At 43.8% G+C, this 63895-nt stretch overlaps 2 protein-coding genes across 2 annotated transcripts; one reads left to right on the forward strand and one right to left on the reverse strand.

Annotated features, from left to right (window-relative positions):
* Positions 1 to 2236: 2236 nt before the first annotated feature.
* KATNA1 (katanin catalytic subunit A1) lies at positions 2237 to 26979 on the forward strand. The gene is made up of 11 exons (XM_075554398.1): positions 2237 to 2446; positions 8802 to 8976; positions 9506 to 9663; positions 12019 to 12199; positions 19046 to 19167; positions 20319 to 20424; positions 21945 to 22103; positions 24350 to 24476; positions 24809 to 24943; positions 25936 to 26062; positions 26710 to 26979. The coding sequence occupies exons 2-11, from the start codon at positions 8815 to 8817 to the stop codon at positions 26906 to 26908; spliced, it is 1476 nt and encodes a 491-aa protein (XP_075410513.1). The 5' UTR covers positions 2237 to 2446; positions 8802 to 8814; the 3' UTR covers positions 26909 to 26979.
* A 506-nt stretch (positions 26980 to 27485) lies between these two features.
* Positions 27486 to 48115, reverse strand: GINM1 (glycosylated integral membrane protein 1). Its single transcript, XM_075554399.1, has 8 exons — positions 47960 to 48115; positions 40399 to 40458; positions 40135 to 40231; positions 33086 to 33228; positions 32146 to 32302; positions 31184 to 31314; positions 29955 to 30118; positions 27486 to 28441 (listed from the first exon to the last, which is right to left on the reverse strand). The coding sequence occupies exons 1-8, from the start codon at positions 48071 to 48073 to the stop codon at positions 28330 to 28332; spliced, it is 978 nt and encodes a 325-aa protein (XP_075410514.1). The 5' UTR covers positions 48074 to 48115; the 3' UTR covers positions 27486 to 28329.
* Between the last annotated feature and the right edge of the window lie 15780 nt (positions 48116 to 63895).

Consider the following 63895-nt stretch of genomic DNA (forward strand, 5'->3'; position numbering starts at 1 on the left):
ATGAGGACAACAAATGTACAAACGTGCTTGACACAATGGATGTATGTATGGTTTGTGATAAAAGTTGTATGAGCCCTCAACAAAATGATTGAAAAAAAAACCCAAAACCAGCAATCTCCAAGAAGTGCAATAAAGCAAAGCAAAAACTACCCAAATATCATGTAGTCATGTCATACCTTTATCAGAAAAGTTTTAACTATAAATAAATTGACTAGTTAGCATACCTCTGCAATCATAGTAAGATGAAGGTTGAATCCATCCTAATGGAAGTCATTGATCTGTATTTCTTGAATTGATTTTGTGATTGTTAATTGTAGTTTCTTATGCCCTGGTGCCATCGTAATCAGGGATTGGGCTGGTAACCACAAGGTCAGCAGTTCAAAAATTTGTCTTGCTCCTTGAGAGAAACAAGGGAGCAAGAACAGATCCCAGGAGGCCAGCAGGGGACCGGAAGCAGCCCGTCCTTGCTGTGTGCGGCCTGCGGGGCAGAAGAATCTGAGCCATGGGACCAAGTGTCCTTTCTTTAGCTGATGTTGGCCGCTGGAGTCCTGAGGGCTGTTACTTGCCTTGAGTTGGAAGACGGTTTGCATTTAAACCTGTAAATTTACTCATTCTTTTAATTTATGTAAGGTTTTTTTTTTTTGACGCAATTCTCAACTCTTTGAGGTGACACAACAAATTTTGGTTTTCTACTATTATGTGTGAACAATAGGCCCCAGCAACACGGCGTTGTGTAAAGAGAAATAAAGTGCTGCAGTGAATAAAAAAAAATTTTTTTAAAAGAAAAGATCCCACAGGCGGAGACTGCCCTCAGGAGAGGCCCTAGTGAATGCCCCACTGGATATGCTTCCTCAGGTAGGAGTACTTTGATCTGAGCCTCCAGAGCTGAGGCCCAGGCACTTAGGCATTGGAGGCTCTTGGCGCCAGGGGCCCTCAACTCCAGAGAGGGCAAACTCACCTGTGGTAGCTGAGGCTCCTTTGGAGACCTTGAGAAAATGAGGAAACAGGTCCCAAAGCAGGAGGATTTCTACTCCAGTACAGAGTTACAGTCTCGGAAATCCACAGGGACAATTAATTCTACCCTCACCCTACGACTTGATGGCAGTAAAGTTGGGGTTTTTTTGGTAGTAAAGTTTTTTGTTTGTTTTTGTTGCTGTATTATAAGAGCATTATAGCAAAAACTATTTTTCCATTTCCTTTTATCATTTATGAGACTTTAAGAGCCAGGAGATTTTTAAACCCATGGTAAATATAATCTGTAACAAAACATTTGAACATGTACACATACAATTCAGTGACATTCCTCACAATAAAACCTGTGACATGAACCTGTGGAAGGCTGAAAGTTGTTGAACACACTATTTTCCACTACAAGCTGTAGAAAAGTGGGCAGCCTGCATCCTGTCACCGACAGAAACCGTGAGAGAACTAGAAATACGAGGCAGTCCTGTGCCTTTCTAGCTGCCACGGGCTGCAGGGCCCGTTCATCATGTGCAGTCAGCCCCTGTACTCGTCCCCACCACCACACGCACCGCCATGCAGTCGGTTCCGACGCGGAGTTCCCCATTCAGGGTCTCTGAGGCTGTAAATCTTTAAGATGCTGACAGCCTTATGTTTGTTTCCCTGAGAAATAGCTGCTCAATCTTTGCGGAATGAATGGATTCTCCGCACCCCGCTGAATGGCTTTAATATAGTTGTATTAAATTATGGGATGCTTTCATGCTTAATTAGCATTCACTACTACCTTAAGTGGTTTTCAGTGTGGTGACAGCCCAATCTAGTAAGATATGTAAATTAAGAGACATGATTTTCTTGCCTGGTTGTATTAACAGGGTCCTAATTCCTTTGATGGCTCCCACCCCACCTATTTCAGTATTGCTCTGTCGTGACAAAGGGCCCATTTCTGAGCCCTGGGTTCTAAAATATGATTGTCATAAACGAATTGTTTGATCCGGGACATTCATTGTAAAATAGACACTCTGACTTGCTAACCGGTGGAGAGCGCGGTGAAAACCAATCGCGAGGCAAGGAGCGTAAGCCTTGGCAAAAGGCTCAGACGTGCGCGGGATGGCACGTAAAGCTTACGTCGACGCCACGCCCACTCATCCCCAACCACCGCGGACAGGCCGGGGGCCGGGCGGGGCATTGCGCACGCGCGTCCCCGAGGCCCAGCCCCCGGCGCCCGGCGCGCGCGCGCTGCCCGGCGTCCGCGTTCCCGAGGCGTCGCCCCTCGTACGCTGGAGTCTCGTACGGCTGCCCCCGGCACCGGAAGTGATCCGGGCGTGTTTGCCTTCAAATTCTCGGGGAGCACCCGTAGCGCCGGGGGTGTTGGTGACGGTTGGGCACGGCAGTCTCGGGTCCGCGGGTGGCGGAGCGGGGTGCGGGGGAAGTCCGAGACTGAGACCTGCTTCCTCGCTGCCCCTGAGCGGAGCCTCGGCCGCCACAGGTGGGTGTGCGCTCTCGGAGGGGGGCTCGGGCGCCTGCGCTGAGCCGCCGCCAGCCTGCCCGCGCCTGCGCCGACGTCGTGGGTCCTCGCTCGGGTCGCTGACACCTGTGGCTCAGGTGACGGTCCTCCTCCCGAAGCAGCAAACCCAGCGGGGTGTTCGGGGGTTCGTGCCGGCCCCACCTCCTGGCCCCCGTCCTGAGGGCAGCGTCCGTCGGATAGGACCTGCTCGTGTCCCTCCACCCCCGCCCGTCCTGACCACCCGCCTCCCGCCCCCGAGACCACGCCAGCTAGACTGCGGGAGGGCAGCTTACCTCCGTAGAGTTTTGCTAGTTGGTGTGATGGTATTGATTTTAATGTAGATTATTCTCGGACTGGTTTCGGGTAGAGTAGGTGCCCTTTAGAAAAAAATGTATCCCTCGAAACCTTTGTTTTAGAGAGTGGATGGTGAGAGGGGGAGAGAGCGAGAGCGCGCGCGACAGAAAACAAGCCCGATCCTTCAGTGCCTTACCATGGGTCATCTCGGGCTTTGTGCCGTCAAAATAAGTATTTTCCTCCTTTAACTGCGGATGCTACTTTTATATGAGTGACTCTCAGCCGCCCAGGGTTGCCGCCCGGCTGCTCTGCTGAAAGCACTCGTTTATGTGATCTTTGGGAGCAGACTTTTTTAATTACTTTTGAAAGCATTCCACATGTTCTAGAATGTGTGCGATGGATGTTTGCCGCCGTCACAGCGATAAGAAAGAACCTAAGGGGTCAATCGTGTTAGCGTTCTATCCGGCCAAAATGTTTCAAGATGACGCCCCATTTTGTTTCCCAAAAGAGATGGTCTTGTAATCAGTGAGTTCTTAGGACCAAGAAATAGCATCTGAACTCTTTGTCTTGTAGGGATATTAATAACTTGGCAAATATCATGCGGTTGAAAAGAGTGGGGAGCAGTGCTGATCACCTTTCCAACATTTCTGCCCATGAAATGCTATAAAACGCTCTTTTGTGGCATTGGTTATTGGAGAAGCTTTTACTTTTAACACCAGGAAAACTATGTGGCACACATGGAAACCTGCATCTTATTTTGAAACTAGTGTTACAATTTGACAAATACAGAGGGTTGCAGAATTATGTAGAGTACTGTATTAATATTGAAATGATACTTAAAACTTTTTATTTCTTTAAGCAACCTGTTTATAAAAGCGAATCATGTTTGGATGGTCAAACTCAACAACAGTCTAATAGATGTTGCTTGGGGTGTATAGCAGTAGGTCTTTAATATGGCTTTTAATTTACATTTTTTAAAAACAGTCTTATTCTCACTTCATCCACATCATACAATTCAATACTTCTACCATATCAAAAGGAGTTGTACAATTGTCACCATATTCAATTCTAGAACATCTTCCCCCCTGTAGTCATTGTTATTCATAATATATTTTTAATAGTCCAAAAATATACCCAACAGAAGGTTCTCCAATTCTACAACCTCGTTTTGTCTAATTCAATGCCATTGAGTATACTCTTTGTGTTTTACAACCGTCATTGGTATCCTTTACCAAATTATTCTCCCACCATTGAGGTGAACTCAATGCCCCTACACAGCAACTCTTTCCCCTTCACCTATGGTAACCATTGATGACGTTTAAATTCACATTTTAATCACCATCTGCATTAAACTGAAAATTATGTAGTTGCCCATCTGTTGAAGGAAAGTTGACCAAATACATATAAAATAAAACAATTTTTTTTCCAAGCAAGCTTCCCGCCCCCATTATTTTTTAGTGATAACTCTTTGGTGCTTGTACATGTATCAGGGGATGATTATAAAGTCAGAAAAATGCATGCCGTGCTATGATTAGTCATGGATCACGTATTTGTTCTGCCTACTCAGCCTCATTGACTGTATTAAATTGACATCATGGTTGCGTTCATATTTCAGAGATGAATGTTCTGAAAATTGTTTACTAGTGAAAGAGGCGCCTTTTCAGGTTACACACTTGCTTTACTGAACTGCCTCAGGGAAGATGCATGGTCAAGGTTCACATGCTGTTTTTATTTTTGGAAGTAAGATTTGTATAACAATATTTTAAAAGCATTTCCAGGTTTCCAGCAATCCTCCTGACCTTTTAGCTCATGTTCATAGTCTATGCTTGTATTTCCTCCTCCCAAGCAAAGAAAGCCATTCCTAGAGTCAATCGAGGATAACTTTCCTGTGACACTTCAGCATTTTCAAGGGCTCTTTCTTTATCTTATTTACTTTTTTTTTCCAGTGTACTTCCTGCAACTCAGTAAGTGCTCCCTAGCTTTTTCTTGAGTGAATGCTTTGTGCACATTTTTAATGGGTAAGAGTGGAGGGACTGTATTTGTTTGTTTGGAGAGAGAATACATAATGTAGAACTCAAAGTATTTTGATCCCTGTGTGAAGTGCTATACTGTATCAAATACTAAAATGTTAAGACTCTTTTGGTAAATCTTGAGTTTTTAGTATTAGAGTTTAAAAATTTGGCTCTGGCGACTTGATTAGAAATTTCACCTTGTGTGTTGCTCAGTTTAAATAAATGAATTCAGCCATTAGCAAACTCACACCTTCAAACTATGTAACCAAAGGGGTGGTTTGCTAAAATAGCTCAAAGGAAATGCTTACAGAGTGGAAAATCAGTCATTGCATATGACTATTTTATTTTACTCTCCAATACTCTGTGTAACCAAGAGTCCAAATTTCTGGACTGTCTTTTTATAAATAAGCTTTACTATTTTTGGTGACTAAAATTTGCTCTGTCAACCTTTCTTGAAATGTTTTTCCAAAATTGCCAGATACCGTGCCAGGTAAAGTCCCTTGTGGTCTTTTTACAGGGTAGATCTAGCCATGATAAAAGACACAGCTTGCTAATTGGAGAGCCATAAGTTTACAATGGTGTCACTCATTTGCAGAGAAGGATATCTTTGTCTTGTGAGGTGGCACCGAGTAGGTGCTGACTCATCCTGATCCTGTGTAGCACACATCCGCTCAGTGATTGCTCGAGCTCTCCTTGTTGCTATTGCCATGTCAACCCATCTCTTATGGGAGGGTCTTCTTTTTTCACTGACTCTTTCCCAGTCATGATGTCTGTCTCCAGTGCCTGGTTCCTACTGACATGTTCAAAATACGTGAGATGAAGTCTTGCCACTGTGCCTTTTAAGGAGAATTCTGTCTGTACTTCTTCCAAGACCAATTTGCTCGTTCTTCTGGCCGTCCATGGACTATTGAAATGTTTTTGCCAACACCACCATTTGGATGCATCAGCTCTTTCTTTGGTCTTATGCAATTTGTTTTAGACTTGGAGACTATGAAAGGATTAGGAAAATTTATTTTTGTCTGATAACTTGGTTGACTAAGGGTGTGTTGTCATTGTTTTCAGTAAACAAATGATTCCTTTGAAGACTCATTCAGGTCATTTGTTAATATGGCCTTGGATTGACTTTACATTTCTGTTAGAAAAGGACACTTTTGCCTAAGGAATTTTATCTGACTTGAAAGGGAACGTCTTAACACAGAAGGAAATCACCTGTACATAAGTAACTGAATCAGCACTGCTGGATGGCAGTGAGTTGTTTGTTTTCCCTAACCTCTAGTCACACCTTACCTCTAGTCACACCTTACCTCTAGTCACACCTTACCTCTAGTCACACCTTACCTCTAGTCACACCTTACCTCTAGTCACACCTTACCTCTAGTCACACATTACCTCTAGTCACACCTAACCTCTAGTCACACCTTACCTCTAGTCACACCTTAACTCTAGTCACACCTTAACTCTGTGACTTTATATTCCTGCAGGATTAATTGAAGGCAGTGCCATAACCTGGTGGTTAAGAGTATGTACTTAAAGGCACTCTACTTCATTGTTTCCCAAAGTGGGCAGTGCTGCCCCTGGGGAGCACTGGAACAATCCAGGGAGCTCAAAAGCAGATACCTACACTTTATCCTTAATTATGGGCTTGAGTAGAAACATTTTTAATTGCCAAAGGAGCAATGAGTAATTTTTTTTTTCTTCTGAAAGGGGGAAATAGGCCAAGTAAATTTGGGAACTTCTATCTACCTGAATTAAAATCCTGGCATGATTACTTACTAGCTGTTGACTGACATAGTCATTCTCACTCACTTCCCATGGTTTTCTCATTTGTGAACTGGAGGCAATAATAGTTCCCCTCTTACAGATTTGTCACTTATATCAAATAGGACACTTTGTATAAGATGCTTATAGTGGAATGGATTTGTTCTGGTATATAGTAATGCTCAAAAATCTGTATTATTTTTTAAAAAGCTGAATTATTGGTGGCATGCACCTCAAATCCATTTTATGCAATAAATAGATGAAAACATACTAACAGCCACAACAAATCCATTCTGTTGACCAGGTGCAGTGTTTCACCCAGTAACAAAAACCAACCACAAGTCATTTTCCCAGCTAGTTCTTCTCAGATTCTATTCGGGACTCACTGATGTGGTATTATTTTTCAAAAGTTTGAGCATGTATGGCACCATTGGAAAGCTCAGATGTTACGATTGTGCATACGAGTGGGATTGTTGTGGGACAGTGTTTATGTCCACACTTAACATTTTTTCACATCTTATCAAATTATTTGCAAAGGACCAATGTGTACAGGAGAAGACCTGTTTTCTCAGACCTGTGCCCAGAGCCAGGTCCCTCGGTTTAATCAGATTGGCATGTCTGAAGAGGCAGGGGAAGGACAACTGCCTTGGGCAGGGGGTGGAGAGTCTGAAAACGATTTTGGAGCAGTGGCATCTGGTTAGGTTGAGGCACTAAGTACAGTGATAGGTTATAGGCAACTGAAGGCACACCAGCTTCTAGACTATTTGAATGGAGAAGCCAATAGAAAATCTGGGTATAAAACTGAGATGAAGGGACTAGGGACCAACCTACTTGCAAACCATCCGCAAGGGGATGTTATTTATTTGTACCAGGCACAACCATTGGCCAATTTGCTTTCCCTTCTACTCTTGATGGCAGCAGTTCTCACACATTATTGGCACCTGCGTCAGACACTCCCGTCCTTTCCTTTTCCCTCCGTTCACCTGGATCTCTTGGATTTGTCACCGAGAAAGCGTGTCAAATGGAAAAATGAGATGTAATTTTGTAATACACTATTTGCTATATTTCAATTGGAGGTCACATTTCAATTTTATATTGAGTACTTGCTGAGCCCTGGTGGTGCAGTGGGTTACATTGGGCCGCTAACCACAAGGTTAGCAGTTTGAGCCTGCTAGGTGCTCCGTGGGAGAAAGATGAGGCTGTCGGTTCTGTAAAGTCGGATACTGTTTTGTTTTGCAGGGTTGCTCTTATGAGTTGGAATCTACCTAGTGGCAGAGAGTTTGGATTTTGTTTCAAGACCATTTAAGTGCAAACTTTTGTGTTAACGTTTTCTATGTAGAAACGTTAAGGAAAGATGCACTTAGAATGTATTGAAGATCTCCCCTATTCTGCCGTATTTGCTTTGGGCACATATGCCACAAAAGACTTCTTTAAAGTGTTGGAGTGCAAAGATATCACTTGGAGGATTAAGTTGTGCCTGCCTGACCCACCCACTTGGAAGCATATACCCAATGCCTTTGGGTTGATTCTAACTCAGAGTAACCCTCCTTAGTCAGGGTTTCTGAGACTAAATCTTCAAGGGAGCAGCCAGCCTCACCTTTCTCCCACAGAGCAGCAGGTAAATTTGAACTGCTGATTGTGCTGTTACTAGCCCAACACTTAACCCATAACACCTCCACTGTAACTGAAAATAGGCAAGTGCTTGGTGGTGAAAGTTTGCAGTAGATTGCCGTGGGATTTTAGGAGAGGGAGGGTTTGTTTTGAACAGAGGACTTCAGGAGGAAGACACACTGGAGAACCGCTGCGTGAGCACCTGGGCTTTGACCCCCATCAGAGTTGGACGTGGGAACTATCATGTTACTCTGAAGGCATGTGCATGGCCCAAGCAAGTGTGCAGAAGCTGGAACGTGTGAGTTTAGAGACTAGAAGGTGCCTTGGGTGCTTTTTGAATGAGCCCTGGAAAGTACTTTAAAGCACTCTAAAGCACCCTTTGTAGAACTTGTTCTTAAACCAAAAAAAACCCTCACAAAAACCTAAACTCAGTGACCACATGGATGCTGCTTCATGGCAACCTCATAGGACAGAGTAGAACTGCCCCTTAGGTTTCCAAGACTGTAACTCTACGCGAGTAGAAAGTCTCATCATTCTCCCGTGGAGCAACTCATGTTTTGAACTGCTGACCTTGTGGTTAGCAGTCTAACGCATAACCCACTAAGCCACTTGTCCTTAGAGAGCGAAGTAAAATGACGATGTTTCCTTTCTTTCTTCCTTAGCTTGCAATTGAGCATGAGTCTTCTTATGATTAGTGAAAATGTGAAGTTGGCTCGGGAATACGCCTTACTGGGGAACTATGACTCTGCGATGGTCTATTATCAGGGAGTCCTTGATCAAATGAACAAGTACCTCTACTCCGTCAAAGATACATACCTCCAGCAGAAGTGGCAACAGGTGAGCATCATGTCTATGCGTGTGAATGGGCAGGTGCACATAAGGGAATATTTAAATAGATTGTGTAATTTATTACATTAATTCTCATGTAATGTTACTTGGAAATTTCTTGTATTAATAATAGCCCATGTTCATCATCAATATTACAAACTCTACTGTATTACAATGGTTGGAATCTAATAGATCTTTTACAAGTAATAGGTTTGAAATTTTTTTTCAAGAGTAGATTTTTACTTGGTAAAGTGTAGAGTTGATTTTAAGCCATTGTTGAAATTGTTGCGAACATTCGCATCTCACTGGCACCTTTCTCCCTTGCGCGTCTTATAAAGCAGACCATATTTGAATCTCAGTGGAAATTTGCAGACGGAAACTATAGATTTATAGACCTAGTTGAGGATGCCATCTATAGCAATTTTCAACTATGTTACAAAAGGAGAAATGATACAGAAATTAGAAGTTGTCTTTGTCCCAGTTTAATCTAGTTAGTGGTAATAGAAATGTAAAGAGCCATATTCGCCTTTGCAATCAGGTTTGGCAGGAAATAAATGTGGAAGCAAAACATGTTAAGGACATCATGAAGACTCTGGAGAGCTTTCAACTGGACAACAGACCCCTGAAGGCTGCCCAGCATGAGCTTCCGAGTTCTGAGGGAGAAGTCTGGTCCTTGCCTGTACCTGTTGAGCGAAGGTAAGTGGGGACCTGCTGAGAAACAAATTAGCCCAAGAAATCTGACACACTGTGTATATATGTGGAGGGCAGAACTAGGGAGCTGAAGAACAAAATTGGGGAGGGAATTCATTCATTCATTCATCTGTTTATCAGTGCCATTTTATAAGTCTGATTGTTTATCATGTGACTCTGGTCTGTGTCAATAAGGTAAATGTAACTGGAAATGCTTAAAAATTGGCTTTGGTGAATGAACCTCAAATAGTAGCTATGGGTTTGGAAATGGAAGTATCCGAGAAGTGCTCATGCACTAGCCCATAGGTAGCCTATTTGAACCCCAGGCCAACCCTGCCCCCACCCCCTGGCTCCTAGAAAGCAGGATTAGTGGCTGCTGCCGAATGGCCATGCTCTTGAGAATCCTGGAGCAGTTCACTCTGCACACACAAGCCTTCTAGAAGTTGGGCATCAACTTGATGGTAACTGACAACAGTAGTAGCTTGTCTGCGTCTTTAAGAAAACCAGCCAGCCTTTCTAGGCCTCAGGTAAGGAGCCCTGGTGGCACAGTGGTTAAGTGCTCAGCTGCAATGGAAATGTCGGTTGAACTCCCTAGGCACTCCAAGTAGAAAGATGTGGCAGTCTGCTTCTGTCAAGATTGCAGCCTTGGAAATCTTGTGGGGCAGTTCTACTGTATCCTATAAGGTCCCTATGATTTGGAATCAACTCACTGGCAGTGGGTTGGGCGTCAAGTCTTACTCTGTAAAGTGAAGGACTTAGACAGAAACAATGGTTTCTAAACAAGCTGTCAAAGCCTCAAGTCTACCACTGCTGGACCTGAAAATGGACTTCACAAAAAATCTTCTCCCCGACCCCGCCCCCGGGGAAAGAAAATGGTGTTAACAAATCCAGAGACAAGGGAACAACAAATGATCCAAAATAAGTGGTAAGGAGAGTGTAAGAGCCATGGCACTACTTGATTAAGGCAATGTAACTGAGAGAAATTACTGAAACCCAAATCGAGACTGAGCATGATAGTGGAACAGGAGGAAAGTCAAAAGAAATAGAGGAAAGAACTAGGAGGCAAAGGGCATTTATAGAAGTCTAAATACAGGCATATACATATGTAAATATATTTATATATGATGATGGGGAAGTAGATCTATGTGCATATATTTATAGGTTTAGTATTAAGGTAGCAGATGGACATTGGGCCTCCACTCAAGTACTCCCTCAATGCAAGAACACTTTGTTCTATTAACCTGGCATTCCATGATGCTCACCTTCCCAACATGATTGCTGAAGACATATGTGTGCATAGCAAATGTGAAGAAAGCAGATGGTGCCTGGCTATCAAAAGATATAGTGTCTGGGATCTTAAAGGCTTGAAGGTAAACAAGCGGCCATCTCACTCAGTAGCAACAAAGCCCACATGGAAGAAGTACACCAGCCTGTGTGATCTTGAGGTGTTGAAGGGATCAGGTATCAGGCATCAAAGAACAAAAAAATCATATCATTGTGAATGAGGGGAAATGTGGAGTGGGGACCCAAAGCCCATCTGTAGGCAACTGGACATCCCCTTACAGAAGGGTTGCAGGCAGAAGACGAGCAGTCAGGGTAGCATTAATGAAACATACAACTTTCTTCTAGTTCTTAAATGCTTCCCCCGCCCCCCACTATCATGATCCCAATTCTACCTTATAAATCTGGCTTGACCAGAGGATGTACACTGGTACAGATAGGAACTGGAAACAGGGAATCCAGGACAGATGAATCCCTCAGGACCACTGGTGAGAGTGGCAGGAGTATAGCGGAAGGTGGGGTAGAAAGGGGGAACCCATTGCAAGGATCTACATATAATCCCCTCCCTGGAGGACGGACAACAGAAAAGTGGGTGAAGGGAGATGTTGGACAGTGTAAGATGTGACAAAATAATAATTTAAAAATCAAGGGTTCATGAGAAGGGGGCTGGGGAGAGAGGGGAAAATGAGCTGATACCAAGGGCTCAAGTAGAAAGAAAATGTTTTAAGAATGATGATGGCAACAAATATACAAATGTGCTTTACCCAATGGATGTATATATGGATTGTAATAAGAGTTGTATGAGCCCCCAATAAAATTATTTAATTAAAAAACTTTTTTTTTTCCCTTTGAGAAAGAGGGGAAGGATAAAGTGTTCTCAGTTTTAGGTTTTTCTCTGGCTTCCCCCACCCTCCCCAACTATTCCCGGAATGCCAGCAAATAGCAGTTCATAAAACCAACACATTATTACTGAATCCTCTGAAGAGCCAGTCATGCTCAGTGTCACAGCATATTTTTTAACTCAACTGGTTGTTGTTTGCAGGGGTTGGCTATGATTGTCACATTCTTGTTTCTGATTAGACCCTCACCAGGCCCTCGAAAACGCCAGTCCCCTCAGTGCAGTGACCCGAAGCCACACGGGAACCGACCAAGTACAGCTGTGCGAGTTCACCGCCCATCGGCCCAGAATGTTCACAATGACCGAGGCAAGGCCATGCGCTGCCGAGAAAAGAAAGAGCAGAATAAAGGCAGAGAGGAAAAGGTAAGTGTTGCTGATTTTCACAAGTGAGACAGACACATGTCAGTCATTTTCAGACGTTAAGCACTTTGTCAGGGGTGAAGAGCTTCTTTGACCCCAGTTACACCAAGATTTTCCCCACTAGCCATTTGGCAACTGCTTATGGCTATGTTTGATAGCTTTTTATTTTGATGGGATTTCATATATCCCCAAAAGTTGCAAGAATGATATAAAGAGCATCCATTTCTATGTTTTCCCAGTTTTAACAGCTATTATAGTTTATTTATATTTTTACCCTTTTGCTTTATCATTTACTCAATACTTTTTAATTTTTATGGAATAATTTCTAAAGCCCTTTCCCCACTTTTAAAAATTTATTAAATATTTATTTGGGTCTCATACATCTTATCACAATCTATACATTAATCCATGTATCAAGCACATTTGTACATATGCTGCCTTCATCACTTTTTTTTTTAACATTTTATTAGGGACTCATACAACTCTGATCACAATCCATACATACATTCTTTGCTCTCGTCAGTTTCAAAGCATTTGCTCTCCACATTAAGCCCTTTGCATCAGGTCCTAATTTTTCCCCTCCCTCCCCGCTCCCCCGCCTTCATCACTTTCAAAGCATTTTCTTTCTACTTGAACCCCTGATATCAGCTCATTTTCCCCCACCCTCCCCTGCCCATTCTCCCTCATGAACCCTTGATAAGTTACAGGTTACACCGTCCTCTGTCGCCCTTTCACCCACTTTTCTGTAGTTTTCCCCCTGGGAGGGGGGTTATATATTGATCCTTGTGATCGATTCCCCCTTTCTTCCCCCACCTTCCCCTTATCCTTCTGGCATCTCTTTTTTCATCGTTGGCTCTGAGGGGTTTATCTATCCTGGATTCCTTGTGTTTCGGGCTCTTCTCTGTAGCAGTGTGCATGTTCTGGTCTAATCTGAGTTGAAAAGTAGAATTGAGGTCATGATAGTGGGGGGAAGGAAGCACCAAAGAACTAGAGGAAAGTTGTGTGTTGCATCGGTGCTATACTGCACCTTGACTGGCTCACCTCTTCCTAGTGACCCTTCTGTGAGGGGATATCCAGTTGGCTGTAGATGGGCTTTGGGTCTCCACTTTAAGCCACCCCTCCTCCCCAATTCAAAGTGGGTATGATTTTGTTCTGGGTCTTAGATGCCTCCCACCTTTTCCCATCAACACCTCATGAGGCCGTCCTTACCTTTTTAATTTATTGGTGGTGAAAACATGTACATGCCAAAGCATTCACCAAGAGAACAACTTCACGTTTACAGTGTATGGGTTAAATTTTTCACTGTATGCCACCATTATTGCTCTCCCCATCCCAAACATTCCAGGACCATTAACATAAACTCAGCTCCTGAAACAAGAGCTCTCTCTTCCCCCTCCTCGCTTACCCCTGGTGACCTATAGGGATTGTTCACTGAAAACCAAACTCACTGCTATTGAGTCCATGCCAACTCACTGTGATCCTACCGGACAGGGTAGACCTGCCCCTGTGAGTTTCCAAGACTGTTTTCAGGAAAAGAAAACCCATCTTTTTTCCGCAGGGAGGGCTGGTGGTTTCAAACTTTGGACCTTTGAGATTGCAGCCCAACACGTAACTACTACACTACCAGGGTTCCTTTATAATAATCGTTAGTATCTGTACATTTACCCACTTACGTTGAATTATTTCAGAATGTATTTTTTAAGTACTAGAACATTCTTTTACATCAGGGGTCCTCAAACTTTTTAAACGGGGCCATTTACTGTCCCTCAGACCATTGGAGGGCCTGACTATAGTTTAAAAAAACAACAAAAATAAAAAGAGTGCCGAGTCCTGGTTCTCTCGGTGGCTGCCCGGGAAGAAGAGGACAGAGGCTTACCTGCCGGATGACAAGAACAAGTCGATTGTCTGGGACGAGCAGAAAAACCAGTGGGTGAATCTGAATGAACCCGAAGAGTAGAAGAAGGCTCCCCCCCACCTCCAACAGCATTTCCCAAGGCTCCTCAGGCTGCACCTCCTGGCCCTGGTGGCCCCCCCAGAGCTGCGGTGAACGTGTTTTCTAGGAAAGCAGGGGGGACCCGAGCTCGATACGTTGACGTTTTGAACCCAAGTGGGACCACGAGAGGTGACTCTGTCCTCGCTCCCGCAGAATTCTTTGCCCCCCTTGCCCCCCTCCCGATTCCTGCACACGTGTTCGCCCCAGGCTCAGACACTGAGGAGCCCCAGGCGGCAGGAGTGGGGGTCCCAGGTGGACAGGCCACAGCTGGGGGACAAACTAGGCCAGAGCCCACCTCGGAGACTAAGATTGTGAATCCTGCAGCGAGGCCCCTTGGTTCCCAGCTCTCGCCCTGCAGCGTGGACACGTCCCGGGGAGGAGAGGTGCCCAGCGACCAGCCTCCTGCCGGGCTCTCCCCAGAGGGGGCCGTGCCCTTCTACAACCCCGCCCAGTTTACACAGGTGTCTGCGGCCTCTGGAGGCTTGAGAGCAGGGAGGATGGGCCAGAGGAGACACCTCGCTCTGGACTGATTGCTCAGCTGCCCTCAGCATTGGAACCCCCCACTTCTCTGCCGAGGGCTGGTGGCCGTAGCGCGTGTGCGCCCTATGATTCAGATGCCACCACCCAGCAAGCCCACTGCAGGGTGCTACAGCTCGGCTAGGTGTAACTGTGTCCCGTGGTGCGGCTGGAGGGGCCCTCAAGAGGCCGCAGCTCTTGCCTCACTCTGCTTCCGGGCCACGGGAGCAGCACACACAGAGGCGACCCTCACTTGGCCAGCTTCTGGTCTGCCTGGTCACGGAAGGCCTTTTCCCAACCAGGGTGGCTTGTCCAGCTCCACTTCCTCTGCTGTGGCCATTTGGGACCACCAGTGACTGATTCCATAGCAAGGGCGGGTGCTGGCCCTGCCCGACCACACCCTCGGTGCCCCCGCCGAGATGGAGCCGCACACAGGCTCACTTGGGGGTCCAGTGATCCGCGGGGACCCACAGTGCTGGCTGCGAGGCTGACGTAGGACGGGGTCACGGGCCGGGCCCCCAGGGAAGGCGTGCTCTCGGGCTGGTACACGTGAAGGGCAGGCAGGGGCAGAGGCAAAGCCTGAGCTCTCATTTCTGCCCCTGTGCCCACACCTGGATCTGAAGCAGCAAGGAGAGACCGACTCAGCTGTGTCCATGGGGAGTTTGAGGGGCTTCAGCAACTGCCTCAGACCTGCTGGAGTCGGTGTCTGCTCCTGAGGGTGGGGTGCAGTCAGTCAGCCAGGGGGACTGCCCCTGCAGGCCCTGGGGCAGGCGCCTCTTTGCAGATGGAGGTCCCCATTCCCAGCCCTCCAAGAGACTGCAGCATCCTGTGGCCCTGCCCGGGTGACCACTGGGGCTGCCGAGTAGACTGCCAACCACTGTTGATTCAAGACGCTTCCTCGAGGCGGGAGCTGCTATTTTTCCTAAATGCAAATTGTTACACTGCAGATTGTTAAATAAAATATTTTGCGCGCCGGCAAAAAAAAAAAAACTATGAACAAATTCCTATGCACACTACACATATCTTATTTTGAAGTAAAAAACCAAAACGGGGCAAAATCACCCGGCTGGCTGCATAAATGTCCTCAGCAGGCCACAGTTTGAGGACCCCTGTTTTACATGGACATAATTCTCAAAAGCAGTGAATTTTATGTGGATACAGTGCTGTTACCTACAAACCTTAGAAGTAAACCAGTTGTCTTAATAGTGTCCTTTAAAACTGTTAAATATTTTTCCTCAGCCAGTGTCCAGTGTAGAACTTTGCACTGATTGTTGTTTCTTTAGTCTCTTTAATCTGGCCGTCTCTTTTTTCAGACCCAGCATTTTGGAACAGCACGAGTCAGCTATTTTGTCTACTGTCCCTCATTTGGGGTTTATCTAATGTTCCTTGTGATGAAATTCAGGTTATGCATTTTGGGCAGGAATCCCACTAAAGGACTGTTTGTTCTCAGTGTATCACCTAAGGAGGGTACAGGCTGGCTCTTTTTCCAAACACTGGAGATAAGGTTGGATCACTTGGTTAGGTCGTATCTCCCAGGTCTCTCCACAATAAACTGACTTGTTTTTCCCGTTGTAATAATTTGTGCAGAGATACTTTGGGACTATGCAAATATCTTGTTTCTTTTCAAACTTCCATTGACTTGTTTTAACATTCGATGCTGCTTTTTTCAGTAGAACTCAATTTGGAATCATAGTGGGACTGTTTGCATTTTGTGCCTATACTTTCATACCCTGAGAAATGATACTCTGAACCTAAGGTACTGTAAACAAATCAGTTGTCAAGAGAGATTAAATAATAAAATTAAATTAATAGGTGCTTGCTGTGACAGGGGAAAACTTTTTTTTTAGAGATATAAATATTATATTAAAGTTCTTGAGAGCGTGAGAGATAGAAGAGAGAGTCAAATAATGGATTCAGACACAATCCGTGGTCGCATGCTCACCTCCTGGATGGCCGTGATCTTACCAGCCAGGTCCATGCAAAGCATGGGCCAAGTGGAGGTGGGGTGGAGACCTGGCCGGAGGCTCGAGGACCGGGCTGGAGACTGGAGCCCCGGCGTGAGGCTGGAGAGATTCCCCGAGAAAACTTTTAAAAAACAAACATGGTGTTTGAGAAGTTGGGCTTTGGTCTCAGATAAACGTGTATCTAAGTGGCAGCTATTATTTCTGGCTGAGCTACTTAATCAAGTTAATTTCATTTACTAAGCCTTGTTTCCTCATGTAAAATTGCAGTGTTATGTGCCTCGTCGACTGTTCTGTGAGGAACAAATAAGATAACCTTCTTTAGTACCAAGTGCTCCGTAGACATTAGCGATTTTGCCTATGCATTCCATGTAACTGTGACTTCAGCGTATCTACTTGCATGAAGCAGTTTATCATCTCTTCCACTCTCCCACCTCCATTGATTCCTACTCACAGTTTCTGAGGACTTGTAAATCTTTAAAATAGCAGTCCCATCTTTCTCTGGTAGAGCAACTGGTGGGTTTGAACCAATGACTTTGTGGTTAGCAGCCTAATACTAGTAGATCATCGTTACTGTAGGACTCTGTATTTACTATATTTAACAGTGTTTACCTTACTCTGATACTTCTTCCTGTGTCCTCCCCCACCTCCATCAGTTTGTCAGCCTCCTTCTTATTGTATAATGCCCTCTTCTTTCCCCAGATTCTTGAAATCTACTTGACTTCCTTTCCATTTGGAAGTTCTGTAACTGCTCTCTTACCTCTTTTTACTTTGTCTTCTTCCAAGTTGATGGTTCTGCGTTCCTATTTTCAGTCTTTTACTTCAGATACCTCTGGGTTGACTTCTGGGTGGTTTTTGTCATGCATGGTAATCTCAGAGATTGTTGTCTGCCTTTGTTGGTTTTCTGTCTGAAGAAATCCCTTTGGCATTTCTTGTAAATTCCTGTAATCTGGAAATGCCTTTATTGGGCTGAGGCATTTGAGGGACAATTTTGCTGGGTATATGATTCTTGGTTAGCTTTTTTACTTTCAGAGTTTGATGTGTTAGCCGATTGCCTGCTTGGTTTCTGCTGAGCAATCAGAGCTTGGTCTTACTGTCTCTCCTTTGTAGGCGATTTTTAGTTTTTTTCCTGAGGAACCTTTCTTTGCTTGCCTTTGGTGTTGGAAAGTGTGAGTATGATTATGTTGTCTGTGTCGTCCTCAGTTTACATTGCTGAATTCCTGAAAGTTAGGGCTATCTCACCCTAGCACAGAATAAAAATTTGTAAAATATCTGATGAAAAACCTCATCAGTACTGAGCAGAAAGAAAATAACCCTCTTATAAGTATTTGACCACATCTTCATTGCATCTTTTGGATTTGTTTTGAATACAGAATATGTAAATTATTAGAAACTTATCTAGCTATTTAATGTAAGCCTTGGAGTTTCAAAAATATTGGTTACATCTAGACTTTAGTAATGACATTAGACAACACCAGTTGACAAAGAAATTACTATATCAAAGGCAAATGATTATTTACCCTCATGCAGAACCTCATACCTTTTTTTGGTTCATGAGACTCTATGATTCTCAGAAATTTTTTATGGCACATTTGGCCAAAAGGTACACCCAGCCAGCCATCTCCTTTCAGGTTAAGTTTAAACAGTTTCAGTGTTGATGTCCCAACACCTATTGGGCAGTACATTGTTTCTCAAACCTTGGCATGGAGTGAGTATTGCGTCCCCAGTCCCTTCTCGGTGGATTGTCCTGTCATCTTTTTCACAGCAGCTTCCCCAAACTCACCTTCACCAAATATGACTCTACTGAACAGAGATGATAATTTTCATGTAGAAAGTATGGACGATCTCAGTTACCACTGTGTTCCCTGCAAAAGGGTAAAGCATCTCTCAATTCCCTGTGAGGTTGCCGTGGTGCCTGCACAGTGCTTCTGTGCCGTGGTTAGAAACCATGGCCCCGCCCGCGCTTGTTGTCACAGAGAGCAAGAGACGCTGCTTTCTTAGAGGATGGTTCAGAAGCACTGGTGAGGACAAAACATACATCTGTGTTCAATGTGGAAATGGAATGAAAAAATAGTGGAATTTTTGAAATTCTATGCATATTTTGAAGCCCTCTTGTATGCTTCCTAGTGATCACAGTTAACTCAGTATTTTTAAATTTTAGCTAATTTGGATGCCTTACCATTTTTTCTTTGTTCATTCTGTTTAGAAATTGTGAAACACTGATAATGATATAGAATGACTTCAGACTTTGGGTCTAGCCATTTTATTTCTGCTATTTACGTTTGAAAGGATATCACTTGAACCCAATGTTGTTTCTGACTTAGAAACAAAATATAATTTTTGAATCAATCAAAGCTTTTTTTTTCTCTCCTGATGTAGAGCAAATCACCTGCTGCAGTTACAGAACCAGAAACACACAAATTTGATAGTACTGGATATGATAAGGACTTAGTAGAAGCGTTGGAGAGAGACATAATTTCTCAGAATCCCAATATTCGATGGTAAGTTATAGCATAGCAAGGTAATTGCATATGTGCCGGTGGTGCTTTTTGGAACTGAATGTAGACCCGATTGGGTACAATATGAGCAGAGCACCGACTGGAAAACTAGCTTCCCTTTGGTCGGGGCTCTGTCAGCTGTCTGTATAGAACCTGCTCCGCAGGCGCAGGAGTCACCCTCTCATCACTGCGCTGTTAGAGAAGACACGCTGTGACGGGAAATCTGTAGCTGATGGCAATTTTTAAAAAGGTGAGGGTGTCAATATTCATTTCTAATAAGGTAGACTTTAAGGCAAAATCCAGCATAAGAGACAAAGAAGAGTATGAGGTAATGATTAAAGGGTCCATTAAATAAGAGCAAAAAACAGGTGTTCTCAACTTCATTGATAAAGCTAACCAGATAATATGTTAATAAAGTACATTTTGTTGTACATTCTGCTAAGACCTTACTGATTATGATGTATGGTCTGTGGCAGTTTTTTCTTCTTTTTTTGTGTGTGTATCCCTGGGTGGGCACGAAGGCAATTTTTTTCAAAAAAGGTTTTGGCATTTTATATTTATGCAGTGGACATATTTTCATAAAAATGCTCCTTTAAAGTCAAAATGGCACATGTATCAGTAGTAGTATGGATGTCCTAGAGTTTAGAACCCTCTAGTTTTTTAATGTGCTTTTAAAATGGATTTATTGTTTCGAAATTGAGTCATGTGCAGAATGAGCAGTATGAGAGCGGGCATGATACTTGCGAGCCCTTGCAAACCTGTGTCCTCTTGAGGGAAGTTGAATGTCATTACTGCCAAGAACTGAGACCCAGATTAAACTCTCTATGTATACTGGTTGATAGGGTGGGTCTCTGTCCAGTGTTAGTCCACTCATGCCAGGAGTTCTGAGCTTGCCTGCTAACCAGGTGAGCTGCTCAAAGTACCAGCCACTTTGATGGAGAAAAGGCCTGAGCGGACTCCTCCCATAGTGATGCGAGCGTAGGAACCCTGGGGGGCAGTTCTCCTTTGTGGTGTAGGGGCTACTGTGGCAATGACGGTGGCAGCAGGGGGAGGTGGAGCATCCTGTCAGCAATGTAGTCAGGAGCTTCCCAGTGTTTCTGCAGAAAACTGCATCGAGTTAAATATATTATCTAACTGGTTGTATTCTTCTTCAGGGATGATATCGCGGATTTAGTAGAAGCCAAAAAATTGCTTAAGGAAGCCGTGGTGTTACCTATGTGGATGCCAGAATTTTTTAAAGGCATTAGGAGGCCATGGAAAGTGAGTTTTTCAGTACTTTGGCATTATCAAACTGTTTGTGTGTATTAGGGGAGAGGAAGTAGAGTAGGTGTAGAAACATTTTTAAAGTGTGTGCTGTGTTAGTCAAAATTGTGTGCTAGGCCAAAAGCTACTTCAAGGTTCTCAGAAGTACAATATGATCTTTGGATGGTTGAACACACAGATTTAGAGTGGGCTTGTATTTGCAAATAGGAAGTAAGAAAAAATACTCAATTTTAATGTGTCATGCATAGCTTATAACCTGTGGATTTGTAGGTGGTTTTTTTTTTAAAATCAGTGAGGAATATTGGCTATAGTTCCAATTTTCTTTTTAAAAGGTGGTATGTGGGAGAACTGATCACAAGGTTGGATCTATAATCCTTAACCCTACCCCAGAGGAGGGAAGAATAATAGAAATATGGGTGAAGGGAGACAACGGCAGTTTAAAATTTGAAATAGCATAATATATAATTGATCAAGGATTCATGAGGGGGTAGAAGAGATGGGGAAGGTAGGGGGAAAAAGAGGAGCTGATACGAAGGCTCAAGTAGGAAAAAAATGTTTTGGAAATGATGGCAACATATGTACAAGTATGCTTGATACAACTGAATTATGGATTGTTATTAAGATCTGTATAAGCCCCCAATAAGATTATTAACCAAAAAAAAAAAAAAAGGCAATCTCTTTACCTCAAAGGCTAAGAGAAAGGAGACTTTATACTCTTGTAAGAGTTATAGTCTCAGAGACTCACAAGGGCAGTTTTTCTCTGTCCTGTAGGGTCCATATGAGACAAAATCAACCCAGTAGCAGTGAGTGACCTACCTCAAAGGCTGCAAAATGTATGTGTGTGTAGTCTAAGTACTTTGAAAAGTCACGTCTGATCTGATAAAAGACTACCAAAATAACTCTGGGATTTGGAAAATAAGAACTAATGACTAATTCTGTACTTAATACTTTTTTTAAAATCCTTTAAATACTAAGTGATAAGCAAATACATTAGGCTGGGTTCTCTAGAGTAGCAAATCTAGTGATGCTTATATGTGTATGTATATGTAAAAAGATTTGCATCAAGAAATGGTCTATATGATTGTAGAAATGGGTAAGTCCAACCCAATTCAAGTCCATGAGTCAGATGGTAAGCTAGAGACTTCTCTGCACTGGTGTAGCTGTGGAGGCTGATGAACCAGAACACAGCTGATGAAACAGGAAGACCACACACTGGTGGATACAAAGTTGAATGAATCCAAGGTTGGCAGTTTGCTGATGGGTCCTGGAATCTGCAGACAATATGGCAGGAAGTCTATGAACCCGATGTAGGAACCAGATCCAGAAGTGACAAACTTTCTCAGTGTCTACTTAAGAAGGAGCAGGCCACACTCCCTAGGATTCTTTCTTTCCAATGTAGTCATGTCAGTAAGTGAGGTATAAATAATTGTTGAACTTGGTACTTGTAATGGTATCTTCATGGATTAAAACAGTGGCAGATAAATCTGTTCCTTATGCTGTTATTCTTATTCCAACAGGGAGTGCTAATGGTTGGCCCACCTGGCACAGGAAAGACCCTCCTTGCTAAAGCAGTAGCTACCGAATGCAAGACAACCTTCTTCAATGTCTCTTCATCAACTCTTACTTCCAAGTACAGAGGAGAGTCTGAGAAGCTTGTTCGCCTTCTGTTTGAAATGGTGACTGTTTGAGAAAGCTCTAGTGGTTCTTTGCCTTTAAAAGGGAGACAGTGAGTTGTCCATAGTCTCCAGTGTGTAGAATAGGCAGGACGACATTTTGCCTGGTATCTGATTTTGTTCGCTAGAAAACGAGCACCTTTCACCTGAGAGACTGTCCTCCAGAGGTGACCCCAGCTCGGCTAGCATATGGGCATGCTCAGATGTGCAATCTGTTTTGCTAATCTGCTGTGGGAATCTGAAATTGTTCATGGTGCTTTTTAAATCAGGTTTATATACACTATGATTGATGAGTGTAGTATTCTAACAAAAACACCACAAGGGGAAAATAAAAAATAATTTGGAACTTAGATCTCCACCAATCTCTTCAGTGTACCAAATACCTCGAATCCAATGTGTAACTTCGTAAATTTCCGGTTCCATCTTCCACGCCCCACAATTCTGAGTGCCTGTAGGAAGAGAAGCATAGTTCCACAAGTTCTAGTGGAGTGTTTGAGTTGGACTTAACAGAGTTTTAGACTTCATACTTCGTTAAACTTCACCAGTTAATTTGGTCTTGCTTTACTTAAGCAGTAGTGTAATTCTCAGAAAAGATGATATATCCAGGTTGATGAAACACATAACTGTCCTCTAGTTTTTTTCTGTTTTCTCCCTTTACTATTGTGGTCCTAGTTTTACCTCATCTTGTGAGACCTGGGAATATTCATTTGTATAAGTAAGATCATTCAGTGCATGAAATCTTTAAGATATATAAACTAATCCTGAGGGTATGGAAAGGGGGGGTGAGGGGAACTGATAGCAATGATGACTATATAACCCCAGTTGAGGGGAATGAATAACAAATTGGTAGGTGAATGGATACACTGAATGGTGTAAGGTATAGCAATAAATAAATAATATATAATATCGGGTCCTGGGGGCTAGGGTGGAGGAGGGAGGGGATAAAGAGGAGCTGATAACAGAGTTCAAGAAGAAAATGTTTTCAAAATGATGGTGACACCAATTGTAATTATGCATGATCAAACTGAGCTATAAACTTAGAATATCTGTTAAGAGCTTCCAGTAAAATGTTAAGGAAAAGTTAAAGAAATAGTGTAGCTCTAAGTATTAGAACTGAGTTGTGCATATTATATAGTGACCGGCTTAATGTTAGTTGCCAGAACCTTATATGGCCATGGTAACATTGTATGAAGCCTTCCTATGTAGATGCAAAATAAACTACAATTTCAGGTTATCCATTTTTTGGAAAGGCTGCTGCCTTTCCCCTCAACTTATAAACCAGGCTTGCCAATTTTACTGTTAACCGTTGCTGAGCGTGCAATTTGGTGGTATTAATTAGTCATTCAGGGCCAACAAGGAGTAGATATACCAGGAGGATTAGGATTGGTTGGGGGGAGAAAGGGAGAATCGATCACAAAGATCAATCTAGAACACCTTCCCAAGGGGATGAATAACAGAAAAGTGGGTGAGGGGAGACAGAGGGTGATGTAAGATATGAAAATAATAGTCTATAACTTATCAAGGGTTTGTGAGGAAGGACAGACAGGGGAGGGAGGGGGAAGAAATGGGGAGCTGATATCGGGCTCAAGTGGGAAGAGAATGCTTTGAAAATGATGGCGGCATTATGTGCAAATGTGCTTGGCACATTGGAGGAATTTATGAATTGTGATGAGATGTAAGAGTCCCCAATAAAAGTATTTTTAAAACAATTACAGTCATAATGTGCAACCACCACTGATGTGTTTTATCTCAGCACAAACAAAAACTTGGTCATACTCACTCTTTACTTGAGGGACAGAAATACACTGGCATTAGTTAAATCAAAAAGAAAAGAAATTTAAATAGAATCTTTAGAAGGAAGTCTGTATGATTTTATTTAAGGTAGTAGTTCTCTAATTTTTGCCCCCTCCTGGAACTTTGGAATCTCTCCCCATACCCATGTCTGATTTTCTTTTCTTTTTTTTCCCCCTGTGAATTATTTTCTACCATACTTATCCAAGATGGATTTTTAATATCCGGGATAATTCTATAGTCAGTGACAAAAACCTAGTTATGTGAAATTTGAATGTGTACGTCTGCATGAGAGGCCCTGTCTGAGCTGTTGCAGCTGTAGCCTCTAACCCCAGCGTTAGGACAGAGGGAGGAGGGGTATACCCTGTGACAGGCTCCCCAGCTGTTTTAACTGTGTAATCTGCAGATCATTTTTTCAACAAAGTGAAAAGCCAGTCTTCCTTCGGTTCTTCCTTTAGGCACGATTTTATTCTCCAGCCACCATCTTTATTGATGAGATCGATTCCATTTGCAGTCGCAGAGGGACTTCTGAAGAGCACGAAGCAAGCAGAAGGGTGAAAGCCGAGCTGTTGGTTCAGATGGACGGTATGCACGCCTGTGGATGGGACTGAAAAGCCTGGGGTGGCAGGTTGTGCAGTAGTTCCAGGGCAGCAAATCAGGCTCTGCCTGAAGTGCCGACACAGGCTGTTCACAGGTGGTCATGACTCCAAATGACTAGAGGGGCCAGCAAGTAGACAGCTGTAGTTGGTCTCTGGGGAGGGATAGAAATCTGTTTGGCACATTGACAGGAGTGATGTGCCACAACAGGGCCCGTTCACAGGATACTCTGGGATGTAAACAAGAAGCCTGTTAATGTTCCATAATGTCTGAGCTGTATTTTGTATCATCTGACACCCCTCTCCACAACTCTATTTTAGGTGTTGGAGGTGCCTCTGAAAATGACGACCCATCCAAAATGGTGATGGTTTTGGCAGCTACTAATTTCCCCTGGGATATTGATGAGGCTTTAAGACGGCGTCTTGAAAAAAGAATCTATATTCCATTACCCTCAGGTATTTTCATTGGCATTGTGTTAGAAAGTGCATGTTTCCCAGAACAAAATCATACCAAATGTGAATTGGGGGTGGGGGCATGGAGTGGAGGCCCAAGCCCATCCCAAGCCCATCTGTAGACAATTGGACAACAACTCACAGAGGGTCACAGGGAAGAGATGAGCCAGTCAGGACGCAGTATAGCACCAGTGAAACACACAACTTTCCTCTAGTTCTTTGGTACTTCCTTCCCCCCACTATCTTGACCTCAATTCTACCTTACAAATCGGTTTAGACCAGAACATGCACACTGCTACAGATAAGAGCCCACAACAGGTAATCCAGGATAAACTACTCAGGGCCAACAATGAAAGTAGAGATATCAAGAGGATTAGGGGAGGGTGGAAGAAGGGGGAATTGATCACAAGGATCAACAATGGAAAAGTGGGTGAGGATGATGTTAAGATATGAAAATAATCATCTATAATTTATCGAGGTTTCGGGAGGGAGGGGGAAGAAATGGGGAGCTGATAATCTGGCTCAAGTGGGAAGAGAATGTTTTGAAAATGATGGCAGCATATGTGCAAATGTGCTTGACACAATGGATGAATGGATTGGTGTGATGAGATGTAAGAGCCCCCAATAAAAGTATTTAATAAAAGAAAATTCACGTTCACTCTCAAGTACACTTACGAACTTTAAAATTTGGTGTCAATGAACATCCCTGTAAGAAACGAACAGTATCGTTCCATACATTGAATTGTCCCAGGCCATTTGACTTTGGCTGAATCTAGAACAAGATGGGTTAACACAGCGACAGCAGTTACGGTCCTGGCAAATGTTCACTTCTGTTGTTCAGGGGCTGCTAGGAGTTGGAACCAACCTTGAGGCACCTAATAGTTAACGAGCCCGGATGCCTCCTGAATTTTTAAGGAAAACTCCTCAGTCGGCTTTAGAAATAACAATACATTAGGATTATATTGAAAGCTAATAGATTTTGTTTCTGCCATTAGCAAAAGGCAGAGAGGAGCTACTCCGGATAAGTCTACGGGAGCTGGAATTGGCCGATGACGTTAACCTTGCAAATATAGCGGAAAACATGGAAGGTTATTCGGGTGCAGACATTACCAATGTGTGCAGGTATGAATTACTTTGGAAGCATAAGGGGCTTGGAGGGATAAAATGAGAGGAAGTTTTTATGATGACTTATATAAGATCCACACTACAGGTTATAGGCACAGTATTGGCTTTCATTTAACATTAACTGGTCTGGTAAGACATCTGGTTATTGTACATGTAAGCACAGAGCCTGCAGGCCACCGGACAGCTACAAGCTCAAGAAATTAGTGTTGGAATAGTGAGTGTAAAATAAAAAATTAGGGGTCTTGGATAAAAATATGTATATTGGTACATTCATTTGTTATGTAGGAATACAATTGAGAAATATATTGACTTGGCATAATCTTGATTTCAATTTTAAGCACGATCTTGTTTTAATGTAGCTCTTTTACGGGGACAGCAGTTTAAGAACATATCTAATCCAGCTGCTTCTAGTCAGTTCTGTCCTCATCTAGGTACTGATTCTGATGATTACTACTAGCAAGGGACCTGCACCCACTAGTCTCTTGTCAAACGGACGTGGTGTGTGTGTGTGTCTACATGGTGTCCCTTTACATACACGTGACTTTTAGTCAAGAAACTTGATGAAAAAGAGATACATGTACCAAGAGAATTCCTGTCGGTGGATTTTTAATCCCTTTCTAAGGTTTTTCCCTATTAAATCCTAGGGATGCGTCCTTGATGGCAATGAGAAGGCGTATTGAAGGTCTGACCCCAGAAGAAATCAGAAATCTTTCCAGAGAAGAAATGCACATGCCGACAACCATGGAGGACTTTGAAATAGCTTTAAAAAAGGTTTCTAAATCAGTGTCTGCTGCAGACATTGAAAGATATGAGAAATGGATACTTGAATTTGGATCATGCTAAATTCTCACATAAACTGAGAAAACCAGCCTTACATGTTTGAATAATTAAATGTAGTATTTCATTATATTGAGTGCTATATTTTTTTAACTTTCATAAGATTTTTTAAAACCTTATGATTCTGAATAAAGTTTTTTAAGCTATAAACTTGTTTTATTTTAAAACTAAAACAATCTATGCCACTAAGTTGATGCCAATCCCACAGAACTATTCTTTAGTGTTTCTAAGACTTCACATCTTTATGGGAGCCGACAGCTCCATCTTTAGAGTTTTCCTTTTTCTAGAATGTGTAAGCTTATGCTTACTAATGCATGTAACATGGCCCTGACATCATCTGGAGGGCTTTTAGCAACCTATGGAATGAGGAAGGCATGGAGAAGTCAAGGAGTACTAGCCGGGTGACTTTAGGATCATATTATAAATTGCATGCTATTACCAATTTTTCTAAAATATGAAGTTAGTACTCACATTCCACAGGGCTATTATGATGACTGTCTAAAAAGTCAAAGAATCCCTCTCCTCTTTCTCAGCCTAATTTAGGGGGGAAAGTGCTTACATTCTTGGGCAACACTTCCAATGGTGAGCTGAAACCAAAGTATTTTTTTTTTAATGAAACAGAATAGAAGGTACCCATCTTTCACACGGAGTCAAGTTAAAGTTATATACAAAGTCACACTGTGAAACACATGTAACATGGCATTGGTTACAAAAGAGGACACTGCTGTGGCACTCTGATTCCATAATGCTGCTGGCGAGTGAACTGTTTCAATCGTGGTTCCAGCTACCGGTAGTGAAAGGGAGCGAATAGCATCTGTAGGTCATTCTCACCTGGGCAAAAGTCTTAAGTCATTTCCACCAAAAAATTAATTCCCCACCAAAAAAATTTACAGTGAGAATGTCACTATGACTTTCAAATCCCTTTGTACTCAGGTAAGTAGTCTTGGTGTACTGTATACAATCAAGTCATAATACACTTCAGTGATTTTGTACTGAAACACAACCCTAATACAAAGGCACATTGTACTGAATAAAAAAATAAGTGTTAAGTTCTTGAATATTTAAATTAGGATTTCATAAAGTGCTTTTTCATAGTCATATATTATAGTAATTCAGTGGATATAATTTCCTTTAAAAGGCACCTTGAAAAGTTATTGGCACATGGCAGTTTGTCTTGCTGCCTCCTTTTGGGTAGTTCAAAGTCATCTCCGGCCTCTCTTCCACGTTAATTGTCCCCTACCTGTCTCTCATCTGAATAGCCAGTTCTGCTTCAGAACAGGCGAACCTGTCACTTTTTAAGGCAGGTTTAGGAGTTTAGCACTTTGTCTAGTGTAAATTGATTCTTCATGATTTAAAGAAACGTATGTTCAAGTGACAAGCCTGGATCCAAGTAGACTAATTCAGCGTCCATGATTGGAGAGGGTGCTTTAAATACATGTTTTATCTTCAAATGTTCCTGCTGTTTTCTCAGGACTCTCAGGATATAGGTTGATAGTTGTCACAGGTATAACATTCATTTTATCCAGATGAAGAATTCCCCTGAAACAGAAGATAATTAATTAGCAGAATCAGACATTTCTTGGACCTATACTGGCTAGGGCTACTTCAGGTTAGAATTAAATACATACCTAGCTTCATTTCATTTAAGAGATTTATATGTTTGCACATAGGCTGATTCCAAAGTTCACTTTAACCAAACTGACAGAGGGACAGACAGACATACGAAGTGAACTACCTGGTACTGTTTGGGAAGGAAGGGGCAGGGAAGCAGGGCTCTCAGCAGATGCTAGGTGTGCATAGGGTGGGTAGAAAGACTAGGCCACACCCCTGAATCTCATTACAGTACCTGAGCAGAGAGCAGATCTCTAGGTTGAAGCCAACCAATTCTCAGAGGTTTTTATAACACTTAAGGTCACTCACACCATCACTGCTACAGAGACAAACGGTGATCACCCCTACAGAATGTCAGTGGGTACATTCCTGATGGGATGATGGCCTCTCCATTCGGAAAGCAAAATCAAAATTCTAGCTTAAAGGACACATGAACGCAAACGCCCTGCCATGATAGGACAAAATAGAACTGCCCCAGTGGGTTTCTGAGACTCTTTCCAGGAATAGAGCATCAGCTGATGGCTTCAAACTTGACCCAGGTGATGAGCTAGCCCACTACGACACCAGGGCTCCTCTTAGACACACCACACCAAAAATCCAGACTCACTGTCATCAAGTCAATGCCGACTCATAGTGACCCCCTGTGGTTTTCCAAGAGTTTAACTACTGACGAGAGTAGAAAGCAGATACAGATCACAGCTCAATGCGTAACCACCATACCACCAGAGCTCCTGTCCTTAGTCTTAAAAGTTAAAAAAGAAACAAAACAATTTTTAAGATGAAAAAGGCCCACTTGAGCCAAATGAAAACCCTAGAAGTCATTACTAGGAGAAATTACATTGACTCCAAATTTAAAACTTGTGCTTATCATCATGACTTGATCATACTACAAATGATAGTCTGGGATAAGCAACAGCTATATGTCTCACATGAGGGAACTCCCAAAAGTATGTGGAAAAATGGAACTGAAAAGTTAACAGTATGATCCCATCTGGACATGAAAGAATGTTTGTGCGTGTGTGCTGAAATTTCTAGAATGGCAGACCTCTGATGAGCGGAATGAGAGCAGGTGGAGAGAGGACTCATCCCTTTCCCTTTGCAGTAGTGTTTTCATTAACTTTTTAAGCCATAGAAAGTTACTCATAATAAATTAAAAAATAAGTACATTGAAAAAGATTTTTAAAATAAAATACATTGTTAGCAAGATCATTGGTCATTTTCTTACAGAAAAATATGAAGGGGAACGAGCAGTTTGGGGCTTAACTACATTACATTGTACTGTGTTGAACGGACCAAAGGACTTCCTAAGAAACAGACCGAGTTCCAACATTGGCTTTGCCACTTGGTTATTAGGAAACTCCTGTCTTCCTTGGTAACCCCGTGATCATGCTTGCCTTGAAGGAGTTCGAGTGTAAGCACAGTACCTGCAGGAAATACTTACTTGTATTCACAAACCGGGAAAAGCACCTTTAAGATGGTTATGACCACAGCCGCTCCGATAATTCCAATTAAGAAGACATTCAGGAACATGAAAAGGACGGGGAAGACCTGGCTCCAGAAGCCACACAGATCTTTCCGGAGCTGCTCCATCCACTGGCACATGACCTAGAAACGGGAGGTCTGATTAGACAAGCCTTTCAGCAGAGTTCGGAGGTGAAACCACAAATTCGGTCCTGCATTTGGGGTAATGGGGACATTCTGCATCTTGAACATGGTGGTCCACATATGTCAACAGGCAGCTAACTATATTTACAATGGGTGTGTTTTATTTTAAAATGTCCTTCAATAAAGCTACTTACGATTTTAAAAGTACGTACTAGCGATGTAGGCCCAGAGATGCTAATTTTTTTCTTTTTAATTAAATGATTTTATTGGGGGCTCTTGCAGCTCTTAAAACAATCCACACATCAGTTGTATTAAGCAGGCTTGTCCATAAGTTGACATCATTTTCTTTCTTTTTTTTGCCATCATCATTTTCAAAACATTCTCTTTTTACTTGGTATCAGCTCTTTTCCCTCCCTCCCACCCCCGTGAACCCTTGATAAACTACAAATTATTATTATTTTAACATCTTACACTGTCCGCTATATCCCTTCACCCACGTTTCTATTGTTCGTCCATCATTGTGATCAGTTTCCCCTTTCTCCCCTCTACCCTCATGGTATTGCTACTCCCATTACTGTACCTGAGGAGTTTATCTGTCCTGGATTCTTATCTATACCGATGTACATGCTCCAGTCTAGCAGAATTTACAAGGTAGAACTGGGATCATGATAGTGGGGAGAGGAAGCATTGAAGAACTAGAGGAAAGTTGTGTGTTTCATCAGTGCTATACTGCACCCTGTATGACGTTTCCCTCCCTTGTGACCTTTCTGTGAGGGGATGTCCGACTGTCTACAGATGGGCTTTGGGTCTTCACTCCAACTCCCCTCATTCGCCTCAATATTTCTGAAATTTACTAACTATATAAAGCATGTGGAAATAACTGCTAATTGAAAAGAATTTAGTTTGGCTGTCACTGCCATTGAGTGGATTCTGACTCATAGTGACCCTACAGGAAAGAAAGGGCTGGGAGTTTTGAACCAGGGTCCTTGCTGGCCTTCCAGTCTCCATCCTCCTCTGAAATGCTAGCACAACCATACCACTTATAAAATTCCCTACCTGCCTCACCTTATATGAAGATGGTGGCTCTGCTCGGAGAGGAGTTTCAGGTAATTTGCCAGGTAAAGCATCTTCATCAACGGTGGTCTCCACATCCCTGAGGAGATACTGACTGGTGGTCTGCAATGTACCAGCGCTTTCTATGAGGAGGAAGAGGAGGAACAATCCTAAAGTGATGCTCTCTCTCCTACTGGGCCCAAGCTGCCTGTGCCAGTTCCGCTGAGGAGAGAACATGTCTACGAGGTACCCTGGGAGATGGGGTAAACATCTGATCGTGACTGGTTTCAAAGCCAGAAGGGCATTCCACGTAGTAGTTTATAATAGTTGTACAAACTCTCGAAGTCTAAAGTTGACTTTAACCAAACTGACAGGTACACAAGGAAGTGGAAGGAAGGGACAGACAGAGGAGCAGGCTCTCACGGCAGATGCTAGTGTGAGCGCGGGGTGGGCAGAAAGACTAAGCCCTCGCACCTTTCTAATCGAACTCACTACATACTGCAACCTCGACCTGCGTTTCTCTCTCCTATCACAGCACCCAACCAGTTCTCAGAGGTTTTTATAATCATTTAAAGTCACTCACAGTCAGTGCCACAGGGACAGATGACCATGGCAACACAGAAGACGGTCCAGGTGGGAGCTGCAGGCAAACATGCAGTGGGAGCTACAGCATCGAAGGAGTGTTTTTCCCTCTAATAAGCCCTGACAATAGTCTGATACTATGTACTAGCTACCTACCCCGAGTACGACGAGGTGCTACGACCAATGGCGCCATGTGCGCAGCACTGGTCACACTGTACTAAGACTCGAAGTCCTTCACGAGACACACAGGGTAGAACATGCTGTAAAGCAGTTTCAAAAGAGGCTTACTGTGAAATATACCCACTATGAAGAAAAATACAGAGACGTTTATAAAAAACCATCAACCAAAGCAATCATTTCCATAAGCCTGTGGCTAGTGGTCTTCACATTACCTTTCCTGGAGAGGTTGGGAAGGGTGAAGAAACGGTCGCTGTCCCGGGAGATAGAGAACAGCATGCTTTCTTCCAACGGCAGCTTGGAGTTGGAATGCCTGAGGACGCCCTGGTCCTTGACTAGAATAGCAACTTCAGTGACATCCTTTTGTTGTGCCTACGAAAGCAAAACTAAGCTTTTACTGTGTCATGTCAGTAAGAATTTAAAGGTGAATTGTCTTGCCTGAACTCTGCAACTGAAAAATGATTCCTAGCCAAACAATTGCTCTTCACTTCCCCACACTGCGAGGCATTTCATTCTCAACTCTAATTACTCCTGTCTGCATCAGCACACACTCTCACAGAAGCTGGGAGCGCTGGTGAAGCAGTGGGCAAGCACTCCGCGGCTAAAGGACAGAAGGGGCGGTCTGGGCTCCCTGGGTGCTGACAGAATCGATGCAACAGCACTGGCCACGGTGTACACTTCCTCTCAGTACCACTGCAGTTAGTTAGAGAAAGCACTTGCTTCGGTCAATGATGTTCATAATATTCCCAAGTGATTTAAACATGTATATGATAAATGTCTCCAGACCCTAAGGCAATAACCAAAATTCTCAAAGACTGGATACCCGCATCAAGGTGCTTGCTTTCTTTATCAAGAGGAGCCCTGGTGGCGTAGTGGTTACGAGTTGGGCTGCTAACTGGAAGGACAGAGTTTCTAACCCACCAGCCACACCAATGGAGCTAGAAGGGCTTTCTATGCCTGTCAAGAGTGACCGTCTCTGAAACTCAGAGGCACTTCTTTCTACCCTGTCCTATAGGGTCACTATGAGTCCACATCGACCTGATTTTGGTATGGTTCCTTATAAAATCAGAAACAATCATGTCACACATGCAGAGCACCTAACACAAATTTAAATCTTTACAGATGAATATCCCATTAAGAAGCCCACTGTCTTACTTGTTCTCCGTCGATCTCTACTACCTCTTCTTGAATGACAATTAGCTGCACACTGGAACCAGATGTCATAGGCCACTCATGAACTAAAATCCTTACACTGACAATTCCAAGATAGCTTTTTTCCTCCATATTTTCATTCTTCACTGGAAAAAAAAAAGCGGTGACAGCTATGAACAGAAATTGCCCCACGTCTGTTAGCCATTTGATTCAACTGAAGACACTTCACATGGAACAGGGCAGTCTTACGACAGTTGTTTGGCATTTGCATCCCTGAACTCATGACAGTTTCTCATTTACAGAGACAAAGGTGCTTTCACAAACCTCTGCGGGGAAAGTGCTTGACGGCCTCCCGGCTGCAAGCGACACCACGTGGCCACGGCTTCCGCCTGGCTTGTTCCGCTTGTGAGGGAGGGACCGACAGGGCACAGCATGAAGGAGAGCCGAGACACAGTGGGTCGCCAACTTCAGTCAAGCAAACTCACTCACTCGTGCACTCTCAAAATGCACTGGGAGAACGCGCATTGGTGTTTTCTCAATATGCCCCTCCTTCAGCGAGAGCAGGAGCACAACAGAGGAAAAACCCTGTAATTTACCCTGTTAATGAATAGTAAGGGATGACTGATACAAGCAACTATCAACCTACAGGTCGGTGAGTCAAGTCCACCCAGTGGTGCCTCAGAAGAAAGGCCTGGTGATCCGCTTCCTAAGGTCCTAGCCTTGAAAGGCCTCTGGCTCACGGTTCTGCTCTGCACAGTGGGTTGCCCTGAGTTGGAGTGTACTCCACGGCAACTGCTTTGATGTTTCAGGGGTAGGGTTAGCTTCCAGGTGTTCCTCTTGAGAGGGTCTTGTTGACACCTGCTGCCCCACCCCTCCAGTGGGGACGGGGTAAAGCAGCTGCGGTGACTTTGCAGCCAATGACAACTCTACCATGGTTCAACATGCTAGAAAAAGTGATAAAATGGCACCGTCCAACGAAACCGATGCAAAAGAACGTGCTGTTTCTGTCTCAGATGCTGACAATCTGAGGACTATTTGCCCCCCAGGAACCAAGATGCCCACTCTGAATGATGACCAGGCTGTTTCCATGGTGACAACGTACTCTGGAGTGATAGCTCAGCAGCAGCACAAGCTTCATGGAAAACAACACCCGTCCTCCATTCACTCCAACTTTCCCTGCAGCGCAGGCAGCTAACTGACAGGGCCTCCGGCTAACTCACAGGACACTGCATGTCCTTGGGGCCTGGGGATTGGATTCTATCCAACTAACAGTGACAGCTTCTAACTTTCATGATTAGAACACAAAAACGCTGACTTCTCACTTGCAAACTTCTCTCTCTCGCTGGCAGTCTTTCTTGTTGGCTAGACGATGAAGCCAGAGGCTGTGAGCTGTCGTCTACCCGAGAGACTTGGGCAGAGGATCTTCTCTGGGTGAGCACTAAGGTGTCTCCATTCCTGTGAGTCACCACCCAGAGTCAGAGGACCCAACCAACCCAGGCCTGGATTCCTGCACCCCAGCCACTATGAGATCGTAGAGATTAACGTCGAAAGACGTGATGTTTCTGGCACGTGTGTTGTGCTACAAGAGAACGAATTCCACTACTTAAGAAGGCCTTTCTAAAGGAATTCAGGAAAGACCATGCTCTGTTGTGATCACGCCTCATGCTTTTGAAGACCCTTGTTGTAACTGGATCAGACGAGCAATTGTCCCGGCTCCCAAAGGAGCACACAATCAGTGCAACACCAGGCAGACTGGAAGGCCCGAAAGCCCAGGAGCCAGGCTGTATTCCAGATCAAATCCCCAGCAAGCACAATGCCAGGGGAATGATGCAGCCTGGAGGGGCACTTCTTTTTCTAGCTACAGCAGATTCATCTGCCGTAGACCAGCCCTCGCACTGAGAACCACTGGGCAGTTTGCACAAAATCTACACACATCCACAGTGAAAGCCCAAATCTGACGGGGGGCATCAGAAAGCTGAAAAGATGGACAGTACTTTAGGGGCCAGCAAGGGGGTCACCGTGTTGAGTTCCACATCCCATATGATTTTCCCTCTAAGGCGCTTGCCAGCCCCAGACTGGCTGGGGGAAGAGGATGAAAAGTGGAATCGGAAGTAATGACACTGAGTAGGAAGTCATCACGGCCAGGCGGAGAAGCTACACGGAGGTTTGGGCAGTCGGCACAGTTGGGGGACAAAAGGAAGGCAGTGCCAGGTCTCAGAAAGCAGGTGAGGTTAGTCAGCAAGGCAGGGCTGGGAAAATGAGTTTACACATAATGACAAGAAATGAAACAAAGTTTTGCAGGTTCGTGATGCTGGGGAGTTTGAGGGTCACAAAGGAGGAGAGAGGTCCTGACAAGCATCCCAAGCGTTTACTTGTTGTTGGGTGCCATCGAGTCACCTCCAACCCATTGTGACCCCACCACCACAGAACAAAACCAACACTGTGCGGTCCTGCGCCGTCCTCATGTTGTTCTTGTGCCTAAGCCCAGGGTTGAGCCGCTGGGTCCACCCCTCTCCTTGCAGGCTGTCCTCTCTTTTGCTGCCCTTCCATTTCCCTAGGAAACTATGAAGAGCCCAACCTGAGGAATACACGAGTGAGAAACAGACCGGGTCTCAAAAAGATGGAAATCGCGCCTTGAACCCAGCCCCGCCTTGACTTAATGAAAGCGTTCTGCCCTTTAGGGTCACAGCCTCCAGGGACCCTGGAGTCCCTCGGGAGGAAGAGAGCCTCCCCTGGTGCCTCTGTACCTTCTCACGCTCAGCCGCAAACCTGCCGAGACACCAAGGGAAAGGATCAAGAGAAGAAGGCAGACTCCCAGGTGCTTCAATGTCCGAGCTAACAGACATAACCTCTAGTACTGCAGCGAGTAGGCTTAAGAAAACTGAGATGAGCTAGAAGCTATGAAAACGTGAAATGGAAATTCATATTCAATAAATAAAATGAACTCAGTTAAGATATAATGGGAATGTATGCTGGAAGAATAGAAAGAAAATAAATGAGGAAAAAACAGGAAGGAATATATGACAGACAAGGGGCTCCATAAAGTTTGGGGGAAATTTCATTATCTTTTCAGTCCATTTTTCGAAGTCCCCTTTTATATGGGGTTCTGTGGAAGGCTCTAATGCGGGTCCCTGAAAAGTAAGAAGGAACAGAGGCAGCAGAGGGTGAAGCACTGGTGTCAGTTGAGAGAAAATGTTAACACTGACAAAAAGACACAAAGTCCCAGATGAACAAAACCTGTTAGGGTAAATACCCTAAGAAAACCTACACAGATCACAGTGAAACTAAAAACCAAAGATAAAAGCCAAAACAACCTTATAAACATCCAGGAGAAAAAGTGATTCCTTATTTTCAAAGGAGCAAGAATCAAAGTAACCTTCAATGGAAGACTCTAGAAGTACAACACCAAAGAGGTGGTCGATGTTCCCATGCCCTGCAAAAGAACCCCTACATGAGGGCACTGCTAAACTTTCCCCACAGCACAGCAAAGGGTCATTTAAAATAAATCATATGAAGGCACACTAGGATGCTTCCAGCGAATTCACTGCCAGCCAACTCGCACTATTACGAGGAATTCTTTTATATATATATAAAGCTATATATAGTTATAGTTATTACAGACAAAAATAACATTGTAGATTTATTAATTCTGTCCTGAAGGGAGTATTTTTCTATGTATTTTCTTTTTTTTTTTTTTACCATGCAAGTTTCTTTTACGTCTTTTTAAAAAATCTTTATATTGGGGCTCATAAGGCTCTTATCACAATCTGTACATACATCACATGAGCAAAGCACCCTTATACATTCGTTGCACTCGTCATTCTCATAATTCACCTTCCACTTGGGTTCCTGGAATCAGCTCAGTTTCCCTTCCTCCCCACCCCCTCCCAGATTCCACCCCTGGACCCTTGATAGTTTATAAATAATTATTATATCTTATCTTACACTCCCCGGCGTCTCCCCTCACCCGCCTCCCCATTACCCATCTCCCAGAGAGGAGGTTACACATAGATCTCCGAGATCGGTTCTCCCTTTCTACACCCCCTTCCCTCCTGGCGTTGCCACTCCCACCACTGGTGTTGAGGGGTTCGTCTGTCCTAGATTCCCTGTGTTTCCAGATCCCTACTGCACCGCTGTACATCCTCTGGTCTAACCAGGTCCGCAAGGCAAGGGAGAATTGGGGTCATGGTAATTGGGAGGGGAGGAAGCGTTCAGGAACTAGAGGAAGGTTTTTAGTTTCATTGTTGCTACACTGAACCCTGAGTGACTCATCTCCTCCCCACTACCCCTCTGGAAGGGATGTCCAGCTGTCTACAGATGGGCATTGGGTCCCCATCATGCACTCCCCCTCTTTCACAGTGATGTGATTCTCACCACCACCCCACCTTTGTTGTTTGAGACCTGGTCTCCTCTGCCCTTCACGATCACCTATGTTGGTGTGCTGCTTCTGTGTGGGCTTGGTTGCTTCTGGGCTAGATGGCCGCTTGTTTGCTTTCAAGCCTTTAAGTCCCCAGACGCTATATCTCTCAGTAGCCGGGCACCAACAGCCTTCTTCACCACACTTGCTTATGCACTTTCGTCTTTAGCGATTATGTGAGGAAGGTGATCACACAATGATTGTTTTTGTTCCTTGGTGTCTGCTACATGGTCCATTCAACACCTTGTATTCGCTTAGGCCGTGTGCTTCTTCTCTGTGGGCTTTGTTGCTTCTGAGCTAGATGGCCGCTTGTTTGCCTTTAAGCCTTTAAGACCCCAGACGCTATGTCTTTTTGATAGCCGGGCACCATCAGCTTTCTTCACCACGTTTGCTTACACACACGTCTGTCTTCAGTGATCATGTCGGGAAGGTGGGTATCCTGCAATGACCGTTTAGCAGGGCGAGATGCTACTGTATTGGGGGATTATGCATGAGGAGTCCCAATGTCCATCTGCTACCCTACTACTGGACCTATAAATATATACACATAAGTCTATTGCCCCCATAATCATAAATATATTTATTTACATATGTACATGTCTGTATTTAGGCTTCTCTGTATGCACTTTGCCTCCTACTCCTTTCCTTTAAGAGGAATTCTTTAGGGAGAAGGAAAATGACCTCTGAGGAGGGCCCAGATCTACGAGGAGGAGTGAAGAGCAATGGACAAGGAAACCAAGGGGAACCTCCAGGAATGTCAGACTAAACAAATTGCTAGTCACATACACAAATTATTAGGGTAATAAGGCCACCTGGGGCTTAACAACATGTAGAGTTAAAATGGCACAATATTAACCCAAAGGAAATAGAGTTAAAATAGTCTAAGGTTTCTGTCTTGTTTGGAAGTGATGAAAGTAATCATTTATTCGTCTCAAGGGCAACTGCTAAATCAGTTGCCATTAAGTGGATTCTGACTCGTGCCAACTCCCTTGTGTGTGCTAGACAACTGTCTCCTGAGGGTCAGAGGGCTGGCCTTGGCGGGTTTCCCACATAGACGGCAAGCACTCAGAGGGGCCTCCAACCTCCCATCTATAGGTCCTCGGCCCAATCCGCCCTGCTTGCCCCACCCAGGAACTCCAACCACAAAAAGAACAAAAAATATCCAACCAACAAGATGAGGGGAGGGGGGGCATGTGAAATAAAATAACCTCAAAACTAGGCAACAAGAGGGAGAGAATGGAGCACAGTCCAGGCAACACAAATATGAAATGCATCAGTAAGGTGAGAGACTTAAATTCAAGTGCTGTCAGTCATTTTCACTGATGCAAACAAACTCAAGTCCCAAGAGACAGATTGTACATTTTAAACCGAGATAGCCTGATGCTTATGATTCCCCTTACACATAAGGACCCATTTTAAAAACAAATAAATACAAAAATGGAAAGAAAATGGCCAGACAGACCATGCAGCAGCGCCCGTCATGAAGCCCATGGAGACCAAGCTATCTTGAAGGCAAGATTTATCAAGAGCGCTGGAGGGGAGATCAATCATAGTGACATAAGAGTCAATATACCAGGAAAGCACAACAGTGTTCTGTATTTATTAATATAGCTTTAAAAATACCAAACAAAAATTGATAGAACCGCAAGGAGACTAGGCAAAAACTTTATCATGGAGCTTCCCACTTCAGTTCCCCTCTCTAACACATGGGGGCGCCACCGAGTGGGAAGCTCCTCTACAGCCAAGGAGTGAGGTGGTTTGGTTGTTGACCCCTTCAGTGATGGATAGAGCAAGTCGATTAAAAAAGAAGATTCGCAAGTACATAAACTACTCAACAGTCCGATTAGCTTGACCTCACTGCATTGAGAACATCATCTCCAATCAATGACAGCGTTCCTCCAAGGCTACGTGGAAAGGAGCACTGACACGTGTAAGCGCAGGCTGAACCACAGAGCAAGCCTCACATTTCCAAGCACTGGAATGAAAAAGAGAAGTTCTCCGAGCAGAGCCGTAGCAGCAACAAGAATGTCCAAATGTTCGGAAGTTAAGCCACATACTTCTACATGCAAAATGAGGGAGTAGTACCACTGCTAGACAACAAGGAAAATACCCCGTGAATCTAAATGTACAGGATTTAAAAAACGCATAGGATACAAGTGCTTAGAAATTTACTACTGTCTGTACATGCTTATCTGAAAATGTGTAATCACACTTTATAACTACGTGCATTCCGCATATTCGTCATTTCATGAAATAAAATGGCACACTCCCACATCGCTGCTTTTTCTTTAGTTTATGCAAGAACGGACCGAAGATAATAAAAACAGTGTATTTCCAAGAACTTCCAATGCTGTTATTTTGCTCTTGCCATTTCATTTATTTCCTCTACACTCATTCTTACATTCCTGTCTACCTACTGCAAATGCAATCCCATCTAACCTTAAGAAAGAAAAAAGCCCAGAATAACCAATGTACAGTAGGAACTGTTTTACATGCCTCGGTGCTATTATCCATCCCAGCCATGATGCCTACTTTAAATCTACAATGGAAATCTAGAACATCCCCAAACTATGTCGCACTAACGTATAACAGCCTCGTTAAAAACAGAACCTGGAAAAGATTGAGCTGTACTCACCGATTGAAGTTTGACAGCTTATTCGGGTCACACCACTATTTACAGGTAAGTCGTTTACATACACTTGTCCACGCTCATAGGTTATGTTAAGAACAACCTAAAAATAAAGCAGCATATGCATTAATTCCAGTGGCTTATAAATGATGACAAATTCAGCCAAAAGTACATTTTTCTAACTAAATTAGATGTATCGGTAAAAACAAAATTGGCTGCATAATACTTTGCCAACTGCAGTATTAAAAACATAATCAAAAGGAAACAAACCTGTTTTTTGGATATCTGCCTATCATCTGTCAAGGTAGTCACATTAATTCTGATGCTGTCCTGCAAAAACAAATCACACACGCGTTACATTTCACAAATGGAAAATGACAGGGTTTACTTTTCCTCTCAGTTAGATCTATTCTATCATATACTCAGCTCACTCCCCGGGACACTGAGTCCATTTTGTCACATAGGGAGCTGGCCCGCTAGACCAAGCAGAACTGTTCCGGAGGATTTCCAAGACGGTCAATCGTTACAGTGGCACACACAGCCTTGCTTTCCTCCCGCGCCTTCCCTCCGCGGAGCACCTATGAGGCTTGAAGCGCTGACCTTGCAGTGAGCAGCCTCATGCCTAACCCACAGTGCCACCAGGGCTATGAATTATGCAGCCATTATGCAAGGAAAAGAAACTTTCAAAAGACCATCATTTCCATTTTTAAAGTGCCCCTTTCATGCCCTTATTCACAATTCCAATGTTTGATCATCTCTGTGTCTTCTCCATTTAACTGCAATATGTCATATAGTATGCAAACGAGTTTCAAAGAACAGATGAATGAATACTCGGGTACCTGTGTGCGGTCAAGTCAATTCTGACTCCTACCACGCTGCAGGACGGAGCAGAACCAGCTCCCAGGGAACTGCTGGGTGGGTTCACACAGCCAACCTTTCAGGCAGCAACCAAGCACTCCCCTTGTGCCAGGAGGGCTCCTCATGCACTCACTGCCCAGCCTGCGCCCCACTCACCACCGCTTAGTACTTCTCTATCTCGTCCTCCTGTCCCATTATCTGTCCACTCCTCTCTTGGGAAAGGGAGCACAAGAATGGATTGTGATCGCCTAATTCATCTTAGAGGCAATTTAACCCTGCGGGGGGTGTTAATGCTCTAAAAAATTGATGTAGGGGTGACTGGATAATTCTCCTTCATATGACTGAATGATTTGACTATCAAATTATAGGCTATCTAAGTTCCTTTCCAATAAAACTGTTGAAGACAAACACAAAGAAACATCTGACCGATTTCCATAGTTCTTGCTTTGATTTAGAGCCTAGGTTCCCAAACTTATTTGGCTTTTCAGGAAAATAAAAAACCGCTTAGCATTTTCCTGGCAATGAAGACCTTTCGTACTGTAACCCAGCAACCAGGATAGAGTGTAGGGATCTATCTGCCTTGGTGGCCTACCTGGCTCTTTCCAGCCCCCTCCAAGGAGCAGAGGGAAACACTGCTTTAGGGTTTCCCCACCAACGGATCCTTCGCGAAGTAGTGTTTAGTTTTATCAGTGACTGAACTTTATATAAGTGGAATTACATCGTTTACTTTCTCCTAGAGCTGCTTTATTCAACAGTGCTGATGCATGCCAGCCACACTGCTTTGTGTGCTATGGCCAATTTAATGATCCACTGCATTACCAATGAGCATTGGAATCTTCTTTCTTCTACACAACATGGCTGACTCTTTTTTTAAAAAAAAAATCATTCTACGGGGCTCTTACACCTCTTCTGACAATCCATACATCAACACTATCAAGCATATTTGTACATATGTTGCCATCATTTTCTAGATATTTACTTTCTATTAGAGCCCTTGGTGTCAGTCCTGTTAGCCCTCCCTCCCTGGGTGTCCATTTTTGTGGGTGGCATTCAGCGTGCCTCTGAGGGAACGGATTTTGAGGACAAAGGTGTGCTTGACCTAATCCATGGAATTCTTCTCTGCCTCATACGCATATGAAAGCTGGACACAGAATAACAAGACTGAAGCAAATCCATGCATTTGAATTGTGGTGCTGGAAAAGAACACTGAAAGCACCATGGACTGCCAAAAGGGCAAGCAAGTCTGTCTTGGAAGAAGCTCTTTAGAGGCAAGGGTAGTGAGCCTTCATCTTACATACTTTAGACATGGATGGTAGCAGGAGAGACCAGTCTCTGGAGGACACCTGTTGGATAAATTAGCGGGGCATCCAGAAATAAAGAGAGGAAGGCTCTCCCGGAGATGGATTGACACAGTGGCTGCAACAATGGCTCAAGCACAGAACAATTGTGAGGATGGTGCAGGACAGGGCTGTGTTCTGTTCTGTTGTGCTTAATAAGGTCGCTATGGGTCAGATCTAACTCAATGGCACCTAACAACTACAAGGGAATGGTCTAGAAATACAAAGCTGGAAATTAGTAAGGGCGACCAAAGAAGAATCGCTACATTGGAATTATGGTGTTGGCAAAGACCACTGGAAGGACTGTGGACTGTCAAAAGAACACACGCATCTGTCTGGGAGGACAGCAAGAATGCTCCTTGGAAGCAAGGATGGTGAGACTTCATCTCACATCCTCTGCACATGTTAAAGGGGGAACCAGTCTCTAGAGAAGGACATCATGCTTGGTAAAACAGAAGGTCAGTGAAAAGGATGACGACCCTCAGCTAGATGGCCTGAGCTACCGGCTGCGGTACCAGCTCAAACACAGCAATCACTGTGGGGATGGTGCAGGGCTACGCAATGTGTTGCTCTGCTGTACACTGGGTCACTGCGCATCGGAGCTGACTCAACGGCGCCCAACATAACAAAGGAATGGTCTAAAGCCACTACTCAAATGTGTAAGATAAACGATGGGCTTTCTGTAGAGAAGAAAGCATTATTTGAAGTATTCACCACCGACCATATGAGTTACATCAATGCCTGACACACACTGCTATCCCAGAATAAAAACATTACTCTCGATACGCCTGCTCGCTTTCAACTACCTCAAGGGCTGACATTTCACACTTACAATAGTAACAAAATCTACTGGCCATTTTGCACATTTAATGACCAGTGTCTCGAAGTAACCAGGCCAAGGTGTGGGTAAGGGTAAAGCTGGCTATAATGGTTATGTGTCAGTTTGGCTGGGCTGATTCTCAGCAGTTTGGTAGTTATGTAGCGATGTAGTCGTCCTCCATTTTCACTTAACAACCTGGTCTTTGGAACCTACCCGTGCTAATAAGTGATGAAAGCGCATGCTCGTTCCTTGGGGTTGTATGCATATCTCTGACATTAAGAAAATTAACCACATTTGCCAAATTTAACATGTAAGCACACTTCTTAGTACTAGGGGTCTCTCCGCAGTATTTTACATATTTCTGCCAGAGAAAGTGACAGAAGTCATTTTGAAGGTGAGCTGTGTCCAGGGACAACTTATGGAATAGGATCCCCAACATGGAAGGTCTATGTTATGCAGTTACGTGGACTGTGGTACACTTCCCAATTCCCATGCTCAAATGCAATGCACTGAGTCCATGACTACTCATGGCGACCCTGTAGGGCAGGAGAGAACTGTTCCTAAGGGTTTTCAAGACGGGAACGCTTCATGGGAGTGGAAAGGCCCTTCTGCTGCTTAGGAACCTTCCTGGCTAGTGATTCCTCAGAACGAGCCCAGCTTTCTCCTGGGCCACCCCCATCAAGTGAACACTTTCATAACCAAATTACTTTCTGCTTGGAATTTTTGTGTTGCTACCATGTGTTTTCTTAATGGAAGGCATGCTGAAATCAAAAGCAAGAGCCTATTTCTGAGACAATGTGGATTTTCATATAATCATGTGGGACCCAGCCATCCCAGATGGACGCTGGTGGGAGGCTGGATGGGGCCTGTTTCTTGAGTCACTCAGCTATATCGGTTTCCACCAGGTGGCAGTCCACACTACAATTTGGATAGGAGCTGCCCTAGAGTAGGTGGGTCACACAAGGGTTAGGTGAAGACCAATGCACAAGCCAACACTCATTAAGTCATCAGGTTGGTGATTATATTGTTTTGTGTCCAAATGCCAGATCAAAAAAAATCTGGTTTTTAAATAAGACCATTATCTGCAGCCTTCTAACAACCTAGAGATAACTTTCTGGGGGTAGTTACATAATCTGATGTCAATTTGAGAGGATTACAAGGGGTGGAGTCCAGTCTATCAATCGGATCATAGCCAATTACAAGGGGTGGAGTCCAGTCTATCAATCGGATCATAGCCAATGAGGCCTCGATGTGGGTATGGCCTTCTAAGAATTCTGGGAAATTCTGTATTCCTTCTTGGAGGCATGAGGCACTTCTCACTCTCTCTCCCTCTCCTCACATTCTTGGAAAATCTACTGACAAGGCTGACTTCCTGCAAAACATCCCTGAGAAGCCACATGGACCTACTCTGATGCACCCCGGGAACTAGAGGAGCCACATAGAGACCTCTGCCAACACTGAGATGCTTCTACTGCCACTGATTTTGCACCCACTGGCCTGTGATCTTCCTGCATTCAGCGTCATTGCATTTGTTTCGTGTGTCGGAAGAGGACTTTATAGATTGGTATTGGACATATGGGCTAATACCAGACTTCTGGACTTGATTTGGACTGGGTTGGAATTTTCTCTCAATATTCAATTACTCTTGTATATAAACCTCTTTCTTATACACATATAAGCATCCATGAATTTGTTTCTCTAGTCTACCCGGACTAACACACCTTCAAATGATGTTGTTCTAAGAACCTCTTTGACAGCTTCTGTGGTTCAGCAGTGATCATGCCCTACGCTGTCATTAATCTATCCCTCTCAAATATACTGCTCGCCTACTCGGATGCAGGGTGTGTAAAAGGTAACTAGGTCAGGTGGCATGGTAGGTTTCACACTGAGCTGCTGACCATAAAGTCACCATTTCAAACCCACCAGGTGCTCCAAGGGAGAAAGATAAGCTGTCTGCTCTTGTAAAGATTTTAACGTCTCGGAAACCAAAAGGGGCAGTTCCATTCTATCGTAACGAGTTGCCACGAGTTGGAATCAACTTGGTGGCAGTGAGCTTTTAGAGTCTATTGGTTTCCAAAGAGAAACCAAGTTCAATTAAATTCTTTTTGGTCTTGCCAAGTTCTCTTTATTTAAAACGGTGAAGGCAGGGAAGTAATTCATTATCTTATTTCAGAAGGGAGTCTCACCCCTTACTGCTTCCGACTCAATTTTGAATATTTTTACACATACAAGAAAGTAAGTTTCCTCTGGATGTCTCTATCTGGTGACTAAGTTATTTTAATGTTAGAAGAATGTGCTTTAAGACAGATTCTTGTGCAATCTTGTATAATCCCTCCCTACTTTTGTATAAACAAAGCAGAGATGGGTATACTCCAACATATCTGAGTCACTGAGGGGCGGGGAGAATTTCCTGACTTCAACCACACAGAAACCAAACTCAGTGCCATTGACTTGATCCCAACATGTAGCGAGCGGGCGACCCTACAGAGCAGGGTAAACCTGCCCCTGTGACTTTCTGGGAGTAGAAAACCTCGTCTTTCCTTTGAGGAGCGGCTGGTGGTTTCAGACTGCTGACCTTGTGGTTAGCAGCCCAACAAGTAACCTCTATGCCATCAGTTTTCTTAAACCTTAGATCTGATAGGACAGAGGATGGACAGATAAGTATGCATTCTAACCCAGGTCTGCACGCGGAGCCCTGGTGATGCTGTCTGTCAGGCAAGCAGTGGGCTGCTAACCACAAAACCACCAGCCTTTCTGCTTCCTGAAAGATTTACAGTCGCGAAAACCCACAGGAGCAGCTCTCCCGTCCCATAGGCTTGCTGAGTCAGAATTTACTGTGTGGCAGTGAGGTTTGTGCTCAGGTCTGCACTCTTCCATATGGTACCCATTAACCCAGTGGTTCTCAACCTTCCTAACGCCGCGACCCTTTCATACAGTTAATGTTGTGGTGACCCCCCCCAACCATAACATGATTTTTGTTGCTACTTCATCACTGTCATTTTGCTATTGTGATGAATCGGGCAACCCCTAGGAAAGTGGGCAGCACTTGTCTAACTTGAGAGAGCTCTGTCCAATGCTGTCTCGTCTGTGCATTGGGAAGTGTTCCCAGATATTCATCAGGCAGATTAAGCTTCTCAGATAGACATTTCCAACCAATGAAATCTGCTCAGCATTCATTGAGCCTATGATACTCTGAGTTAAGATCAAAAGTGGAATGAAAGCAGAAGGAGGGGGGAATTAAATGATGAAGTCGTGTAGCCCACCGTGGAGTGTATTTTAAGCCTGAAGTGGAAAGGAGCTTTTTCAGGTTCTCTGGGCAGACTCAGGGTGTCCTGTGTTGATAGCCGACTATGATGAATTTTGAAAAAGGGGGCCGTGTGCACACTTCCAGTATTTCAAAAACGGTTTCCTTTTTCTTTGTGTTCTTTCTGCTTATTCATGGCAATCAGCCTTTCGACCTGCGGCAACCGTGGCTCACACACGATTTCGGCTACTAGTGGTTCTTCCGCAGGGGGTGTGCCCGATGTCCATTTCAGGAAAGCAGACCGGAAACCGACCTTGACTTGCCTTGCCTTCCCTGGGTCCAAGGGTAATGGCAGAACGCTCAAACAGTTCAAGTACCAAAGTGACATTTATGTCAGCCACACCTGTTCCGGGCATCTGGTGGCTGCTAACCACAAGGTCAGCAGGTCAAATCCATCAGCGGCTCCACAAGAGAAAAATGAGGCTGTCAACTCCCCTAAGAATTGACAGCTTCGAAAACCCAAGGGGGCAGTTAGTTTTTCTCCGTCCTATTGGGTCGCTCGGGCGAGAGACGAGGCTTTGTACTCCGGTAAAGAGTTAGTCTGCGAGAGTCACAGGGGCAGTTCTACCTTGTCCTCTAGGGTAGCTTATGTGTTAGCGTTTGGTTTGGGTTTGGGATTTGGGTAGCGATACTGGCAATGGGTCCAGTCACACCTGTAGTTCGAGTAGTCAAGCCTTCACTTAACAGAAAGTTGTTGAACTTTCGTCGGTGTTTCTGTTGTGATTTTTTTTGAATTCTGGGAAACTCGCAGTTTAAAACCTTCCACATTGCCGCAGGCACAAGCAAACACTGGCGGAAGTCAGCAGGTCTGCGCGGCCCCTAGTGCGGGCGATGGCTCTCTCGGACAGCGGCCGGCATCACAATCGCCCGCGGGCTGGCTCTAACACAGACAGCAGGTTCCCGGGTGGCGGGGATGCCGCGAGGCCCCGCTCCCGCGTGGAGAGTGTTGCTTTCCCAACATCCGCCGGGAAGGCGGTCGCGCGCCGTCAGGGCTTCCAGCCGCGCAGTCGGCGCGCCCCAGGCCGGGCCCACGGCGCCGCGGGGCGGGGGGGCGTCCAGCCCGAGGCGCGCCGTCCATCAGCAGGTGGCCCGGACGCGCCCTCTCGCACGGAGCCACTTCCCCGTCGCCCAGCCCCGAAACCCTGCGCGGCCCGGGCGAGCGCCAGGCTCGGCCCCAGGAAGGCGCCATGACGGACGGCGGCAGGCGCCCCGCGCTTCCGAAGATCGAAGCCCGTCCGAACGCGGTCGGTCTGGGCTCCTCACGACAGGCGGAATGGCTCACGAGAGCGCCCTCACGGCCCTTGCCCTCCCGACCCTTCGACCCCCGGGCACGGCCTCACTCCCCCAGAGCTTCCCCCGACTCCTCCTTTGGGGGGCCAGGAACCCCAGCCCTCCCCGGCCGGCCTGGAAGGGGAGGTGACGTTGGAGCCGCCTCAGGTCCACGGTCCCTGGCCGGGCCTCTCGGGAGGTCCTGAGCCGCTCGGGGACAGCCCCGCCCGCCGCCGGCCCTACCTGCGGGGCTCGGGACGGAGGCCCCGGCGCTCCCGTTGTCAGCCACCCTGCGGTCGGCAGGGCCAGGAGCAGGAGCAGCCGGAGGGCAGACGACGCCGAGGGAGCGCCCTCCATCTTGGACACCCCGGCGGCGGTGGGCGGTGGGGGCGGAGCCTGCCCGTGGGCGGGGCGATGGGTATGTGGGCGGGGTCTGCACTAGGGGCGGGGTCTGCACTTCAGGTCTTGGGCAGAACGCCAGGGGCAGTCCAATCAAAAGAAGGGACTTTATCATCAATTACTTTTTTCCTGACTGTTGTTTTAAGAAATAGTATATACTGTATATACAGATGTTTATGTTCCTGTGTGTTTGGAGTCCTGCTAATGCAACAGAGGGGTTATTCAAACGCACCAACAGCTACCAGGGAAACAAGACACTTGATTCTGATCAAACAAAAGCAAACTGCAGTCAAGGCGATGCCGACTTATAGCGACCCAGTAGGACAGGGGGAGAAAAGTCCTTGTAAGTATCCAAGACTGTTCACTGGAGGATAAAGCTGCTGCTTTCTCCAAGAGCAGCTGGTGGTTTCGAACAATATGTGTATGATTTTCATACATATATGAAAATGATATTGCAAAACATTAAAAACAAGATGTCACCTACAGAAAGGGTGTTTTTTTATTAAACTGGTAGTTCCCAGCCTCAGGGTGCACAGGGAATCCACTGGACCAACCTCGGGAGTGCACAGGGAATCCACTGGACCACTTTAGAAGTGATGCTGGGGGATTTCGGATTTGACTGGGCTGAGGCTTGTTAGCTTTTAAAGATTTCCAGGTGATTTTATTGTGCAGCCAAAAGGCTGAGGATCAGTCAGGGCGCGGGGGGGGGGGGCACTAAATGCAAAAGTGTGGGGACAACTGCTCAACTAGAAGCTTGTAGACAGGGGTCCTTGCCTTGATAATCAGATGCTTTGTAAACATGAAAGAGTTTAACTTTGTATTTTTAGTGTTACGAACCCCCACCCTAAGGTAGAGAATGCCAACGAATTTGGACATTTCAGATGAACAAGATTACATAATTGACTGAAGGATTTTAGAGATAGGACGGGTGAAACAAGGGACTTGCAAGGTTCGGAGTTCAAATTCACCAACCACTCAAGCAGAGAGAGATTAGGCTGTCTGTTCAGGTCAAGATTTTGTCTGGAAAACCCTATGGGACAGTTCTGTCCTATCGAGTAGCTATGAGTTGGACTGACTTGATAGCAGTGGGTCTGTTTTGTTTTATTTTTCGTTCAAGTCTTTCTTTGAAATAAAATTCTGACAGGAAAAGGAAACACATTCCTATTTCTGTGCTTCAGGTTGAGGGACTCTGGTGGTGTGGTGGGCAAGGAGTTGGGCAGCAGATTGAACACCATCTGCCACTCTTCAGGAGAATGATGAGGCTTTTTTGCTCTTGTAAAGAGCTACAGTCTCAGAAACCACGGGCAACTCAGTCCTATAGGGTTACTGTAAATTAGAATCAACTGGATGAGTTGTTTTGTTTGAGTGATTGAGCCCCTCTTCCTCTCTTCCTCACTCCATGCCTCCATGTTTTTTTCACTAAACAAAACTGGTGGTGCCAACCAGTGAGTGTTTTTGGGTAGGTTTATTGTGCCAGCCTGGCCAATAAACACATGTGAGATTAATAAGGTTGCTGTTTAATTGAAGGGCAAAGAGATAAATGGCTAGGCGAGCCTCACCTTTCTGTCTCTTGCTCTCTGATGATTGGACAAGTGTGTGGTGGCCTTAGCTAGTTCTCTGCCTCAAGCTCCGAGCTACACTAGCTGTGGAACACCCAACCTGTAGACTGTGTAGCTATAGTTGGAGGTTCCTTCAAGACCTGCTTTGCCACACTGCTGGTGTATACATCACTTGAGCTTGGGACTGTCAGACCCTGTCATCGGGCTGACTGTTGATGATCTGCCCTGCTGCTTGCTGTCTGTGGCCTGGCTGCCTGTATTTCTCTACAGAAGACTCAGCTGTCTGCTTCCGTCACTTGAACCTAGCAACCCTCGTGAGTTGAAGGACTGCCAGTACATTAGCTGTCTCACAGAAGTGAGTTGAACTGAGTCCTCTGTACTGCTCTGTGGACTAATTAGCTGTTTATTTCTTTGTGTTGTATATATCTCTATCAATTATTTAGATAGATATCGATAGATAGATATCTGTCTATCTAAATAATCATAAGTGTCCTAGTTTTGTTTCTCTAGAGAACCCTGTCTAACACACCCACCCAGACTTGCCTTGGAAGAGAAGCCTGGCGATTGGCTTCTGAAAGGTCACAGCTTTGAAGACCTCGGAGCAGTTCTACTCTGCACACACAGGGTGATTGTGAGCCCAAATCCAACTCTTCACCAACCTGCAACAGTGCTGGCAACAAACTACAGAAGGATGGGCCCAAGTTTCACTCACTCAATTAATAATCACCCCTTGCCTGCTCTGAGACAGCAAGCACCATGACTGGGGGTTTCTGAGGTGAACTCCTGCTCTTGGGTTCCATCCACAGCCACAAGACTCCTCAGTTCTTCAGACCTCTGGAGCTCAAAACCGAATTGGGAAGTGAGAGAACATGTCACGGAGGGGTCAGTGGAAGACCTTGTGGCTCTTTAGGGTGTGCGTTGGACTGCTAACCACGGCACTTAGAACCTACGTTACATAGTGCTCTGGAAAAGTTGAGGCTTTCAAACTCCTGTAAGGATTTGTAGCCTGGAAATCCACAGGGGGCAGTTCTCCTCCGTGCATAGGTTGTTATGAATCAGAACTGACTCCCAGGCAAGGAGCTTGGCTTTTCACCTTCTCAGTTGTCAAGGTTCCAAAGTGAGTGTTTATGAGCACTTTCTAGTTGACAAGATGAGGTCATTAATTTTTTCCCACAGAGCCTTTGCCCCCACCCCAGCCAACATCATCCTTTCATTTGTCTGTCTACTCAACCAGATGCAAACTCCAGCAGCCCCAAGGTCAAAATGTTCCAGGAAGCCAGACGTCAAGCCCAAAGCCATCAACAGCGATGACTGGAATGGGCGTTTAGTATACTTATTTAGTAGGTATCTTCTTGGATCAACAATCAAAGGCCAAGCAAGCAACAGTGAAGAGGTCAAAGGACATATTGCGCTGGACAAATCTGATGCACAAACAAGTCCTCTATAAAGTGTTAGAAAGCACTGTGGTGCACTTGACCTGTGCCATGGTTGTTGCTGTTGTTTCCCAGTCTCCTCATGTACATTCAGAAGCTGGAGAAGGAAAAGGGAAGCCAGAGGGTGAAGGGAGACAATGGACCGTGCAAGACATGAAATAACAACAATATATAATTGATCAAGGATGCACGTGTGTGTGTGTGAAAAGCGGAGCTGTTACCAAGGGCTCACGTAGAAAGAAAATGTTTTGGAAACGTTGATGGCAATATATAGACAAGTGTGCTTAATACAATGGAAGGATGGGTTGTCATAAGATTTGTAAGACCCTCCCCCCAAAAAGATTAATTTTAAAAAAGGAAGGTAGAAGAAGAATGGATGCATTTCATTATGGTTTTGCAAAAATAATGTGGGAGCTATATCTGATCTCCCCTGGCTTCCTCATTTGCCACAAATCAGCAGCCAGACATACCTCCACCCTCCGTCTTTCACTCTGACACTGACCATTCCTCCCAGGGCACTCACTTCCCATGCCGGGCTCCATCATTTTTGTTGCAAGTTTCCCACAGAACTTACGGAATACTTACAACTAAGGGGGCTTAGTAGTGAAGTTTACAGGTTACCACAAGTCAGGAGCAGTAAACAGTAAGGAGAGTCATTGGTCTGCCAGCAGTGCCTCTTCTCAGCCAGCAGCCAGGTCTCTCGCCAGCCCTCTGCCTCTCAGCATGTGGCCTGTGGCTTCTTCCTCCATGGGCAGGAAGCCAGCCTCCTGCTCTTCCTCACAGTCTTCTGTTCTGTCTCATGGTCTCCAGACTGGAGCCTCCGGTGCCTCTGGACTCACCCTTGACCACTTCTAGGGTCCTCCATTGGTGGCTGTCCTCCTGCTGGTCCTGGGATTTCTCTGTGCTCCTGCCACTGAGAGGGCTCATTCTTCTATGGAGGTGAGGGTTTTGTCTTTCAGCAAAGGAAATCTAAGGAAACAAAAGGTGGTTGTGTAGGTCACACCCTTTCCTAAAGTGGCGACGCAGCATATATTCCACCTTCATCCTGTAACCGAGAGTTGGTTTCAGGATTATAACCACAGGCATAGAGACTAGAATTTACAGTACATGGCCAAAGAGCCATGTTAAGGCATTCACTACCCCTCAAGTTTGGGTGAAAAATATCAAATGTATCATGGACTGCCAGGAAAATGAACAATCTAGGAGGATATACGAACTATGCTCCTCAGAAGCTAGGATGGGAAACTTTGTGTCACTCACTTTAGATGGACAATTCATCTTGATATGGTTGGATTGAACTATTCAATCGTATTATAGGTAAATTATGTGCCAATAAAACTTGGGAGGAAAAAAAGAGGAACCATTGTTAGGTAGCTAGAGCAGAGACCAAGTGTGTCTACTGAGCATGCCCCAAATTCAGGCACTTAAACCAGGAAGGTGGTACACCTGGGTGGGCACAAATTAGGCCAGGTAAACTTAATTCAGCCAATGGGGTCAACTAGTACTGTCGGTCACGCCTCCCAGCAGAAGGCCCCAAAAAGCCAGAACATAGAGACCACCCCCTTCTTTTTCCCTCTGCTCCTCAGCCTTCCACTCTGCAGTGCTGCGGCCTCACTCTCAGGCCTCAGGCCACCACGTGTGGGGGTGCAGGGCCACAAGGGTCCCTGTGTTCAGTTAACTGTGACGCCTGAAACTTCTGTCCTTTATGAAAACCCACTTGGATCACAAATCAGGTTTCAGTGTGAATTCTTTCCCATGCAAAGCCAAGAACCAAGGTATTTCCCATCAGAGAAATCTAACACAGTCACTAGAGAAAGCCATGTGTGGTAAAGTAGAGGGTCAAATAAAGGTCAGACCTTCAATGAGATGGGATGACTGCACAGCTGTAAGAATAGGTTCAAACATAATCATTTTGAGGATGGAACAGACCAAGCAACATTTTGTTCTGTTGCCCACGGATGACTATGAGGTGGAGCAGATGTGAGGGCACCCAACATCAAACAACAGCCGAATGATAGTCTATTCTACCCTTGGTAGTGTGCTTCAAGATTGAACAGCTTTACTCTTTTGTATGACACGGTTCTCTTTGCATCGTCGTTTCACTATATGCAAAAACCAGCACCACAGATTTTCTGCTAGCGTGTCTCAAACCAAAACCCCACCACAACAAAACCCCAAACACACTCAGTGCCATCGAGGCAATTCTGAATCATATCGAGCCTATAGGACAGAGTAGAACTGCCTCTGTCTTGTTAAGTGAAAAAGGAACAAAACATGAAAACAAAATCAAACCAGTAAGCGTGGTGTAGAGGTGCACTCATCGTCCATTGGAAAGATCAGCTTGTGCGTAACTCTGAAACAAAACCCAGAAATGACTTGGTAGTTGCTTACATGACAAATAAAAAACTGATGTTAAACAGCATGCGCTTTGATGTCCTTTTGAGTTGGTTCATGTCCACTTGATTTCTTTGTTCATAAAACTCATCTGAAAGAGCCCAATTTGCTTAGCATAGTGGTTCAGTGTAGGTTCTGCGCACATTAGATGCTTTATGCTCTCTGTTGATAATCTTACATACAGTAGGAGCTATTTTAAAACCTTGGAAATGAAAGTTTATTCTCTCACCACATAATTTCCTTTGATTCCAAATTGTATCCTGTTTCCTTATTTAGCAACTAATTTCATTGTTATTTCCATCAATCCCACCGTCAGAACTCCTAATCATCTTTAATTTAAATCAGGCTTTACCCCAAATGGAAATCTGGGACATGATCTGTATTTGTTTCCAGTTTCCTGGATGGAGTGAGTCACTGCACTTGATTACAACACAGCATACCCCAGAATTTCCAGAATTACTCTTCTACATGTTTCTGAACTTCTTGAAAAGCCCCATTGCTAGTAAGAGGGAGAGCAAGAAAGAAAATACCCCTTTTGTATTTTCAAAGTCATTCATAAATTCAGCTATTTTATTGTTTAGTAAGAAAACAATCATCACTTTTCAATTTATCTTTGACTCTTACATAATTTCATAAGAGATTTAAGGACCAAGTTTACTGTAGCCTTGTCTGTGCATTTAGAAATGAACCTCATCTGACTCGTGATGATGGGAGAAGACTTTGAAGAACAGCCCCTGGGCATGCCAGCATTGTAGCAGCCAACATTCATTGTGTGAAAGCTTAAGAGCATTATCAAACTTCACACCAGCCTAATGATAGGTGAGGATTCACAATCCCATTTTTTTGCATACAAAACTTTGCCTTCATTTATAGGCTAAGTGATGAGTCCTAGCCAACATACTGGTTTGTAATGAAGATATAAGGTGGCATAATTACTTTGATGTCTTCTTCAACATTTATGGAGATGATTATAAAACATCCTATTTGCTGACCTTCTAAACATATGAGCTGATGCAACAGAGAAATCCTTAGGAATAAATATAGCCATGTAAACAAAAGGCCTGTACAAAGAAAGGTGCAAAGTACTACTGTAAAAAATGAAAAGAAAGCTACCGTATATACTCAAGAATAAGCCAGCCTTAATATCAGCTGAGGCAACTAATTTCACCACAAAATTGAATAAAAATGTACTGACAAAAATAAAAACTAACCATTAAAAAAGTGCTGAAACACTCGGTTTATACACGAGTATGTATGGTACATAAATAGAAGAATATACTATGCTTGTAGCTAGGAAGACCTTAACATTGTGAAAATACTACCCAGAGTGATCTACAGATACAATACAATCTGGTTCCAGAATGCAACATCATTTTTTAAAGAGATGGAAAAATGAAACACTAACATTTATATGGAAAGAGAAAGACCCCAGATAAGCAAAGAATTACTAAAGAGGAAGAAAAAAGTAAGAAGCTTCTTACTTACCAATCTCAAAATCTGCTACACAGTCATGGTGGCAGTGAAAACAGCCTGGTATTGGTACAGTCATAGATCTATAGACAACCCAGAGGTGAGAGGTCAGAAATAAATCCACCCAGACATCTGATCTTTAAAAAGACAACCCAGACTTGAGAGGTCAGTAATAAGTCCACTTTCAGACACCTTGATCTTGAAAAGGGACCAAGACAAATTAAATGAGAAAAGAGGTGGTCTCTTTAATAAATGATGCTAGCACAATTTCATATCCATTTGCAGAAAATTAGAGCAGGACCCATATAGGATACTATATACAAAAATGAACTCAAGATGGATCAAAGACCCAATTGTAAAACTTAGAACTATAAATATCATTAATGAAAACATAAGGAAAATGTAGGGATCCTGATAGAAGCCATAAATCTACTATCAATCATAATGAAAAACATATATAAACAACAGAAGACACACTAGACTACCGAGACCTCCTAAAAATTAGACTCTGTGTACATCAAAAGTCTTCACTGAAAAAGTGAAAAGAGAACTCACAAACTGGGAAAACTTCTTGTCAATGACATATTACAAGGGACTAATTGCTAAGATTTATAGAAAAATCAACATCTCAACAGGAAAAAGACAAATAATTCAATCAATAAATGGGCAGAGGGTATGAACAGACACTTCACCGAAAGGCATTCAGATGGCCACAAACAAATGAAGAAATGCTCGTGAGCATTTTCCCTTTGAAAAATTCAAATCTAACCAACAATGAGATCACCTCACTTCTGCATTAATATCAAAATTAAAAAAGAAAACAAACGCTGGCAAGGGTATGGAAGACCGAATCAACACTTACACGGTTAGTGAGACCGTAAAATGGTACAACCACTGTGTCAAGTTGTACGGTATGTCCTCAAACAACTGGAAAGAGAAATACCTTTTACCCAGAAATCCTTCTACTTGGTATACACCCTAGACAGATAAGAGGTCGATCGATATGAACAGATGCATACATACCCAGGTTCATCAAAACACTATTCACAATAGCGAAAAGATGGAAACAACCTAAATGCCTATCAATGAGATAATGGATCAATAAACTTTCATACATACACCTAGTAAACTACTATGGGATGTTAAAGAATAACGAGGACTCTGTGAAATACCTCACATCGTCGCTGAGCCTCGACGTGGTGTTGACAGTGTCAGTATTGCAGGAGACTACGATCACACACAATCAAGGAGAGACTTTCACACTAAAAGAAACATTCTTTGATTGTCATCAAGAGTGGGAGGGCAGGCGTGAGGGCAAGTCACTTTGGTAAAAGGAAAGGCACTGTACAATAGGAGAAGAGTTAGGAAAAAGGATGGAATTAGGGGGGAAACAAGGGAGGTTGGAAACGGTTAAAGGCAACAGGGGCAAGTACTGCTATGTATAACAACCTGCAGCAGTGGTGATCCCACGTAGTTCTCGGAGGGGCTCACAGACTGAACAAGTGTGGGAAGGAAAGTGGAAATATACTTACAAAGATGTGTAAGTGCGATAGTTTATTGTGTCAGAAGCTCTTTATGTGACAAGATATTTACATTTGCTGCAAATATATCCACAAATGTGATGGTGTATATGGTTGATAAAGTTATGAAAATGTTTTAACCATAACCAAATACTTGAAGGGATGAATTGTTGGGGCTAGGGGCTGGGAACCATAGTCTCAGGGCACAGCAAGGTCAATTGGCATAACTTAGTTCATGAAGACAATGCTCCACATCCTACTTTGGTGAGTAGCAATCGGATCTTAAAGGCTTATGAGCAACCACCTAAGGTGCAACTGCTGGTGTCTCCCTGCCCTGAGGAAATAAGGAGGATGAAAATCAAGAGGCATATGGAACTATTTAGTCCAGTGAACTGATGGACCCTGTAAACATCAGCCTCCCAAACCACAAGACCTACAAAACCAGATGGTGCCCAGCTATCATGACTAACTGCTCTGAAAAGGATCACTTTAGAAGGTCCTGGAGAGAGTGGAGGAAAATGTGGGACAAAAACTCAAAATTGTTAGAGGGAGCAAGCTTACTGGTTAGATAGAGACTGCTGAACACCCCACCCCCACCCCAAGACTATGGCCCTCGGTCATCCTTTAGGTCGGGAAGTGAATCCATCCATCTTAGAATAATGAACCATTTGAGATCAAAGGAGCAGCACTGACCCAAGGACAACGTCCAGAGGGCTAGGAGAAAAGGAGGAAATGAAAAGGAAGCGCAAGGAGACGGGGCGATCAGTGATAGGGTTCCCAGGGCAATGCAATGGAGGACCTGAAACAAAAAGAGGCTGAATTGTTGAATGTCCAGCGGATGATCTGCTCTGTAAATATTTACCTAACTTACAATGAAAAGTTAAAAATAAAATAGAATAAAAACATAAGCGAGGTGGAGAGAAATGTCTCAAAGAGAAAGTATGGAAGATTTTTTTGCCCATTCTAAATCCCCTAGCAAAAGCATTGGAACCAGAGAGGTTTAGGGCCAAGACGCAGCACCTCTCTCCCCGGCTGTGATGGATAGGGTATATGCCAACTCTACTGGGTCATGGTTCTCAGTGGCAGTGGCCATCCGATGTGACCATAGGTGAGGCGTCAATCAGTTCAGAAGAGAGTTTCCTGGGAGGTGTGTCCTGCATCTGATATATATGATTATTCTGCAAAAGCTCCAGTTTTCTCTTGATCTTACATCCAACTCATCCTCCTCTGAGCCTGAATTTTTTCCCCTAATATATATCCTATCGTTCATAGTTCAATCACATGAATCAATATTGTACAATTGCTAACACAATCAGTTTCAAAACACTCTCTTCCTTTCTCAACTCCTTGATATCAGCTTCACTTTACCCCTCCCACCCCACTGTACCCCGCTGATCCTGATTCTTGGGATATGAGCTAGCAGCTTGCAGTCTGACCTGAACATTTTGACCTGCTCTTATAGCCTCATGAGCTTGTAGTCTGACCTGTTTCTTCTGGGGTTGTTAGAACTAGGAGTCAGAAAAACCTTTAGTCTGGTACCTGAAAAGATAAGCACATAAGATAAAATCACCTTATCTTTGCATCTAAGGAGAATTCTGACTGTGATAGGTAGAGGTTCATTGTGCCAGCCTGGCCAATGAACACATGTGGCATTAATTAAAGGGCAGAGAGATTAATGGCTTGGCAAGCCTTTCCTTTCTGTCTCTTGCTTTCTGATAATCAGACCAGTGTGGGGCTGTCTTTGCTGGTTCTCTGCTTCAACTTGCAGGCTATGGTACACTACCTGTGGGACACCCAACCCATGGACTGTGTCACTGTAGTTTGAGGTTCCTTCAAGACCTGCTTCGCCACGCTACTGGAGTATGCATCGCTTGAGCTGGGGACTGTTGGTGACCTGCCTTGCTGTTTGCGGTCTGTGGCTGGATTGCCTGATTTGCCTTACAGAGGAATCAGCTGTCTGTTTCTTTGACTTGCACTGAGTGGCCCTCAAGACTTGAAGGACTGCCAGTGTATTAGCTGTGTCATGGAAGTGAGTTGCACTGAGCCATGTGTACTGCTCTATAGACTAATAGCTGTTTATTTCGTATGTTGTATCTATCTATCTATCAATCTATCTATATAAATATATATAAAATCATAAGTGTTTTGGTTTTGTTTCTCTAGAGAACCCTAACATACTGACTGTACTTCTTCCAAAACAGGTTGGCTTTCTCCTCTGGCAGTCCACAGTACTTTGAATATTCTTTGCCAACACCATCATTTAAATGCATCAATTCTATTTCAGTCTACTTTATTTATTGTCCCAGCTTTCACATGTATATACTAACTGCCATTGAGTTGATTTCTACTCATAGTGACCCTATAGGAGAGTGTAGAATTTCCCCTGTGACTTTCCAAGATTAAATTCTTATGGGGTAAATCCAAGCCTCAACTTTCTCTCATTAGATGCATATAAGGGAATTGAAATACCATGGCTTGGATCAGGGGCACCTTAGTCTTCAAAGTGACATTCTTGTTGTGCAACACTTTAAGGAGGTTTTATGCAGATTTCCCTGATGGAATATTTCATTTGATGTTTTTTGGTGGCTTTATCAATACTTTTATTTTTCCAAAAACTCATATTTTACTTTCAAAGGTATTTTTTAAACAGAGAGGCACCAAGTTTACTTTTCTCTTGTTCCAATTCTCTGATTCTTTTTTTTTTAAGTTTTATTGGCATACAATCCTATAGTTCAAGCGCTCAATCATACCAAGGTGAATTGTACATTCATTAACACATGAATTTTAGAACATCCATCTCCCATAGCCAAATTGCTTTTAAATTGAGTTGTATAATCACAATCAGTTCTAGTGCTCCCTCTTCCTCCTTCATTTTCATTTGATTTTTTGACTGCTACTTCTAGGAGCATTTTGATCAGCCTGTTACATTTCAATTGGTATTCCTTCAATGCCTGGGGCCTTGTTGAATTATCTTCAGCAAAATTTTACATGCATGTGACATTAATGATCGTGTTCAATAATTTCTGCATTCCGTTGGGTCATCTTTCTTTGCAATGGATACAAATACGAATCACTCCCAGTCAATTGGCCGTGTAGCTGCCTTCTAAATCTCTTGCAATAGGTGAGTGAATGCTTCTACCGCTTCATCAGTTTGCTTAAGGCTTTAATTGTAGAGTTGCTGTTTATGTTGGTGAAAAGTGGTATTTGCAATGAAGTTGTTGGCCTTGCTAAATTCTATCTTGTGATCTTCTGCTACATTTCTATCACTGTGTTAAGTCTGGGTACTTTAGAGAAACAAATCCACAGCAACTCATGTTTAAGAGAGAAGATTTTACAAAGGTTAAGTGAGCATTAAGAAAACATCCAACCCAGTGCTGCCCAAGCCCATAAGTCCAACATTAACCCATATGTCCGACACCAATCCACAAAGTCCTCCTATATCTCACAAGGCAAACACAATGACGCCAACTGCAGCATCTCAGCGCTGACAGGGGTCTCCACATGACTGCTCCAGCACTCAGGGCTGTATCGGGGTAGGTCCATGTGGCTTCTTCTTGGGGATGGCTTGCAGGAAGTCAGCCTTGCAAGGTGAAGCTGGGAACTGCTAAGGCAGCTGCATCCTGGTGCGACCAACACAAAGTAAGAGACCCGAGAACTCAGAAAGCGAGGTTCACTGAGCCATTTATCCCTCTGCCCTTCAATTAATCTCACGTGTTTATCGGCCAGGTTGACACAATAAACTAACTCAATCACCAAGGCAAACTTCATAGCAGTTTTAAGGCCCAGCTGGGTCCATGTTGCCCGATCCTCCTCTATCAGAGCAGAGTCTTCTATTTCCTGGGAGAAGTTCTGTAATCCATTGCGCTCCATAGAACTTGTCTCTGCCCGCTTGACTTTTGGTTCGACTCTCTGAAATATTCTCTTCTTTCAGTAAAAAGTACACCAACTATTTGTTTGTGTAGTTACAAGTTGCTAACCACAAGGTGAGCAGTTCAAACTCATTCACCAGTGACTCGCCAGGAGAAAGACTTGGCTTTCTACTCCCATAAAAATTACTATCTGAGAAACACACAGGGTCAGTTCTACTCTTCCTATAGGCTCACTATGAATCAGAATGGACTTGATGATGATGGCAATGAGTTGGTTTGAGGAAGGCGAGGGATTAGTGCTCTTTCCATTCTGAACTGCCCTAGTCTAAGATTCATGTTTCTTGTGATTCTGCTGGAGGCTAATATTTATAACTTAATCACAATGTGGTCTTGTCTTGTGCTCATGTTCTGTAGAAATGTATATGTTCAACAGAGCACAAAACACTAGCTTTGCATAGGAGGCCAACTCCTAGCAAAACCGAGGCCTAGTTGATGTCAAGCCAGCATTTGGTTTTCCTGGGTTACTTCTTTTATCAGAAGGTACCTGCACTGTGTATAGATTTATTGAAACTGTTGAGTACAAATTTACAACAATTTAAAAACACATCTGTACATTTTCTAAGATAGCAAAAGCTGAACATTTATACTTCATGGAGACGGATTTTGCAATGGATCAGAGTACTTGTGCAATATTGGTTGCATTAATAACATTTCATTTTTTTAAATGTGATTTATTTAGAAGTATAAAAAATTTAGACTATTTAAGTACACAGGACTGTGTGCTGAGATTAAATCCCTGTTTGCACAGCAGAGGTTGAGAGCTGAAGCTAGGGACAGACTTTATGTCTTTTAGTATGAAAACAATTCAAAACTACAAACATTATGAGGCAGTCACCAGTGAATAGTAATATTGCTGCTCTATCTTGAATAAGGACTTCTGATGGCACCGTCGTGTAGGCGTTGCTTGGGCTACTTACTTCAAGCTTGGCAGTACAAATCCAGCTGCTACTCTTGGGGAGAAAGATGAGGCTATCTTGTCCTTAAAGAGCCTATATAGGGTCACTACGAGTTGGAATCAACTCGATGACAGTGGGTGGGTCAGTGTTTTGGATATCCGTCATCAATCATCCAGGTATACACATGCCCGTTATTTTTGTATATGTTTTTCATTTTATATAAATAGGATAATCAGTTAATTCTTGTTTTCTTGGAATGGATATGTTCAATTATGGATCTTTCTGAAAATAAATCTTCAGAACAAATGCCTAGAAGTTTAATGGCTGAGACAATGAGTATGTTCATTTTCCTTTTGGTAACCATTGCTAAGTTCCCTTCAGAGATATTCCATCAATTTCAGCTCCCACCAATAATATATGTATTTATATATTTTCCCTTCACACTCTATTAACACTGTATTGTTTGACCTTCACCAATGTGAAAGGTAAAAATGGCATTTCATTGATTCCTTCACTCATCAAATATTTATTGACTTACTTTGTGCAAGGCTATTATGCTATTATAAGCACCAGAGATATGACAGTTAAGAAAGCAGGCAGAATTGTTTCTACCTTTTGGAGTTTAGATTAACAATAGGGATTTACAATATATCTATAACATATTAAATGGTAGAAGTAGGATAAAAAAGAAAACTGTATAGAGAAAATTAGATGCGTCACATGTGGGGTTCATGCTCCTCAGGGTCATCAGGGAAGGCCTAAGAGGCCTCAATGAACCCAAACTCATTGCCATCGAGTTACTTCTGACTCAGAGAACTCCCCCTTTGGGTTTCTGAGAATGTAAATCTACATGGAGGAGAAAGCCTCATCTTTCTGTCATGAAGTAACTGGTGGTTTTGAACTGCCCAACCTGCTACCAGAGTTCCTTAAAAGAGATGAAAGAGCTATGTAAATACTGGGGTAAGACCAGAAGGAGCAGTAAACACAAAAGCTCCCAGGCTACAGGAGAGTAAGAGATGACAAGATGGCATGGGAGGGGATCAGGGTCTAGTAACTGATTATAAAGCCTTTGACTTTTGGTCAGATATGAAAAGTCATCGATGATTTTAAGTACTGTATCCAGAAGAACAATCTTTGGCCAGTGAATAATCTTTGCATGGTAAAATGTTAGTTCTTGGGGTCTGAAACCTCAAAAAGAGACCCAAAGGAGTCCTTTTATTTCTTTAAAACCGATTTATTTTGTTGTTGTTAAGAATATACACAGCAATGCACCAACAGTTTCTATGTGAACAACTTCATGACCCTGATTCCATTCTTGGAGTTGTGCACTCTCACCCTCCTTTTTAGTGTTTCCTCCCTCATGAATACAAAATTATCCTTAAGGTTCCAATCTTTCCAAGCCTAATCTTTGAAGTTGCTCGTGTCACTTTGATGCCATATAGAGCGTTCTTAAAAGAGTATAATGCTCATGGTTGACCTTTTTTACCATTAAGCTAAACTTTCATTTGATTTTAAGGGAAATTTTAAGCTTTAAGCATTATCTCAGGGCAATATTTCACCGGGTTCATTAACCCCCCGTGGTCCCAGCAGGTCTAGAGTCCATGACAATTTGGCATTCTGGTCTGTATGCTCCTCCTTTTGATCAGGATCAGTAATGGCAGCCAGACACCGTCCAGATCTGGTTTTATGGTAGATATTGATGAAGTAACCACACAGTCCATACCCTTCTCTCCTTGACTCTCCTCATTTCTGTTGCTCCTGGTGAATACAGACCAATTGAGTCTTGGATGGAACCTGCAAGCTTTGAAGAGCCCAGGTATCACAGTGCAACCCACGAGGACGTAAAAACAAAAGCATCAAATATGCTATTACAACAATTCATTGAGATGCTCCACCAAACTATGGCCCTACATTTCCAAACCACGGAACCAAATCCTATGAGCAGCTACACTTTTTTGTTGTTGTTATATCTATCTAAACGTTCGCAAATTCCCCTTTTCACAGGTATACAACTTATCGACAGCACTTATAATTGGCTGTGCAACCCACCCTCAATCATTGTGATTTCCCCATCCCCTAGAACTCTCCTGCCCTTGATAAACAAAAGTAGTTTCTCCGGGCCTTTAGGTTAAAGAGAGCTATAAAACCAGTAGACATTTGAGACTTGCGTCTATTTCTTGGTAAGCTTCCTGCCTAGGGACCTCACTAACTACTGCTGTCATGGGTATAGTTCCGAGGCACAATTTATTAGGAAAGCACTCCCTGTTAACTAACCCAAGACTGTGAGCTTGGGGCCTGATATTGATATGACAGATGAAAAACTCCAGAGAGGCCTGCCATAAGGAGCATATTAGTGACTAATTTCTTTTTTTTTTGGCGGGGCGGGGGGGGGGGAGGGAGGGAGAGGGCTGGAAAAAATTCTTTAAAAAAACCATATTATTGGGGGCTCGTACAACTCTTATCAAAATCCATACAACCAACCATTGGGTCAAGCACATTTGTACATTTGTTGCCCTCATCATTCTCAAAATATTTGCTTTCTACTTGAGCCCTTGGTATCAGCTCATTTTTCCCCTCCC

The sequence above is a fragment of the Tenrec ecaudatus genome, chromosome 7 (assembly GCF_050624435.1).
Source record: "Tenrec ecaudatus isolate mTenEca1 chromosome 7, mTenEca1.hap1, whole genome shotgun sequence".
NCBI lineage: Eukaryota > Metazoa > Chordata > Mammalia > Afrosoricida > Tenrecidae > Tenrec > Tenrec ecaudatus.

Coding starts and splice junctions, on each gene's coding strand:
- KATNA1 (XM_075554398.1), top strand. CDS start 8,815: ATGAGTCTTCTTATGATTAGTGAAAATGTGAAGTTGGCTCGGGAATAC. Junction 12,200..19,045: donor ATAAAGGCAGAGAGGAAAAG/GTAAGTGTTGCT, acceptor CTCCTGATGTAG/AGCAAATCACCTGCTGCAGT. Junction 24,477..24,808: donor GCTGTTGGTTCAGATGGACG/GTATGCACGCCT, acceptor ACTCTATTTTAG/GTGTTGGAGGTGCCTCTGAA.
- GINM1 (XM_075554399.1), bottom strand. CDS start 48,073: ATGGAGGGCGCTCCCTCGGCGTCGTCTGCCCTCCGGCTGCTCCTGCTC. Junction 40,459..47,959: donor CTCCGTCCCGAGCCCCGCAG/GTAGGGCCGGCG, acceptor TTGTTTTTGCAG/GACAGCATCAGAATTAATGT. Junction 30,119..31,183: donor AGCCACCATCTTCATATAAG/GTGAGGCAGGTA, acceptor TCCCGTTTCTAG/GTCATGTGCCAGTGGATGGA.